The sequence below is a fragment of the Adiantum capillus-veneris genome, chromosome 13 (assembly GCF_014529385.1).
Source record: "Adiantum capillus-veneris isolate H3 chromosome 13, ASM1452938v2, whole genome shotgun sequence".
NCBI lineage: Eukaryota > Viridiplantae > Streptophyta > Polypodiopsida > Polypodiales > Pteridaceae > Adiantum > Adiantum capillus-veneris.
Window position 1 is genome coordinate 53,753,092 of NC_140943.1, and position 72,089 is coordinate 53,825,180.

Here is a 72,089-nt window from a genome sequence, read left to right on the forward strand (position 1 = left end):
GACCCGCCTCATGTGTAGACACTCTAATCTGGGCCATGTCAACACTAAGAGCCTTTTTATGGGAGACACTATAACCAATAGGAAGCAAGAACTTTCTTCCAATTCGGGTCAACCTTCTCAAGCAACCAGAGTACCATTTATACCAAATCCAACTGCCCAACCCCAATCACCACCGCACTTTGTTCGTGTGAATGCTCTTTCAATCACTTAGAGTGGAAGGAAAATCTAGTGCTACGAGTGCTTGGAATTTGGTCATAAGAAGGTTCAATGACCTAAAGGAAATGACCCTAGTAATTTGAGCCCCATGTCAACCTTCAGAATCTGCCCAATCAAGGGGGAAAATTCAAAAACCTTGGCGCAAGAGGAAGAAATCCAACGCAAGCAATGTAACCTGACTGTTTTTTCTACATGATAGCAAGATTAGTGTTATCCTTTGTAACTCGGATCATTGTATGAAATTCAAAAATAAGTATATAAATAAAGTTAATATAGAACGAATTTAACTATATCCGTTAAGAGAAATCAGAGAAACATTTAGTAAAAATTTGGACTCTCAAAGGGGCCCTATAAGGAGGTTTGACTTTGCTTCTCTTGTCCAAAGTGGGCAACTTGGTGAAGTTCATAAACTCTTTGTCAAAACCCTATCAACCAACATGTCATTGGAAAGATCTTAGAAAGTAGGTTATAAATCCTTAGACTTTGACAAATTTGGAGTTGATTTGTAGAAGTTATGGGCTCCCCACTAAAGTTGAAATGTGGGGAGAGATTCCATTATAAGACAGAGTTGTCACATTAAAAAATGGAATCTTCTAGAATATAAGGAATATAAGGATAGATCTTGATGAGTACATTCTATTTCAAACCTCTTTGTTCTCTTACCTTTTTTTTTGAAGAGGTAGAACAATATTAGAAGAGGTAGCTTTAATTCTCTAAAGTAGTCATAAATTCTATTTAGTTGCTAGACTAGGTGGTCTTTTACTTTTAGTTGTTGCAATTGTAGATGTCTATCCTTCATCATATGAGGAATGGGAGCAAGTGGAATGTATTATAGGTCTCATATCTATAATCCACATTAACATTGGTGTTTTATAGTATGATGGAAGAACTAGCAAGAGCCTTGCAGATGAGGGAATTTTATTCTACGAGCACTTCTACCAGCTCAACCAAAAAGATAAAAAAGGTACGCTGGTTAAACTCCCTCTCCCTACCAATTGGAGTTGTATTGATTGGTTGGTCTTAGACACCACAATGTGCAAAGCTCTCCAAATCAATCTATTTAGGGATGTGAAAAGGTCCCTACAAAATTCTATGCCCACTAAATTTGTGAAGATTGTTAATTTTAGACGCTTGCTTCTATGACAAGCTTCTTGATTGTAACATCCCCAACCCGCCTATACCGAGATCGGGATGGGATCCTTGACAGGTCTCTAGGCCTTATATAAATCGGAATCTCTAAACAAGAAAAATCCAAGGAATAGACCTTTACCATTGACAATGGCTTGGGTCTATAGCCTTAGAAGCAGACCTAGTCCTGTCTCGCAGTGGAAACGGAACAATGTATTCAAACAACCTACAAAAAACTTTCTTATTTAGGCCCTATAACTTCATCATTCAGATTATGGTTTCCTTAGCCAACGCTTTTTTCCCCCTAACATATGTGAGGGCACAGCCGTTGGTGGATTCCTCTTCCAAGTGAGAAGTTTCTAAAACGTTTTAGTGCGCGGGAATGGATAGTTACCTGACTAATCAGGTCCACCCGTCCATGATTGACAACCTTAGTCAATCCCCACTTACCACCCCGCACTCACACATGATTCGTTTATCTTCCTATCACATTGTTTTAAACATTTAAAATAATGGTTTCTTTTAACGTTTCATCACAGTAATTCCTTGAAGACAGCATTGAAAGCATTCCTTTAGAAAACAGACATCTTTAAACTTAAGACAGGGTACTGCCAATCAAAACATTGTCTATAATAACCATGACCAGTACTCTTCTTGTCTCAAGACCACCTAAGGGTGAAAAACGGCACCCATTCCTTATTCAAATCCGGAGTGGATAAACCCCCACCCAAGGTTCTGGGTGCCCATACACCAAACCAATTGCCTATACAACCGGGCGGCTCCCCTAGGATAAAAACAGTATCCTAACTTATGTAGAAACATCAAGACATGACACGGAGTAGAAACTCATCGTTCATGGAGGTAACCGACTTAACCGTGGCTAGAAAGCCAATCATTATCATCAATTTATATCAAGGAGTCTGAGGTGTCTTGAGACAAGCTGTCTTAAGGATGATCAAACATATATTTCCTGATTCAACCAGTTTTAACCCAAACAATTCTTTCCTACATTATAAACAAATGCACATTGGAAGTTACCTTCCGTTTTCAGCCAGTTTATCCTTCTTACGTATGCAATGCTAACTTATAAAAGAACTTAAACTAATTAAAGACTTAATTGAATAATGGGAAACCCACCTAGGATTGATTGAACATCTGTTGTTGCGCTGGCACCTTAGGACTCTCCTCCGTAGGCCTACTACTAGGTCCGGCTTCGTCGTCATGCAATGCTCTAGTTTGTTTTGGAGCTACGTCCTCATCATCATATGTAGGATTTGCTCGGGTCCTTTTTGGTATCATAACTTCTTATCCTTATAAAAAGGACGTCTAATTATTAGGTAAATAGTTCAAAATCTAGACTTAACCTTTGTATTTAACCGTAACCCATCCAAGGTTAAATTTATAGTCTTAATTGATAAATTCTTAACCTAGTAATTTCTTATTTGTCTATATAAGCATGATAATTTCTTCCACCGCTTCCCTAAGGGTTTTCTAAGCTCTCCTAACTTTCCTATAATTTTCTATATCTTTTTCCTAATTTTTCTATCAACTTTTAAGCTAATAATTTACTTATTTTGAGCTTAATATTTATTGTATTTAATTTGTCTTAAAGATTTCATTTCCTTAACTTGATATCATAGGTTTTCACTTACTATAATTTTTCTAAAAACTTTTAACCACAAAGTCTATTTATTTTAATTAATCATTTGCTCAAAATAAGACTTTTGGTCAATTATGATTTACTAACCTCACTAATTAACTATGGTATAATTACCACAAGTAGATAAGGATATTTTTGACCTTTGGTAATTATCTTATTATTTTCCAACTTAGTTATATAATTTCCATCTTCAATTTTCAGCTAAAAATAGTGTAATTTGACTTAGATAAATATCTATACTACTTTTCTAACCTTGACATAATTATCGCGACCTCTTTACTCTATAATATAGCTTTGATAAATAGCATGTAATCATATAGCATGATTTACTGATTTCCCTCTTTAATTTTTAGCTAAAATTAGTGTAATTTGACTTAGATAAATATCTATAATACTTTTCTAACCTTGGCATAATTATCACGGTCTCTTTATCCTATAATATAGCTCTGATAAATAGCATATAATCATATAACATGATTACTAATTTCCCTCTTTAGTTTTTAGCTAAAAATAGTGTAATTTGACTTAGATAAATATCTATACTACTTTTCTAACCTTGTCAAAATTATCACGGCCTCTTTACCCTATAATATAGCTTTGATAAATATCATGTAATCATATAGCATGATTTACTAATTTCCCTCTTTAGATTTTAGCTAAAAATAGTGTAATTTGACTTATATAAATATCTATACTACTTTCCTAACCTTGGTATAATTATCACGACCTCTTTACCCTATAATATAGCTCTGATAAATAGAATGTAATCATATAGCATAATTTACTAATTTCCCTCTTAAGTTTTTAGCTAAAATTAGAGTAACTTGACTTAGATAAATATCTATACTACTTTTCTAACCTTGACATAATTATCACCGCCTCTTTACCCTATAATATAGCTCTAATAAATAGGATGTAATCATATAGCATGATTTACTAATTTCCCTCTTTAGTTTACCCATAACAATAGAGTAATTTGACTTAGATAAATATCTATACAACTTTTCTAACCTTGACATAATTATCATGGCCTCTTTACCCTATAATATAGCTCTCATAAATAGGATGTAATCATATAGCATGATTTACTAGTTTCCCTCTTTAGTTTACCCCTAAAAATAGCGTAATTCCACTAAGATAATTAGTTAAACTAATTATCTGAGTTTAGAAAAATTATCACAGGTTATCTAACATCTATTAAACCTCTAAAAAATTATCTCAATTCAATTTGAATCTATTTACTAATTTCCCTTATTTAAATTGCTCAACAAACAGAGTAATTCTGCCTAATTAATTATCTACATTAATTATCTGAGCTTATTCTAACTATCACGGATTCTCTAATACCTAATTAACAACTGATAAATATATCACAGCAATTGAAATCAATTTACTAATTTCGCTATTTAAATTTCTCAAAACACAGAGTAATTCTGCCTCATTAATTAGCTAGATTCATTATTTGAGCTTCTCTTAATTATCAAGGGTTCTCTAATATTTAATTAACCACTGATAAATATATCACAGCAATTGAAATCAATTTACTAATTTCCCCCATTTACATTTCTCAAAAATAGAGTAATTCTGCCTAAGTAGTTAGCTAGATTAATTATCTGAGCTTCTCCTAATTATCACGGGTTCCTTAACACCTAAATAATCATTAATAAATATATCAAAGTAATTTCATTCAGTTTACTAATTTCCCCTATTTAAATTTCTCAAAAAACAGAGAATTTCTACTAAAGAAATTAGCTAGATTGATTTTATGAGCTTCTCCTAGTTATCACAGGTTCCTTTACACCTAATTAACCCCTGATAATTATATCATAGAATTTTAAATCTATTTACTAATTTCCCTTATTTAAATTGTTCAAAATATAGGGTATTTCAGCTAACTTAATTAGCTAGATTAATTTTCTGAGCTTATCCTAATTATCACGGGTTTTGGAACATGTAATTAACTACTGATAAATATATCATAACATTTGAAATCATTTTACTGATTTCCCCTATGTAAATTGCTCAAAAAATAGGGTATTTCTGCTAAAATAATTAGCTAGATTAACTTTCTGATCTTTTTCTAGTTATCACGGGTTCTTAAACATCTAATTAACCATCGATAATTATATCATCTCATTTGAAATTCATTTACTAATTTCCCCTATTAAAATTATTCAAAAAACAGAGTAGTTATGCTTAATTAATTAGGAAAACTTCTCAAAAAATTATAGGATAATTTTCCTAAATTAATAACTATCTAATGCATCTCTGATAAATAATTCAATTTAATCTAATCCTAATTAATATTTTTACAATTAATTCATGGTTAATTTGGCTAATTTCCCCTTAATATGATAGGATAAATAATCAGCTTAGTATTACTAAGCTTAATTATAATAATCAGCAGAGATTAATTAATTTAAAGAGGTTTAAGAAGCATGCATAGGCCTAATCTTTGATTTATTAGCAATTTATCTTAATCTAACCTTGCTAATTAAGAAGGATTAGGTTAATTACCGTTAGGTTTAATCAATTAGAGATTAAACTCTAATGATTTATGCGTAGTGTTCTCTCTAGATGAGAGAGAGAGTAGCAAGGCTCCGAGTCTCCTATTTATAGTTTTCTGGCACTCATAAGCTCTCACCGGCTGAAAAAGGCAGTTGCTTGAAGTTCAAGCAGCCCCCATCAAGTCAAAAAACGACCCCTGCTGCTAAATGAGTCCTTGGCAGGTCAGTGATGACCCTCCCATTACTTGCCAGCTTTTAAAATATCAATTATGCTATATTTTGACCTATTTTTACTTAATTGTTAAATATCTTGTAAATATCTAGGAGGCCTTTAATAAAGTCTATGCTTAAATGATTACTGCAACACTTCAATTTTACCTATTTTACTCAATTCACAGTGTAAACTTCCAGGGGTCATAACTATGCCAGTTTTTATCGTAATTCAATTCTGAAAATTTCTAGCCCGGGGTTTGCTGTGCTTAATATTCCAAAAATACCAATATTTGCCATGGTTGGACAATTCTACATTGCTTTTTCAATAATCATATCAGTTTGATTAAGCTTTATACAACCTTTAAGGTTTCAGAAACTGGAAACCTTACATTGATAGAGGGTGGTATGTTAAAGAGGTGGATGGCATACATTGTGAGGTCGCATTGGACACTTTGGTGGCCAATTACATGATTGGAACATAGTCCCTTCTCATCCCCTTCTGGTACTAACACTCTCAAATTGTTGCACACTGCTCTAAGTTTGTTCCTATTGACCAAGAGTTGGCATGAATGGAGAACAACAATGAGATAGATGTGGAGGTATTTGACAAAAAGCTCAACCTTGTGACAATGGTCACAATAAGAGAGCAATGCAACCTTCTACAACTTTGGCACAACATAGTGGATGCGACCATAAAAAACGATCCCTCACAGTTCTATTTCTTAATAGGTGGACGCAAAGTAATGCAACAATGGGAAAAAGAGATTTTCTATAGACAGCTAGCTGGCCGAGTCCAAATCGTGCCAATGTAACTTGGATGAATTCCATTAGGTGTAACTTCTTCTTTAATTGAAATCTATATTCATGACTTCCATTGCAACATTTCTTTTAATTTAAATCTTTTGTTTCAATTGTGAGATGATTCCCACCACTTTGCTATATATTTATTTTAATAGTAAGATGAAATTGTCTTGTTATCTCTCTCCCTTTGTGAAAGTATGTGTGATTTCTGTATATTTTGAACAACATATGCAGAGTTTGATGTCTAATCTCTCTCTCTCTCTCTCTCTCTCTCACACACACACACACACACACACACACATGTGTGTGTGTGTGTGTGTCTAATCTCTCTCTCTCTCTCTCTCTCTCTCTCTCTCTCACACACACACACACACACCACTTTGCTATATATTTATTTCAATAGTAAGATGAAATTGTCTTGTTATCTCTCTCCCTTTGTGAAAGTATGTGTGATTTCTGTATATTTTGAACAACATATGCAGAGTTTGATGTCTAATCTCTCTCTCTCTCTCTCTCTCTCTCTCTCTCTCACTCTCTCACACACACACACATATGTGTGTGTGTGTGTGTGTGTCTAATCTCTCTCTCTCTCTCTCTCTCTCTCTCTCTCTCTCTCTCTCTCTCTCTCACACACACACACACACACACACACACATACACACACCCATGGAATCACATTGACAAGTACATAGAATCACATTAATGTACATAGCTAGCATTTCGGAGAGTATTTGTAAGTACAAATTTTGAAGCAGTCAATGGGCTGAAATACAAATTCTAGAGGTAAGGGATCAAAATATCATGTAGATAAAATTCATGCTCATGACCTTCAAATGAGGGTGGGACGAGGGTGGTGCCCAATGGATTTAGTAACTCCTTATGGGGTGTGTAATCTATCAACAAAGTGTTGATATCATCATATGGGATGGATTTGATAAAAAGGTTTATAGAATAGCTATACATCTCGTTTGGTAGGGTGGTTGTGGCTTCCAATGACAACACACTCCTTTTGGGAATACAAAAATCAAATTGCCAATGTTTGATACCCGCTACATTGCAAACCATGGTTACAAGGGGATTGAGGTTTCTCTGATGCATAGAGGACCATATCGCAACCCAAAACCTTGGAAGTAGAAACTGTATAAATTCCTTGGTTACGTGATACACAGTGGTTGTGCTAGTGCCTATCCTAAAGGTGTGCAGGTTGACAAGTTCTACATTGGGATCATACGGCTCCTGAAACAACAACAATTTGTTGATGTCCAAAATAATTAGTCTCTGCAAACATTTTGTAAAACAAATAAATAGGTAGAAAATATGTTGGCTTTCATATTCTTTTACATTGGATATTATCTGAACAACCATGTCAATGTCGAGCAAAGGTCCATGCTGGGTTTGGATGACGTGGAGGTTGTCTTGTCCAGTGTTTACATAGTCGATCTTGTTCTCACCACTCCCTTGTTCTTCTACTGTTTGAGAGTCTTGTGTCTCCAGTGTTGAGGGCTCCCTTGCACTTGAATTAGCTTCTAATGTGCTATGCTCTGTTTGTGTGTCAGGCATAAATGAATCTTAATTTTCAAGCTCAACAGATGGAATTGTGGGAGAGGTGTGTTGTGCTTGAGGGTTAGGGTGTTCTTTCTCAGCCCCACCCTCTACATAATCTTCTTCCTTTTGAAACCCTCCAAGCATAGAGGGAGTTTCAATTTTTATTTCTTCCTCAGCCCCTCTATTTGTATGATCTTGCTTCTGTCTGGTTGTAGTGGAGTCTATTCTGCTTCCATGCTCACGGGATGTGAAATTGAAAGTAGATGCTTGATTAGGGTGGCACGGTATCAGTGAAAATACTGTAGTTTGTACTTCTCCAATGCACTATGCAAAAGACAAAACAATACAAAAAGGAACTGAGATACATTTTTTTCCAAACAATCGCCATGTTATAGTAATGCTGTGCAAAATGCCTACCTTTGACATGAATGGTTGTAGTGCAAAACAATACAAAAAGGAACTGAGATACATTTTTGTCCAAACAATCACCACGTTATAGTAATGCTGTGCAAAATGCCTACCTTTGACATGAATGGTTGTAGTGTAGGAACTGAGATACATTTTTGTCCAAACAATGGCACCATGTTATAGTAATGCTGTGCAAAATGCCTACCTTTGACATGAATGGTTGTGGATGGAGGTGCCTCCTTCATCATGAAGGAGGCACCTCCATCCACATGAGTTGGCCTCTGTCTGTCTAGGCACTGTGACTTCCTTAATTTATGACTTGTATAGCTCTAGATTTCCGTAGAGCCTTCCATATGCGTGCAATAGTCTTTCTATGCAGCTGCAAGCAGGAAATTTTGGTATGAACCCAACACAATCATTGTTTCCATACTTTATTCATAATAAAACCAGTTTCTAATTCTCAATACTCACAGTGTTAATTAACACTGGAATGGTAATAGAACACTTTTGTGTCCTGTTAAGTGACCATTTTGCTTGAAAAATTGAAGAGTATGAAAATGAATTTCTATCTACTATATATCCACAAAGTTGCTTTATGAGCTGAAAAAAACTTGACATTTTTTTTGGAATATCGATCTCACCATTAACCTTACTCTTACACAACATTTTTGAACCTAAACTGTGTAAAAAACCGGGTTCTATTTTGGATTTTTCTCAAATTTTTGCAACTATATCACTCTAAAGTTGATGTTTGTGAATTTTAGATTGCTAGAAGATAAGACTTCATAGTTCCAAACATGTTTTGATGCTTCTGTGGAGAACTAAGTGTTAAAATTGAAAGTTCTGAACAACTTACAAGAATTGCAAGATCCTGGTTTTTGGCCAACACTAGCACTTTTATGATTTTTTTGGTGGCTTTCTTGATACCCAAATTCAATTTTGATTATCTAAGTGGAATTTATAACATAAAGCTAATCTTCCTTGAGTTATAGGGGACCTAATACGCTATATGATATAGTATATGATGATGGTTGAGTTTTTTGATTGCTGAAGAATACGAGACATTTTAGTGCAAGTATAGCTTTCTCAATATTGCTAGTTTTTTAGGCATGTTGTGTGTATTTTGTAGGTAGTAACCATATATAATCATAGACTACAAATTTGGCTAGATATTGAGTAGTTTCAAAATGAGTGGATCTACTAGGGTTTTGGAAATTTTTTTCCAAAACCCTGAAAGGAAACTTTTATGCAGTCTTGTTAGGTTACTAGAGTAGTGTTAATTTTGGATGTGTTCCTCAAATTGAGTTTAGAATCCAGACAGGAGGCTTGTCAAGTTCAATGCAAACTAGGCTCTAATGGCGGTTGCTCTCATATGGAAATTTTTTGGTTGTCACTTGCATCATTATGGGCAATCCACTTCTTGAATGTGCCAAGGGTGTTTTTCATTCTGAGAAAGACAAAAATCTAGGGATCCATGATATATATTTTTGCATGACTTTGTGAAGGTAGTTGGCTCTTGATCAAACTACAAGACATTTACTAGGTGTTAGTCTCTAATCTCAAGGTTGAATAAAAATATGTTGAATCTTGTGAAATTATCTTACTTTAGGAAGATATAGACAATTGAATCTGTGATTTGAGCATCTAGATCCCACAATATATCAATATCAAGACAATCTAATGCAAGTCTTCTTATACCATCTTCTAGCAAGAAGCTCAATACATTTCTGAGCCTTCTTGATTTCCTTGCATAGCTTGATGTGTCTTTGTAGCCTCTTCATCCTTGGAGGTTTTAAGATTTTCATGGGCTTTCATGGTCTCTTATTTTTACTAGCAAATCTTCCTTCTGCTTTAGCAACCAAACCTGGAACTTTGACTGCCCTCCTTGCAGCAATCGCCTTTGTTCTTGCCATTTACCTGTAAGGAAATAGCCGCTCTTTGTGTTTCTCTCTCTCTCTCTCTCTCTCTCTCTCTCTCTCTCTCTCTCTCTCTCTCTCTCTCTCTCTCTCTCTCTCTCTCTCTCTCTCTCTCTCTCTCTCTCTCTCTCTCTCTCTCTCTCTCTCTCTCTCTCTCTCTCTCTCTCTCTCTGTGAAACTGTCAATATGGCACGCGGGTGCCATTTTGCAATAAATAGATTGATAACCGTGTATCATTGTGCACACTGGTGCAAGTCATGCTCATAGATCATTTTGGACACTTGAAGTAGTTAATATATCATTTCATTTTATCTTTATTACACACACGCACTCTCTCTCTCTCTCTCTCTCTCTCTCTCTCTCTCTCTCTCTCTCTCTCTCTCTCTCTCTCTCTCTCTCTCTCTCTCTCTTTCCCCCCCTCTATATCTGCTCCATTGGATTATCCGCATGCCTCTCTATCTCTTTGAGAGAAAGTGCTATTATGGCGCGCGGATGCCATTTTGTGAAAAATAGATTCATATACGCGCGTCATAGGCCAAACTGGTCAAAGCCATGGGCACTAGTCATTTTGGGCTTGTGAAGTGTTCAATATAACATACCATTTTATCTTTAGCGCACACATACACCCTCTCTCTCTCTCTCTCTCTCTCTCTCTCGATGAAGGATGTTGGGGCTATCTTCTTCTTCTTCTTCTTCTTCTCTCTCTCTCTCTCTCTCTCGATGAAGGATGTTGGGGCTATCTTCTTCTTCTTCTTCTTCTTCTCTCTCTCTCTCTCTCTCTCTCTCTCTCTCTCTCTCTCTCTCTCTCTCTCTCTCTCTCTCTCTCTCTCTTTGAGGTGCTACATTAAGCATGCCAAAGAATGTGGTACAATCCATAAAGTGTGAAAATGACCTATCTATTGAAACTGTACGATCCCACTAGTTACAATCAGATTTTGACACATGTAAGGAATCTAGTGGTTAATTACCATGCATGGCGGCAATGGTAACATGAATGCCTAGAATATGAGAGAGAGAGAGAGAGAGAGAGAGAGAGAGAGAGAGAGAGAGACAGAGAGAGGGAGAGAGAGAGAGAGAGAGAGAGAGAGAGAGAGAGAGAGAGGTACACAAAGAGGTTGAGAGAGACAGAGAGAGAAGGCTCAAAGTGTGCGCAAGGTACGAGCGAAGTTTACATCTTGGGTTGCATGATTCCTTATTTGACATTTGTTTTATTCGTGAATAATGGTCGATTAATACATTTCAAAGATTTATTTGCGCGTATTATTCACTGCCATGTCAGCTTTATTCAAAATAACGTTTTACTGTTTACATATCGATCGAAACAGTATCAATCGATTCTGAAATAGTATAAAAGCCCATATTTACGTGTTTTAGGTACAATTCCCTTCAGCAAAGTGTCAGGTTACCCCCGACATAGAAAGGTTGAATTGTCAACTTAAACAATCCTTTGATTTTTTAAAGAAAATAGATTATTTTTAATGTTAAAACATTAAAAATAAAAAAAATGGATAGATTTGAATCATCTATAATTCTAAGCAATAGAAATTATTCTTTAACTCTATTGTTCTAATATAAATACATAATACTAAGCACTAGAGGCTATCTTCAAGCTATAGTGTCTTAGTGTGAATGCATAATTCTAAACATTAGAGGCTATACTATTAGCTCTATTTGTTTTAGAATAGATAAATAAATAATTCTAAGCATTAGAGGCTATTTTTTTAGCTATAGTGTCTTAGTGAAAATGTATAATTCTAAACATTAGAGGCTATACTCTTAGGTCTATTTGTTTTAAAATAGATACTAAAAGTGATATTTGATGGTTAAAATCTATTATATCTATAATATGTGCATAGACGTAGTGTTAATTCATACATTTTGGAACATATCATTCACTAGGTAGATAAGACATAGATTTAAAGGATTCAAATAAAAATTCTTTGTGCAATTAAAAGGTTACCAAAGGTTATTCAAATTGTAATACTTCTATACTTGGTTGTTTGAGCAGGGTCTCTTACTTCTAAGTATGGATAAGATATACACATACATGTAGGGTCTTTTGGTTGTCATGAACAAATGTTCTTACCTCCATAGACATAGAATAGGTCCACTTAGTGCCTCTTGGTTGTTATGAGATGATTCTGTTACTTCCAAGTGAGATTTAAGGTATGAAGTAGGATTCACATGGTTGTTATCGAGCTTATGCTCTTACCTCTAAGTGAATATGGTGGATCACCTATATAATTCACTAGGTTGTGATCGAGCGAAACCTCTTACCTCCTAATGAATATTAGTCATGCATAGTACTTAGGAGTCACATGGATGTTATCGAGCTCATGATAGTACCTCTATATTGATATAGAAATTAGAGACCTCAGTTATTTTAGGGTCGACTGGTTGGGTTTGAGAAGTAGATTCTACCTCCAAGAGACATAGATAATGGAATGTGAGATGACTCCATCGCTCATCTAGGTTGTCTTGAGCAAACGCTCTTTACCTCTAGTAGCCAGGAATGTCATATCCATTGGTGATTTTCCCTAAAATATTATCTTAACACTATTCATCATTGGTGAGTTTCCCTAAAATATTATCTTAACACTATTCATTCATCATTTTAATTTAGCAAATCATATCTATAACCTTTTATCTTTCTCATTTGCGTGATTATGGTGAAAAATTATAATCATAGTGTATCTATTGATTGTAGCATATATTTTGTTGAAGCCAGAAAGCATGGTGTAAGGAAAAGAGTGGACATATGTGGAGGAAATAGAGAAAGGCAAAACAAATTCATTAGTGGAATCCAAACATTATGGGCATAAGTGGCACGGAAACACAACTTGCATCAAGGAACATTTATTCGGCACTAGCTCCAATGTGAAAGAATGTGGAGCACCACCTAAAGAAATATGCATCCATTTTTCAGGGTATGTAAAGAAATGCAAACATGCAAGACTTCTTCCTAAGAGACAGAAGGGTATGACAGGTGGGTCATCTGTCAACATAGAAGAAGTGAGTGTAGATCAAGAGGACGTGCGAGCTAGCCAAGGACCTTCAATGGGAACAACCCAAACACCTCAAAGTCCTTACAATTTTCCAAATGGTGTCATGGGAGGGATGGATGCAAGTCCCAGGACATCCAACAACAGAGCCGCTACGCCTGGGACTCTACATGCAGCATTCACTCAATAGGACATGCTCGAATTGCATCTAAAGTGGACACAAGCCTTCATGGATTGTGGAATCCCATTTAATGTCGTAAGAAATCCTATTTCAAAGATGCACTAATGTCAACTGCAAAAAAAGGATTCAGCTATCTTGATTATAATAAAATGCAAACAGAGTTTGTGGGAAAAGTCAAGAGCAGTACAGAAGTGATTCTTAAGCGAATGGTGCTTGAATTTGTTCTAGTGTTTGGTTGTACCATAGCGCTCAACGGATGGACCAATTGTCAGAAATGAGCATTGATTACTTTCATGGTAATTTGTTCCAAAGGTGCAATGTTTTTGGAGGCCATTGATACCTCAATGAAAGATAGACATCTCTCTACTTGACAAAGGTATATGAGCGAGCTATCGCTCGATTGGGTGGATCGAAGAATGTGACAGCTATTGTTATAGATAATGCTTCCAACTACAAAGGAGATGGTTTAGCCATTATGAAAAAGTACTGAGAAATTACATGGCTTGGATGTGCAGCACACACCCTAAATTTACTCCTAAAGGATATGGGAAGATTATCATTCATAAAACAGTTCCTTATTTACGCCAATCACGTAGTCAAGTTTAGTACGGGAACATCAATTTACATATGCTTTATTTTTCTCCAAGTCTTCGAATAAAGCACTTCAAATTTTTTGTGCCACATGATTCGCTACAGCATACTATGTTTTGAATAATCTCATTGAAGTGGAAGTGGCTCTTACAGAAACTATTGCAGATCGCCGTTGGGAGGCTTTGCTCAACAAGTACCCAAGCTACCATGAAGTAGCTCAAAAATGTGTGTCCTTGGTGCAATCTCCTCTCTTTTGGCGGAACATTGACAAACTTGTTGGGGTTAGTAGGCCCTATGTGGAACTACTAAGGGTTGTCGACACAGATAAGTTTTTCATTGGTAAGGTTTATTGGATCATGTATGAGGTGCTGTGTCAAACCAAAGAATACAACCAATACAATGCAAGGGAAAGAACACAGATCGTGCAACTTGTGGAGAAACGATGGGCTCAAATGCACACACCATTGCATGGCGCTGCATTTGTCTTGGATCCAAAGTTTCAGATGAATGGACAAACTTCCAACAAAGAGGTAATGAGAGACTTTAGAAACGTCTGCTCGCAGTTGTTGCCAGGTGACGATGGCATGGATGCATTCCAGTGAGGGTGGATTATGCCAATAGGGAAGGAACTTTCGGAGATCCCTGGGTTATTAATAGCGTAAAAAGGTTTTCAGGCCCAATATGGTGGAAAGAATATGTAGGAGACGTAGTTGAATTACAACATGTGCTGACCAGGGTGCTTTTGGTCACGGCATCCAATAGGAGTTGTGAGCGCAATTGGTATTCTTATGACTTTGTGCACTCAAAGCGCAGAAATTGCTTAAGTCTTGCTCGTGTTGCAAACCTTGTCTACGTCTTCTGTAACATGCGTCCCATTCATGCACCCACGAAGATAGCCACACGGGCGACCAAAGTACACTTTGGAGTGCTTCGGACTCATGAAATGGTGGCGGAACAGAAGTGTAGTGATGTTGGACGGGGAGCGACTCACACACCCATGAAGTGCATGCAAACACTACCTGATGCATGGTTTTTAGGACCCCTTCTGAAGATGCAATAAAGGCACAGTCAGTTGTTGGGGAGATGAGGATACTCTAGTCCAAGGGATCTCGAAAGAGAAGAAAAATCTACTTCACAAGCACCAAAGAGTAAAAAGTACCATGGACAGAAGATACGTGGGAACGAGCTCTTATGCATGCCTACAACCTATATCTTACAGAATAGCCCTTTCTAGGTGTGAATTTCTAGTGAAATTTACACGAGGATGTTCGTGTGGACTCACAGCACAGCATACTCCGTTTTCACTTTTTTACCGACAGTAAATATTTTTTACCACAGTAAATATTTTTTACCTACAGTAAATATTTTTCACCTACATGGTAAATACAAATCACTTTTTACCTACAGTAACTTTTTTTACCCATGGTAAATATTTTTTACTGCACCATAAGTATTTGGTAGGTAAGAGTTCATTGTTACTAGAAGCAGTGATTGGGCATCAACAATGCAGTTACAGGAGGAGAAAAGGGGAAAATCTTATGGTAAAGGTGAGTCAACAGGGATAAAGACTTTTGAGTTGAAAAGAGACATGCTGATTTTTTTCAAAGAACACATGTCAAAAGAAGCCATGGTTGAGGATTTTTTGAGAATTTGATATTCAGGAGGACCGAGCTGCCACCTCCCCCCCGCAGGTCCCCCCCTGACATGTGCAGAACCTCCAGTTTCAACAGCCACCTTACCTGCTCATTAAATGCTGGTCAAGGCCTTATCCCCATGTGTCACAATCAAAAAAATCAACCTTTACCCTCCCCTCTCACATCACTCTAGAGAATATCTTGATGGTGACATATCAGGTGACCTCAATCTGTTGACCACCATAAGCAAAAAGTAACCCCAATCAGCGGATTTAAGCATGTTTATCCCTAATCCTAAACCCTCTCAGAAACCTATATAAGGAGGCCTTCTCTCACTCAAAACCAACACTTCACCCACTTCACCAAGCAATGAAGCTATGACGACATTGCTCACAACAAGGAGCTATGGATGGAGCTCTACTCTCTCTCCCTCTAGTATGCTACATTACTAGCCCTAAAACCTAAATAAGGAGTCTTCTCTCATGCTCCATGGCCACCATCCTCGCCATCATTCTCTAAGGTATTGATGTGTTGCTAGTAGGATCATACCTACTTGCTGGGTTGATTGTTTTTGACAAGGGATTATGCCATCCTTGGCTTGCTTCTCTATATCCTTGTTATGTATGATCAGATGCCGTTGTATTGTTAAGCTGATGTCTTGTGTATATATATGCTACATAAGGTCCCTAAGCTTCGTTTCTATGTGTTTTGCCATATGTTTTGATGCCATCATAATGCCAGAATTCTCACTTGCCTATGTGCACTATGTGTGAGGTCCCTAAACCTCTTAATTTAGGGCGGTGCCCCCTTTGTTTTGTTCTTTGCTTATTTGCATGAGGCGTGGTTTGTGAAGTGTGCACGAGTACAGAGGCCACCCGATTGCACTGCTCTTTTTCCCGCTATCATTTTGGTGCCCCCAATGAGGATGGCTACACAGACCTTTAGTCCACAAGCAATGAAGATGTGCAATCTACAACATGGACGAATGGCGTGAGGAGTTTGCAAATTGGAGAACAGAAGAGGAGGAGGCTTTACAGGCCTTAAAAGCTTTCATCGAGGTCTTGTTACCAGGTTGCAGTGTCATTGCAATTCAAGAAGTAAGTTCTTCTACATGCCTTGTTCGTGATCGTCGCCTACGAAGGAGAGTGAGAAGAAGATCTTGATATACCTCTCCTCTCAACCTATGAGTGGTCCAGAAAGCTCCAACGCACAGGAGCTTGAAATATTCTACATCAACATACACGAAGGTACTGTGACACACATTAAGGGAAGAGAAAGAATCACCAGACCTCTCTTTCCTGAGGAGCCGACTAAGAGGAGGAAGATCACCTCTACACCTAAGTGGCCCAAGGCCGTAGCGCGTGCTCAAGCGTAAGGTAACATTTGGCTTAATCTCATTAATAAGGGATTACATGACCACTACAGGCAAGAAAAAGGCTAGTGAGCAACCAACTTCAACCTCCAACTTGCAACCACGACTCTCACCCCTAAATCCTCCTGAAGCAAAGAGACGAAGGCTTGCCTACAAGATTGCCGCCCGTCTGCGAGTGCTCCCAGTGCACTTTGTGAATCCAGACACCACCAATCCTAAGCCAACCTCCTTTCCGCGTGAAGATCACTTTGGATATTGTCCAAAGTGCTTTGGAGACCGGGTGAAAAGCCTCCCTGCCCTACCTTTGCTACTAATTTTCAATAAATTATCTCAATCTAAGGAAACTATCTTAGTTGATGATGTGCTGCACATTAATGGTGTCACTTTCATTCGTCATGCTGATTATGGTAATAGCATCCAATTGTTGCTTGCTAAAAGGCTCAGCATTGTACAAAGTGTTGCCATCACGCCTTACGTCTTCACAGATGCATCAGGAAGAGTCGAAGTGATCCGAGGTGCTGACCTTCTGTGGCTGATCAGGCTCATTGGTCCCAAGGTGGTGCAACTAAGCTAGGCTCTTGTGTGTAAGTATGGATGCCAATAATGAGAATGATGATCCCCGCATGTTTCCTTTCCATTTTGTGCGTCATATCCGCGTGAATATTTGTATTGATAGAAAAAACTTTTATCAGCAAAGAATAGCCCTGTTGTTTGGAGCCGAGAGACTTGGGGAAATCTTGCGCTCTCCTCATCCTATCATTCTACCCTTACTAGACTATTACCATTCCTTTGATGTGTCGATCTTCATCCTATTTTGAGCTAAGTTGTGCTAAAGCTCCAAATTGTAATTACCATACTCTATTTTAAAATAAATTGGAGTTGTTTGTGTAATTGTTTACTCTCTGACTTATGGCCTTCCCTAATTTTTATGGTAAGCCTGGGGAGGTTGCTCCAGACTTTTTGGATAATTTGGAAATGGCCTTTCTGATATCGGGAAGGGATGACGAAGCTACTAAGTTAAGGGCCTTTCCTTTGGTCTTGAGGGAAGGTGCAAAATTATGGTATCAAACTTTGGCACCTGAAGAAAGAAGAGACTGTGAGTCCTTAAAGATGGCCTTCATCGAAGAATTTCGCCGCCATGAGCCTCCAGAGGAGATATGGAGACAGCTCTTAGAGCTACGCCAAACATCACCCAATGACTATAGAAGCTATGAAGGAAATTTTTCCAACCTGTGGGAGAAATGGTGTGCATCACTAGGTGAAGGAGAAAGGGCGCCAGAATGCCTAAAGAAGGACTGTTTCCTGGCAGGGCTTTACCCCATCCTTCGAGAAAAGGTAAAAGGTAAATTCCCAAATACCTTTGATAAAGCTATGACTTATGCAAGGGAGAAGGATAGGAAGTTAAAATTGCAAGCTCAACTACAAGGGGGAATGGAGCCTCCACTGCTAGCTCAACCTACGGCAAGGGTAGTAGCAAGGACAGGAGCAACAAACCAAGAGTCCTCTCAACAAGATTTACTTCAACAAATCACCAATCAACTAGAGAGCTTGTCCATCAATCTGGTTCAAGGTGTAAGGGCTCCCCAGCTAGGAAACGAACGAAATAGACAAGAAGGACAAAGGCAAGCACGTGAGTACATTTGCTACAACTGTGGAGAGGTAGGTCACGGCATGTATTATTGCCCCCATCCACGACGCTATCAAGGAAATGGTAATCAAAGACGGCCTCCTCGCCAGCAAGTCACTCCTCCTCGAGCTAGGCCACTAAATGGACAAAATGCACACGTGGCTCCACCAATCCAAATATTGAGACCCCCTCCTCCACCACCACAAGCACCAACAGAGATCCCTCCACTACCATCGGGAGGGGAGGACAGGGTTGTCTCTGTCATAAGTCTTGACAATGGTAAGGATAAAGGGAAAGAAAAAATGGAGGAAGCTGTTGCCATGCCAATAAAGAGAGTTAGGAGACAAAGAACTGATGAAATGGAAGCTTCAGAGCCGGATAAAGGGAATGAGGGTTCCTCCCAAGTGATAGGAGACAAGAAAAGGAAGAGTAGATCAAGGAGGCACATAGGAGTAGAAGACTTTCCACTTGGGGTAGGATCCATACCTTACGACCTGGTAGCAGATGTGAGTAAGCAAGGACCAAAGATTTCATGGCAGCAACTCCTCCACCTTTCCCCAAAGATGCGTAGAACCTGGTCTAAGATGATCAGCACCAGGAGGGCTAAGGCAAAGTCAGTTGGGTCTACTAGAGCAAGAGGCATGAAGGATATCGTGCCAGTCATTGATGCAGAGATTAAGAGTCAGCGAGTCTCCAATGTGTACGTAGATGGTGGAGCCGAGATTTGTGTTATGACAGAGAAATTAATGCACAGGTTGGATTTGGAAGTAAACGAGAAAACTTCCTTACAAGCTAAGATGGCAAATAATGTAAGGGTGGCTTGTGTGGGAAAGGTTAATGGAGTGAAGGTTTCAGCTTTTGGTGTGGCAATCTCAATTGATGCTTATGTGATCCCAACTAAGGGGGAGGGCTATCCGCTAATCCTTGGAAGACCTTGGCTTATGGATATGAAAGCTAGGCAAGATTGGGAGACAGGTTCCCTTGAGTTGCGACCAAATCATAAGGTAGGTGGCAAGCAACAAAAAATTGTGTATGACATGAAGCAGGGTAGACAACAAGACCTAGAGATGGAGACTTCTATGGATGAATAGAGCACAAGCAGCTGCTCTTCATCTGAGGATGAGTCATCTGAGGAGGATGCTAGCTCTTTGGAAGTCATGGGTATAATACTGCGAAACCCAGAAGGAGAAGGTGGTCAAGACTCTCTAAACAAGGAAGAAGCCACAGGCTTAGAGGAGATGCTAGCTAAGGACCTACTAGAAGAAGAGAGAGAACCCTATTTGCAGGTACTAAAGAAGCATGCTGGCCTCTTTATAACTGATTACGAGCACATTAAAGGAGTGACGGTAACCCAACACCATATCCAATTAAAGGAAGGTGCCAAACCAGTGGTGCAAAGGCTAAGGAGATTAGGGCTAGTGCAACAAGATGCACTCTTAAAAGAAGTAAAAAGACTACTCAAGGTAGGATTTATCTACCCAGTGGAAGATTCTGAGTGGGTGTCTCCAGTTGTGGTAGCACCAAAGAAAAATGGGAAGTGGAGGGTATGTGTGGATTACAAGCCTCTAAACGCAGCCACAAAAAGGGACCATTTTCCTTTGCCTTTTCAAGATGAAATACTAAATGAAGTGGCTTGTCATGAAAGGTACACAGTGTGTGATGGGTACTCAGGCTACTTCCAAATCAGAATTGCAGATGAAGACCAAAGAAAGACTACCTTCATAACACCTTGGGGGTGTTTTGCTTATAGAGTTATGCCTTTTGGTTTAACTAATGCCCCAGCTACTTTCCAGAGGTTTATGAACTTGGTGTTTCAACCTTACTTTGGTAAGTCCATATGAGTCTTCATTGATGATTTTTGCATTTACAGCTCTAGGGAAGTACATCTGTCCAAGGTTGATGAAGGTTTCACCCGTCTGGCCCAATTGGGTGGGCAATTGAATAAATACAAGTGCCACATAGGTGAGAGCAAGGTCACTCTACTAGGCCATGTTGTGTCTCAAGATGGTATTGAGGCTGACCCTGAAAAGGTAAAGACATTGTTAGCTTTACCTACTCCTTCAAACGTGAAGCAACTAGTCTCCTTCATTCAAAAGGTTCGCTACATGGGACGATTCATACATCTCCTTTCTCAGGCAATCTATCCTTTGCAGCAGCTCACTAAACACACTACATTGACATGGAGTGAGGAGGGTGAAAGGTGCTTTCAAGAAGTTAAAACCATTTTGAGCTCATTGCCTGTCGTCCTACAACCCACATGGGGTGAATTATTCTATGTAAATCCTAGTGTAGGTCCAGAAGCTCTAGGAGCTGTCTTGATGCAAAAAGACCCAAAGACATCTCTCATGAGACCAGTCTACTTCTCTAGTAGAGTGGTGACAGCTGCTGAAAAGGGTTTCAGCGCAACTGAGCAATTGGTGCTAGCTCTTAAGTTTACAGTGGAGAAGTTTCGGGCTTACTTACTTCCGAGACAATTTGTGGTGATCACAACTGAGGAGGTTTTTCCATATGCCCTTCAACACATGGAATTGTCTCAAAGAATAGCAAAGTGGGTGGTGCAGCTTCAAGAGTTTGACTACACACTACAAGTAGAGGATTCCACCCGTGCTTGTTTGGCAGATGTCCTCACACAAAGGTGTTATGAGAAGGCCAAGAAAGAGGCACCTAGTAAGGTACCGCCTATCCCGGAGCCTGAAGTTCTACTGGGAGCACACAGTCTGTATTTTGATGGGGCTTCCAAGAGGACCAAAGACAAGGCATCAGCAGGCATAGTAATATTAGGTCCAGAGAAGGAGAACATCTTTGCAAAAGGGTTTCATCTAAAAGAGGTTCATTCTAACAATGAGGCAGAGTACCATGCCCTTGTTTTAGGGTTTCAATGTTGTCTTTCTCAGGGCATCACAAAGCTAAATGTTTTTGGTGACTCCATGTTGATTGTTAAGCAAATGGTTGGTGTATGGGCCTGTGAAAATGACAAATTGTCTGTTAAGATGAGGGAAGCAAAGGCCTTGTTGAAGGGTTTTAAAGAAGTTCGAGTGCACTTTGTACCTAGAGATCAAAATCGAGAAGCCGATGCCTTAGCAGGTGAAGAACTACAAACTCTCATAGTAGGTGCTATCCTTGTGAAAAGTCCTTTATACCAGGGAAAGAAGGAGCTGCATGATTTACTTTACTTTCTTGAGCATTGTGAAGCACCCTCTGGTATGAGTAGCAGTGAACGTAGGTGGTTGGCAAAAAAGGCTACCAGCTATAGCTTAGTGAATGAGGACTTGTATTGTAGAGGGAAAGATGCTGTCTTAAGGAGAGTTCCTGCATCCCAAGAGATAAAGGATATTTTGTTTAGTTGTCATGAAGGTGTGTGTGGTGGCCACTTTGCATAAGAGATTACTAGCAGAAAGATTTTACAAGCAGGGTTCACGTGGCCAAGCCTCCATCGAGATGTACAACATTGGTGCCGCACATGTGAGGTTTGCCAAAAAGCTGGACCAAGGCGTCTTACCCATGAAAATCAGCATCCAATCAAAACCTATGGGCCATTTGAAAAATGGGGGATAGATGCAATAGGGCCACTACCTTGCACTCAATCAGGGAAGGAATACATCATTATGGGGATGGAGTACATGACCAGATGGGCAGAAGCTCGTCCCACAAAGCGCATCACAGCCAAGGACGTGAGTGATTTCATATTTGAATGCCTTTGTTGCCGTTTTGGCACACCTTTGGAGATTCTCTCGGATAGGCGACCGGAATTTCGAGCTGATTTAGTCGGGCAATTGATGAGCAAGTTAAAAATCAAGCGCAGGCACTCTACACCATACTACCCTCAGTGCAATGGTCTTGTGGAAAAGGTAAATGGTCTTATATGTAAAATCATCACTAAGCAAGTGCATTTACATCCTAAGGCATGGGAAAAACACCTAGATGCAGCACTTTGGGCCTACAGAACATCCTTGGGGTATACACCTTTTCACTTGGTTTACGGGCAAGAGGCACTATTGCCTATAGAAGTGGAGCTAGCGAGCCTCCGAGTTCTAAAAGCACATCAAGAGGATAGTCAAGAGAAGCAGGTGGAAGGAAGAATCATCGATTTGGAGAGGTTAGGGCTAGATCGAGAGTCAACAGTGACATACTATGCAGCCCAGGCAGAGAAGAAACGAAAGAAGTTCAATCGCAACCTTGTTAAGAAAGGTATCAAGGAAGGTTCTTTAGTGCTCACATACGACAATCGCTTTGATCGCAGGAAGGATGGTAAGTTCTTGCTTAAGTGGGAAGGCCCTTTTGTAGTGATACAGAGGTTCTCAAATGGTAGTTACCAACTATGTGACCTAGATGGTAAGGTACATCAGACCCCGGTAAATGGTTGGCGATTGAAGGCCTACCAATGTCGTCTTTCACAGCCATATGCTGGTGAAATCAATGCTAAGGATGGTTCAGAGGAGAGCTCATCATATTCGAGCTCCAACTAAGGTAACAATCATGTACATAGTCGTTTCAAAAAAAAAAAAAAAAAGGATACAAAAAAAAAAAAGAGAATGCTACCAGTGAAAGCGGATATTGACAATGGATGGGGTATGGCTTTCAAGGGTCTAGGAGACCAGTTGTTAGTCATGGATGGATACAATTATTCATCAGATAGGACTAAACAAGGTGCATCAGCCACGAAAGCAGTAACATGGAAAATTCAATTGGTACCAGGTGGGTAAGTATTCAAGAGAACCCTATTGTAGCACAACCTACAGCTAGAGGCATCAAATACCTCTAGCTTAAGGGGGAGGGCTATATGATGCATGGTTTTTAGGACCCCTTCTGAAGATGCAATAAAGGCATAGTCAGTTGTTGGGGAGATGAGGATACTCTAGTCCAAGGGATCTCAAAAGAGAAGAAAAATCTACTTCACAAGCACCAAAGAGTAAAAAGTGCCATGGACAGAAGATAAGTGGGAAAGAGCTCTTATGCATGCCTACAACCTATATCTTACAGAATAGCCCATTCTAGGTGTGAATTTCTAGTGTTTACACGAGGATGTTCGTGTGGACTCACAGCACAGCATACTCCGTTTTCACTTTTTAACCGATAGTAAATATTTTTTACCACAATAAATATTTTTTACCTACAGTAAATATTTTTCACCTACATGGTAAATACAAATCACTTTTTACCTACAGTAACTTTTTTTACCCATGGTAAATATTTTTTACTGCACCATAAGTATTTGGTAGGTAACAGATCACTGTTACTAGAAGCAGTGATTAGGCATCAACAATGCAGTTACAGGAGGAGAAAAGGGGAAAATCTTATGGTAAAGGTGAGTCAACAGGGATAAAGACTTTTGAGTTGAAAAGAGACAAGCTGATTTTTTCAAAGAACACATGTCAAAAGAAGCCATGGTTGAGGATTTTTTGAGAATTTGATATTCAGGAGGACCCATCTGCCACCTCCCCCCCGCAGGTCCCCCCCTGACATGTGCAGAACCTCCAGTTTCAACAGCCACCTTACCTGCTCATTAAATGCTGGTCAAGGCCTTATCCCCATGTGTCACAATCAGAAAAATCAGCATTTACCCTCCCCTCTCACATCACTCTAGAGAATATCTTGATGGTGACATATCAGGTGACCTCAATCTGTTGACCACCCTAAGCAAAAAGTAACCCCAATCAGCGGATTTAAGCATGTTTATCCCTAATCCTAAACCCTCTCAGAAACCTATATAAGGAGGCCTTCTCTCACTCAAAACCAACACTTCACCCACTTCACCAAGCAATGAAGTTATGACGACATTGCTCACAACAAGGAGCTATGGATGGAGCTCTACTCTCTCTCCCTCTCTCTCTCTCCCTCTAGTATGCTACATTACTAGCCCTAAAACCTAAATAAGGAGTCTTCTCTCATGCTCCATGGCCACCATCCTCGCCATCATTCTCTAAGGTATTGATGTGTTGCTAGTAGGATCATACCTACTTGCTGGGTTGATTGTTTTTGACAAGGGATTATGCCATCCTTGGCTTGCTTCTCTATATCCTTGTTATGTATGATCAGATGTCGTTGTATTGTTAAGCTGATGTCTTGTGTATATATATGCTACATAAGGTCCCTAAGCTTCGTTTCTATGTGTTTTGCCATATGTTTTGATGCCATCATAATGCCAGAAGTCTCACTTGCCTATGTGCACTATGTGTGAGGTCCCTAAACCTCTTAATTTAGGGTGGTGCCCCCTTTGTTTTGTTCTTTGCTTGTTTGCATGAGGCGTGGTTTGTGGAGTGTGCACGAGTACAGAGGCCACCCGATTGCACTGCTCTTTTTCCCGCTATCACTACCTAGATCAACATAATGTCAATCGAGGACACAGATGACACGATAGGCACACGGAGGAAATCTCTTAAGCTTGCCAGGCTGAGACCATCCTACACATACAACACTCTGGAAGGCCAACTATACCACAATCAAGAACCTCACTACCCTCAACTACACCACCTAGCCACATACACACATATGGAAGGAAACTCACCTAATCATGCCAGATTCGTAGGAAACTTAAGGAACACCATCTCCTCACTAGGATACACCTGTCCCTAAGCTTCTACACTCAAAACCCTCACTCTAAACCCATCTGCGGAAAACGCGGAGGATGACAGAGCTGAATTTTTAAAGTGCCCGAAACTGAAATTTATGAGTCCCTATGCGTAGCTTATGTCGCCACGATTCTATAGACTACTAGCACGCAGAAAACAGACATCGTTTGATACACTTACGGCCACAAATAGCTCGTAGATGCGTCGATGTGTGCGCTTCGTCTCGCGTGGAATGCTTGGCGTCGTCGCGTAGCTCTCCTCGAGCCTACAACAATGGTGCAGTTGGATCTCCAATGTGTTGAGCGAGCCGGGCGTAGCAAGAGGATGAAGCTCACGCTCACTCTCTTTCTCTCTCACACACAGTAGACGGCAGCGCTAAAGTTTTGATTATGATAAAAGTCTTCTTTACAAAATGACCTAGGTACCTTATATACTAAGGCTACCTTAGGTCTAACCAAAAATGGGGTTGAAAGGGTCAAATGGCTTTGTATTTACAATCTAGAAGTGCCATTGCACCCCGGCTTCTGAAACTAGAATAACTACTCATTACAAATGATGTTTATAGCCATAATCTGCAACATTTCATAACTCTCAAAAGATAAGACTTTGGTACGCAACTTGAGTTATGTTGTGTTGTTGACCCAGCGGTCAACATTCCCCCCCTTCCGCGTTCATGTCGTCCCCGACATGACATGATTGTCGATGGCAATGTGGTCTTTGCTGTCGTTTTGTTGTTGGAAAGAAAGTATAGACTATAGCCTTTGCAGTAGCTTGTCTTGTTCGTCCAATCCGATGTACATAGTCTTCACATGATTCAGGAAAATCATAATTGATGATGAACTTTATTTCTTTCACATCCACGCTCCGAGCTACAGCATCTGTTTTTGTCATTATAGGTCTACTGCCAGATCTAAACTCAAAAAGAACCCAATGTCGTTTAACTTGACTCTTATCATCCTGGAGAGAGAAAGTTCCATCCATCACTTGCTCCAGCAAATCTTGTGAGCCAATGACAACTTTGTAAGGATTTTGTAGAAATTGTATGGCTAAACCCTTAACTTCTTTAGGCCAATTTGCACTCCAATGCAAAGTCTGTCTGTCAGGCCGAATCCAGGACTTATTTATTCTAATTTGAGGTTCAAAACTCTGCCGAGCATTCGATGCGCATTATCAAGGACAATCTTTTGAGATCCCCTGATTAACCTTATGTCTACTCTTTGTCATTGGGGACTTCTTTGTTCCTGTGCAATCATGTTGTTAGTGTTGTCTGCATCTGTGTCATTGTATGCCATTCTTTGACTCGCCATTGAGTAAAAGTATGCTATGATCTGAAATTGGTGCTCCAATTCATTTGTCAATTGATTTGAGTAGCATTTCCTTATTGTTGATGTAGAAGGAATATGTACAAGAGGATGGTGATAGGTGTCTTTAGATTAGGGTCTAAAACCTGGATGACCAAAGGGAAAAAATCCGGTGGGAAAAATAATGCCTTTGGTATACGCTCTTATTGGAGTTGAGCAGTTGAATGTGAAATACATGTTCATGAAAGGTGAGTGCTTGGGTGAAACACGGAAAGAGGGCCTAATGCAAGTGCCAATTATGGGACACTCTATATGCATATGAGAAATTTGTCAACAAAAGCATGCAATGTGAAAGAAGGAGTTGATGGGTGTTTCGAGGAGTAAATGTAGCACATGTGACATCAAAAGATGTCTCAATACCTTCCACCTTTCCAAGAAGGGTTTTCGATGTAGAAGTTTCTCCACTCGTATCTCACAGTGCTCAGTACGTGAGTGTCTTTTAGACCTTCTCCTTCACTTCACCAGACTTAAGTACTTAGACTTCGACTCTTTTTCTCACCTATACCAGCATGAGCGACACAACGTAAACATGCTCAACTCTTCCAGCTTGAGCAGTACCTAGAATAGCTAAGACGCTTAGACCATAGAGAATATTACTTGAATCTTTAGGACTAACACCTCACTCATTTTGTGGCGTAGCTACTCGACTCTGACTTGTATGACTTGTCAGTTGCATGTTGACACTGCTTTGTGACAAGTTCTTCGGATGTTGTAGTGGCTGCTAAGACATACTTTGTGAAGTTTCATCGTTTTCCTGTACCTTCTTCTCTTTGTAGTGCTCACGCCTCTTGTCAGTCTTTTCTTCATGTGGATTATGGATTTTTTTTTTCTTAATAATAACAAAGAAAATCTTTAAAAAAACTTAACAAAAGAAAAATCATTCAAATAGAAATCTAAATTCTATGTACACTATACACATGTCCCTAGGGGCTCATATATGGATTTTGTCCCCATACTCCTCTATAACACTATTATGAGGGCATATACTCTAAATTTTGTCAAAAAATTATCACAATAAAATGCAAAAATTCAATGCATCTCACAAAACATTGCCCTCTAATAGTCATAATGTTAGGTCCGCATTCAGAATGCCTCCCCCCTTCCTATTTGGAGTCATCCTTTACGACAGGGTATCGCAAAGGGTATGTGTTGTGCTTGGGCAATTAAAAGTTGTGCCTATGCAGGCCTTGTAATGTAGCCCTATTATGCATACACAGTCAATGCATGGAAAAGATTTATGCTGTGCAAGATGTGGGTATAAGCAATTTGCTTATTGGCATTTGTTGGCGAGGCTTCCTATTCTAAGCAATGTAATGGTCTTTGAAGCTCCTGTATCGTTGCTTGATTGAAGTGACTTGTTCTCTTCTAACTGTATTGTAATCGTAGGAAGAATTGTAAGAATTCAAGAGGCGATGCAGTGACAGTAGTTTTGTTGTTATGCTTTGGGACCCATTTCTTTGCGATTATTGGCTGTTTTGTTGCTGGCTCTCGTTTGGGAACCCATACTTGCCCGTGCTTCGTTTGTGTTTGAAGAGACTTCTTTGGGATCCACCTTTTTATTGTGTGAGTTGACAGTGGTCTTTGATTCAACCCTTGTATGCTTGGTTGGGGATGGGATTTAGGTTTTGAAAGTTGAGATTGTGGTTGTTTTGGAATCCAAATGAATTCCTGACTTTTTTGTGCTTGAATCAACTTCTTTGGAGCCCAAACCTGAGTTGTGAAAGCTTGCGACTTTGTGATATTCTTTCCCGTTCGTGCATGCTTTCCTTGTTTCTGTTTTGGTGTTGGATCTTGTGATTTGTCATTAGAGATCTTTGTTTTCTTGATCCATATCTGTTTTTGGCCGATCTGGATTTTTGGTATCCAGATTTGTCGAGCTTTTTGGCTTTGACTTGTTGTCCTGTTCTTTTGACCTGTCATGGTTGTTGCTGAAGGGGTTGGTGATAGTGATGGTTTGAGTTGATGATAGAGGATGTCATAAGATTCATCACTATCGCTACTATCCTCAGCAAGGTTGACTTCTTGTACTTTCCCTTTATTTTTTGGCTGGTAGTGGAAAGTTATTGTCTGTTTGCTCGTGGGTGGTAGTTTCTTGGAGGACTTTTCTAGCCCATTGATTAGAGCATTTTTAGCTCGTTGCTCTGGTCGTATTCCTCCTATCTGAGTCTTTGCATCCTGAGCCATGTATGAGGATGCTTGTGGTGGTTGTGTCTTCACCGAGGACTTTGGAATCCACTTTTGATGCACTTTATTCGTGGAGCGATGACATTGATTCCCGGGTCGTTGATATGCTTGAAGTTCGAAGTGTTCTACAGAGTCATAGAACTCGTCGTCTTCTTCATCTTTTGATTCTCCACATTTCTTTGTTTGCTTCTTATGTCGAAAGCTTTTTGATGTTTGGTTCTCTTCGTTTTCCTGGATTACACTCACTGCAAAATAAGGAACGACATCATAGCCATTTTCATCACAAAACTTTGTTGTGGGAGCATCCTCCACGGTGCACACATCCAGAGTAGCCAAGATGTGTTCCCATCCAAAAGGCTCTAACTCTTCTTCAGGAAATGGTTCTGGGATATAGTCATTATCCTCTATAACCTGCTCTAGGATACATTCCTCACGTTTCAAGCTACCACATTGTGAAGCTCCACACATCCATAGTTCTTTAGGCTTCCCTAACCAAGCTGGAAGTTCTGATCTTGCCACTGTGGCAGAATCAATCTCCTCAACCGGTGTTCTCGTCACATCCCTATAGCTATGGTCCCTCAAGTTTATCTTTGTTACGGTCTCCATATGTCTCAGGTATATATGGTCATAACCCCAATCTTGGACCATTTTCAATTGTCGCATGAATGGTCTTCCCAGAATGATGTCATAGTTGTTCTTCGTGCCAAAGTCAACAACAGCAAAAGTGTGTTCATATTCAATGCCACAAGAAGTAACAAGTACTTTTGCTAGCAGTCCTAGGGGCTTTTCCTTGTGTCCGTCTACAAGCTGCAGGGTCATTCGTGTGGATATCAAGGCAGGTTTTCCCCATTTTTTCCAAACCTCTTTGGTTGCAATGGCCACACTAGCTCCACTGTCAAGGATTGCCATGGTTTTTACACCATTGAATTCCAAAGGAAGGGTGGTGTTTCCATCTTCTCCCTCGTAATACTCGCCTACCTTGTTTAATGGCACTAGCCTAGTATTTAGTTGAGGCATTTCAAGCTCTTTGATGCCTTCCTCGATTTGAGTCATTGGGGTTTTTACACCAAATTTCTCTAGACATTTACCCACATTAGCCCACATGTTTGGTCTTATTCTGAGCAACTCGGCTAACATTATTGTACAGGTGACCGGGGTAGATAGAATATCTACTAGCCCCTTTGAATCGATGGCTTTGTTGGGAGACAGTCTCTGTGATGGGACTGCAACCACATCTGACTTGGTCTCGTACTCTCCCATGTAGGACGGTAGTGTTCTTAGCGAATGGGGTTGACTATCCATAGATTGTACAGATCCTTTCTCGCCCCAATAAGATTGCACGTCTAGATTCATTTGAGATCCAGTCTCAAATTCCTCTATTGGTGGTAGAAACACTCCTCGTTCATCACCAGTCTTGTCTACTCGTCTTCTTAGGTCATCGGCTTCATTGGCCTCTCTAACTTGTTTCCACAATTCGTCAAGACCAGCTATCTCTTTACAATCCTCAGGTATAGCTTGGTGAAATCCCTCGGAAGAGTTATTCATGGTATTCAGTACTATCCTTGGTTCTAATGCTGGGTCTTTGAAGTTTGGTCTGTGCTCATGACTAGAATCTGGATCTTTTAGTTCCTGGTTTGGTGGGATTACTTGTGTAGGCATGACACGGATCACATCCTAAGGTTTCGCAACTGGTGGTTCTAGTAAAGCTTGGGTTGTTTGAATCATTTTCTTGCACATTTCAAACCTTTGCTTTTCTAGTTCCGTATAGGGATATGTCATCCACCTGTGTTCTTGGGTTTGGTTGTTTTTGAGCCTCGCATCATAGGCTTTTAAGAGGGCATCTAATGTCTCATTAACCTTGTCTGCCAACATAGATCCTCCTGAACTAGCATTTCTCGTTTTCTCATTCGTGGATGGTTCTTCTTGAGGTTTAACCATCTGTGTAAGAGAAGGTGCCTCCTTTTCCTCATGTTGTTTTATCTTCTCCTCAGCTTCCGTAAGCTTCTCAGCTAGGGATTTTTTCTCTCGTTCCCTGCGTGCTTTCATCCTACTCTTTCTAGCTTTTCAACTATTTCGTTTGCTCTTGGTTTTCTGACTAGATGCGTCTCTCTTTGGTCCATCATCTGTCTTTGGACTAGCTCATGTCACTTTCCGTGTTCTTTGTCTCTGGATTCTCATCAGCTTTCTTTTGAGCTTGTGCTCTCGTAACCACTTGACTTGTACGACATTTTCATTTTCTGAGCTACTAGGGAGCTGAAGAATCCCTGATACATTTGTCGTGATTTTCTTGATTTGGTTTGGTTTTTTCGGGCAATCGGGGATCAAGTGAGTGATGCCACACTCAAGACAATAGGCATTTACTTTAGTGATCTCTGTATGAGGACATTGTTTGACCAAGTGGTTGTCACGACTTTTGTGACAATGTGTCTCTGGTGGAGGAGATTCTTTTAGCATTTCCTCTTGGCTATAAGCAAGATTTGACCTAGATAAGCCGCTATTTGCAATGAATCGCAATGTCCTTTCATCCATTTCATACCTTCTTTCTTTTGATTGAAACCCAGGAGGTGGAGGTTGTACCGGCCTCACCACTCCATGTGTTTCTCTCACATTTTGTTGCTCCGAAGGGTAGTACGCACTTTGGTTGCTATACCACATTGTAGCTGGTACTCGCGTTGGTTTATTTGATGCTTCCATCATTGGCATGTATCTCATGTCTACCTGCATTCTAGCACCTGGCAGCAGAGGTTGTTGTCCTAAGACAAGCTGTGGCCTTAAAACTCCTACTGGTCTTGGCACATTCCCCGTAATGTATCTAGGTGGAGTAGGTGCTTCTGGAACAGGTTGTACATACCTCTCCCTAGCATTTTCCATGCTATAATAGCACTCTTCCCCCGTATGGTTTGTCCATTTTCTCTCAATTTCACACCACTTCGGCTCTCCCGAATCAGACCTTACAAGAGGAATCAACCTCTTGACCAAGTCGTCAATAAGCTTTTCTTGATCAATAGGTGCCGTTGGCTTGGCAATGGACTCACTTATCTGTGAAACACTGTGCTGAGAGGATGTGTCATCTCCTTGACTCTTTAAGTCTGTTTCTTTGTATGCCTCATAGTTATCCACTAGATAAAGAGCTTCTTTGATCAACTCATTTAGCATCATCCTCCGTGCTGAGAGGATGTGTCATCTCCTTGACTCTTTAAGTCTGTTTCTTTGTATGCCTCATAGTTATCCACTAGATAAAGAGCTTCTTTGATCAACTCATTTAGCATCATCGTATGCAGATCCTTTTGAAGGCCCGTATGTCTCATTCCCTGGATAAAGATCAGCATCAGTCGTGCTTGCGTAGGTAATTCCGCTCTCGGACAGAGCTTAACATATCTCTTGAGCCGTAATGATGCTTTGTGTACTGATTCATTCTCTTTCTGTTTGAATCTATGGATTTGCGAGACCGTGTTGTGAGCAATGCCTTTTGGCGAGAATTCTTCAATAAACTCCTCAAACAGCTCATCTAGGGTCTCAAAATCCCATTTTTCCACCGAGTCGAACCATGCATCATCTTCTAGAGTCAATCCAAATCCCGCAAACTGTGTCGCAAAATCTGAAACTTCCTCTGCTCTAATCACTCTTCTAAAAGCCGTTATGTGATCTCTCGGATCTTCATCTCCGGAGTATTTTCTGTTTATCCATTTCTGGACTTGGGATGGTCTAACTCGTCGATTGTCTACAAGTCTAAACAGAGACTCTCCCAATCCTTCTCTCGTTATCGCTCTTGAAGGGAATCCTGGTGGCTCTCTTCTTGGAACTCCTATAGGAATTCTCGTGTTTGGTGGAGGCATTTGTGGTCCTTCATTGACCAAATATCCACCTCTTTCTAGTACAGTCTGTGAATTTGTGCTTTCTACAACTCTGTATTCTCGTCCATACTTGTCGACAACTATAGATCTCCATTGACAGTCGACTCAGTGTGTGTAGACATATAAGAGCTTGTAATCCGTTATCTCTTCTAGGTATGGATCTGAGCACTTATAAAGATTGACCTCATTGTCGTCAATGTATCTATATAGTCCTTCACTCTCATGACCAATCATCCAAACTCTCTCAACAAGATGGGTCTTTATCAATTGCAAGTTTGGAAGATCCATTGTGGGAGGATATTCCTCTATCGTCGGGATCTCCAAGCTTGTGTAAGCTGCGTTTGAATCTAGGGTAGACATGATTTCTGGGCTTAAGAGCTTTTGCTTGGTTCAAGTAGACTTAGTCCACTGTGTTCAAGTGCTTTGGTTAGGGAAAAGTCGAAACTATGTCCAAAACCGCAACCGTTTCGTCACAATTCTTGCAAATTGTCGCTTTCAGACACCCTTGACTTCCGGATGAATTTTGAGGCCTCAAACGATGTTTTTTTCAAAGTTGAACTAAATGGTTGCCGCTCTCAGGCTATGTTTTGATATAAAAACTTTTCCAATCCGATACCATTTGTGAAAGTTATGGCCAAAACAGTGAAATGCATTTTAGAATGGTCAAAATGAGTCCAAATTCAATTTTGAAAAAAGATTTGGGATCTCTGTGACACTGTGAACACTTCTGTATGGTCAAAAGTACAATTGGACCCTAAAAATGGCCTAGAGACATCCTACACGTAGGATGTCTTTTTGCTCAGAATTTAACAAAATCTGGTCCAGAGACTCCCCTTAAGTCGAGCAACACAATGGTATGCTCAGAATTTTATTTGGATTTAAAAACGGCCTTGAGACATCCTATGCGTAGGATGTCTTTTTGCTCATAATGACTTGAAATTTTCACCCCAGCTTCTCCTTGATGTGCTGATCACAGTCGTGTGCTCATAGGTTGGTTTGGAGTCCTAAATCAAGCTGGAGACATCCTACGCGTAGGATGTCTTTTTTCTCTGTTTCAGCTCAAAGTTGCACTGCAGCTTCCCCTTGATGTGCTTAACTCACAGCTATTTTTACTTTTTGATTCTGACACTTATATGTTGGTCAAATGCTCAAGAATCTGTTCCAAAAGCCTGATGTCTGTTCTGATGAATTCCCTAAGTCAAATCAACTCCAAATTGGACCAAATTTGCCTAGGAGGCTTATCTAAGGCTATATGACAGCATGGTATGGTCACAGTAGAATTTTGGTTTCAGAATCATGCCTTAGACATCCTACGCATAGGATGTCTAACTGCTCAGAATTGCCCCAAATTTGAACCACGGACTCTCCTTAAGGTGCTGATCACTCTAGTATGCTCAGAATCTTTTTTAGAGTCCAAAATCACACAAAAGACATCCTACGTGTAGGATGTCTTTTTGGCCTATTTGACCCTAGACTTGTCCCACAGCTTCCCCTTGATGTCAGTAACCCAATGCTATGCTTAGATTTGAGTTTGGATGTCAAAAGATCCCCAAAACTAGCTATTCTTGCCTTTTTCAGTCAAAAGTGCTAAAGTCCACTCAATCTTCCCTTTCACTGACCCAAATGAGATGAAATTTATCACATGCACTCAAAACATCATGTATAACATGCACATGAAGTCACCCTATGGTTTGGTCTCAAAAATTATGCCTTGGGCACAATTTGGGTAGGATGTCTGGCAATTCTCGTCTTTTATCTTTGATCTATCAAAATTTGGTCAAATTTTCACTTTCCAAGTGAAAATAGGGTAAAACCTACCTTCTAAACACACTGGTAACCTCAGATTTTCAAAAAAGTGCCCAGATCACCCTGTAGACATCCTACGCGTAGGATGTCTACTGCTGATTTTTTGAGACTGAAGTGTCCCTGATGCTTCCTTATGCTCTCAGCAAGTGCAAGTATGCTTCACAATTGCAAAAACATGCAAAAATCACTCAATTTAAGACTTTTCTGAAATTTTACGTTTTCTGACTTCGCCTTTTGGCTTTTGGTCAACAAAAATAGGGAAAAACACCCAAGTCAATATGTTACTAGGGTAAAACCTACCCTCTGAACCCACTGGTGCAGTCAAAATTTTCAAATTTGGTCTCCAGAACCCCCTTGAGACATCCTACGCGTAGGATGTCTATATTTACAGAATTGCATGTTTTCTTCACAGAACCCTTGCAAATGCTCTTTTATATGCACAACATCAGTCAGTCATACAAAAATATCCACAAAAGCTAATTGTTTAATGCATTTTTACCTTCAAAAGCACACTTTTCCGTGATTTCAAATACAATCAAGCACTTTAGCAAACAATTCAATGATGAATAGCTCTAGATCAGAATCGGATCACTTACCTAAATCTACTCCTACAAATCTATGGGGTTTTGCATCTATGAGTAGAAAAACGCTTCACTGCCACACACGGACTAGTAAACGCTTTTATCACCTCACAAATCACTCGACCACCAACAACTACTCTAATCCACAGATCCTAACTAAACCTATCTAGTCGCAGACCCTCGGCAAGACACACGCTTCCTGGCTATCCACTTGATCACGGAATATCCTCTCCGGATCCACTTAAGAAAAATGATTTCTTTAGCCAAAACTAAATCAAGCAACCATCACACGAGTGTTAGTAGGAAACCTACTTAGGTCCTTGTGTCCCCGGCAGCGGCGCCAATGTTGGACGGGGAGCGACTCACACACCCATGAAGTGCATGCAAACACTACCTAGATCAACATAATGTCAATCGAGGACACAGATGACACGATAGGCACACGGAGGAAATCTCTTAAGCTTGTCATGCTGAGACCATCCTACACATACAACACTCTGGAAAGCCAACTATACCACAATCAAGAACCTCACTACCCTCAACTACACCACCTAGCCACATACACACATACGGAAGGTAACTCACCTAATCATGCCAGATTCGTAGGAAACTGAAGGAACACCATCTCCTCACTAGGATACACCTGTCCCTAAGCTTCTACACTCAAAACCCTCACTCTAAACCCATCTGTGGAAAACGCGTAGGATGACAGAGCCGAATTTTGAAAGTGTCCGAAGCTGAAATTTATGGGTCCCTATGCGTAGCTTATGTCGCCACGATTCTATAGACTACTAGCACGCAGAAAACAGACATCGTTTGATACACTTACGGCCACAAATAGCTCGTAGATGCGTCGGCCTGTGCGCTTTGTCTTGCGTGGAATGCTTGGCGTCGTCGCGTAGCTCTCCTCAAGCCTACAACAATGGTGCAGTCGGATCTCCAATGTGTTGAGCGAGCCGGGCGTAGTGAGAGGATGAAGCTCAAGCTCACTCTCTTTCTCTCTCACACACAGTAGACGGCAGTGCTAAAGTTTTGATTATGATAAAAGTCTTCTTTACAAAATGACCTAGGTACCTTATATGCTAAGGCTACCTTAGGTTTAACCAAAAATGGGGTTGAAAGGGTCAAATGGCTTTGTATTTACAATTTGGAAGTGCCATTGCACCCCCGCTTCTGAAACTAGAATAACTACTCATTACAAATGATGTTTATAGCCATAATCCGCAGCATTTCATAACTCTCAAACGATAAGACTTTGGTACGAAACTTGAGTTATGTTGTGTTGTTGACCCAGCGGTCAACAAGTGATAATGAGATGGAGTGAGTAGTGGCTTTAGAATTTTCAGACAATGAAGAGGCTGATGACCTAGTGCCTGTGATAGTTGGAAAAATGTAAACATCTTTTCATGATAATGTATCTACTCTATCTCACAGTAGCTCACTATTGAGCTATATATCTCACTTTTTTGAATTAAGAGAAACATGCACACCTTTTGACAATGTATAAGTCTTCTCCATTAAGTTTTTTTCAAGTATTGAGGAGAGTTCACATAAACATAAGTATTGGGGACATGATGTGATACAAATAAAATAACATTAACACATCCTAAACAAAATGACATCTACAAACCAAATTCTCAACAAAGTCATCAATTAGCAACTCCAAAATGAATTCATTGCCATAAAGGGTGGGGTAATTTTTCATTAAAATTTCCAACTACAGTCTACAATGTCTTTAAGAAATTGTGATATCCACTGCTTCTTCAAGATCTGTGTTGAATGATTCCTCAAGCATATCCATCGTTTCTTGAATATCTACCTCGTGACTTGGTCCTGTCTCCTCGGGCAAGGGAGAGAGGGGACCATATAGCGCTTCTTATCTAGCAATTTTTTGCAATAAAACAACTACTTCTGCTTCTTTATCTACCAAATTCTCCTGTAGCGAGAGAACGCTCTCTCCTTGGCTGGCTAGTGTAGCCCCCTGAGACATGATATTAACAATTTGTTCATGCTCATCTGGTAGGAGCACCACTGGCCTCTTTCACACAGGTGGATCTGTCTCCCCAAGATGTGCTTGTGCCCTTTCTTTATCTCTTCCAAGTTCGACACCATCGTTGAAAGAGGGTCTGTCAAAGGACGCCCTTCTTCATTATATGTTGCACGAAGACTTGCTAGATGAAGTACATGGAAACTTGATTATTATTAGGTATACTGCACTCCTTTTGGATGAAGCATAGAAGAAACACACACGCGATCCCTTTGTGCTGCAAATTTGAGATTTTCAATGGTGTCGTTGCCTTGGCATGACCTGACCTCCTGAACAGTACGTCTTTCACAAAAAAAGGAGGGACAACACTTGTGTGCATCCTCCAATTTCATTGTTTCACCCTCCAAACCATTAGGCTCCATGGCCTCAACAAAGAATAATGAGAGATCTTGAGCCCCATAACGCAGGCTCTCCTCTCTGAGGATGCGTTGAGACTCCTCGTGGTCGAGCTCACCGTCGACATTGGGAGGAGCGTATGGGGCTACCATTTCTTGTCGAATCACATGATAAAAAAATAATAGATCAAAACGATAGATACACATTGATTAAAAAACTACAATCGATGGTATAATCAATGTTCAACATACATTTAAAATTCACATCTCTCTCATCACTTTGACAACACCAATATAATGAAATAGCATGAAATTTCAATACAATGGACATGAGATAGGACAAAACTATTTCATTGCAAAGTATAGACACGTTCTCAAATTACAAGGTATGATTTCAATCATTGGATGGCCTCAAGCCTGCACTATCTGGGAGCGTGCGACCAACATGCTTAATGCCTTGTAATATGCTGAGGAGATCATGTGAGGACTTGCATTGGGTGGGATTGGGAGATACACAAGTGTGCAAGACTTCCTAAAAGCAGCTGAGGAAAGCGATATAATTAGTGTCACCATCCCTAGGTAAATATTTAAGGAGTTCTTGAATGAATTTACAAAGGGAGTAGATATCTTGGCTACGTGTGTAGACTGTAGGATTTGTGGATATACATTCGGGAGCCACCCACCAATATTGCTTGCTCTAGGTTTCCCTTGTCGATAGAAGATTTGGCAACTTCGGAAATGTGTTCTCTGTGGGGAACAAGGTTGCACTACCCCAATCACATATGCCCACATATACTCCAGCCCAACCAAAATGCAGCAAGATATTACTTCCATGAACATCATTGTGAGTGATGTTATTCGCGTGCACAAAGACGAAGGTTCGGAGCAATCCATTAATGATAGGCCATATATTCTGCTTGACGGCTTCAACAGTCTCGTAGATGTCTTTGAAACCCTTGCTCATGGCCACATTCTTCCCCTCCTTTTGGAGTCTCTCTAGCCAGTGGTCGAGGTTTCCACCATTCCACATCTTGGAGATGAGGGTGGGAGCTTGCATGGCGTGTCTTGCCAATCCCAGAGCAGCAATGATTCCACTATGAGTGATATTCATAATTGTGGCCTCATGCAGTGCTGTGTCATTGGAACTCTTCTGGCCATCACTCTTGACTAGCTTGTCGGTGTAAAATTCATCTGTGAAGGTCTCATGATTGATTTTCACCTTGGTGACCATGCCGTATCTACCTTCTCCAATGCTTGCAATTTATGGAAATTCAATGCAAGTGTTGTGCATGATGACGAGGTTGCATGGGTCTAAACTTCTCATCTTGGGCGGCATTGGGACATTGCTAGAGATTGGTACTTCCGAAGCGGCAGGCACTTCGGGTACATCCTTGGGATCTTCTACAAGTGGTCTCTTTCCCTGTTGCTTCATGCTTCTATAGAGGACCTCTACTTCCTTCATGCGGTCCATGAATCTAGACTTACCTTTAATTTGCTTGTCAAGGGTTTTTGCAACTCTGCAAACTTGCCCTATGATTCGACTCACATCGTGGCCCAACTGAACACCTGGAAGGACTTCAATCCCACCCGAAGCACTACAAAAATTTGCAGCTAGTGTTGAACATGTAGCACTACATAACTCATCCAAAAATGATTTGTAAAAGGACTCTTTCAAGACTTCCTTGAGGCGATCACTTTGTAATCCATAAAGATGAGTGCATATGTAACATTTAATGGCCTAGTAACTTGTGTGTAGGTGGAAAATAGCATAGACATTGAGAATTTTATTAGAATAGATTCCTAATGAGCATAGCAAGAGTGCTTGGATGGAGAGAGCAACAAATTTCATAACACCTAGTTATATAGGCATGAACAATACTTCAAAAGAGAGAGCTATTGACAACAGTTGAGGACCGGATTTACATGGAGCCGGTCCCCCCTCCTAAAGGCTTTGTATTATAGGTCTCCCCCATCAAAGGATACATTTTACAATACAATACTTTGTGTTCCTTCAATAACTTGCGGGTGCAATGAAGATGGAAGATTAAATCACCATGCACACACTTATAAAACACAACATCAATTCCCTCATGGTCTTAGACCCAAGACCTCACACACCTTCGAAGATGGTGAGAGCTAGCGGGGTATGAGAGTAGATTGAGATGAAGAAGGAGTAGTCTTACGAGAAAGAAGTACATCTCCTCACCTAATCACTCATAATAGCTTAGCATATCTTAGTAATTAGCATGGTAGTGGATATGAGCATGCATTGGAGCTTGGATCTTGGTTGGATTTGCATCATAAATCCAAGAGTTGTAAGTGTAGACCTCCCTTCTACAAGCTTAGAGTAGGTGATGAGCTTTCCATTAAAGCTTGAGAAAGAGAGAGAGACTTCTTTGCTTCACACATGAGATTGTGCGAGTGTGTGTATGATAATCCCTTGACAAAATCAGCCCCCTCTCTCTCTTGGTCGACCCCTCATGCTTTCTACTCATTCTGACACACCATTGGACCCTGCAAAGCCTAGTCAATGATAATTAAGAAGCATAAGTGATAGCCTTGTGACATGTGTCCCCCTTTCCCCTTTTGTGAGAGATTTAGTTAATTAATCATTGCAATTAAACTCTCATTGGACCCCTTCGTCTTCTGGCCAATAGGAATCAGGCAAGCCATTGGGCTGTTGAATGCTCATTGGACCCCTTGGGAGACTGGTGGCCAATAATCTTCTAGAGAGCTTAATCTTATTCGTTCTTTTATTAAATTTTTAAAACTAAATTAAACTAAATTCACTCTAGCCTAATTCTCCTCGGTCCACTTCTTGGCCATCCAATAGGATTTAAATACACCTTGTCGGCAATTGGGCTACTATGCCCTTTGTGTAAAGGGGCTTTCATGAGTGTGTGTGTGTGTGTGTGTGGTTCTCTCTCATTCGCTACTAAAAGGGCTCGCCCCCTCCTCTTTAGGAGTCTTTGAAGACTTTGCACACTACAAAGCATCCAATTTTCCTAAGGAATGACCATTGGACTTAACCTTTGACTTTTGGAACCTTAGCATTTTGGAAGTCTTAATGGACTGAACCTTAGGTCTTTGAAGCCCATTGCTTGCACATTGCTCTTCTGCAAATGGTCCCCCTGTGGATCCCTATTTTCCCTCCTTTGGATCCCTACTGTGACCAGTTCTCTGGCCTTACCAATAGTCTAGCTTTTTCTCCCCTGGTACATTTCCATATTAAATGATTAGTTTAACATGAGAAAATCATTTAGAAGAATTAGATATTAGTTATTACGATAGCATACAAATTCTTCGACATATTTGCGCTCAACTTTTGTTGTCTTGTCTATAGTACCCATGATGTGCATAGAAGCTAAAACTAAGAAACAAAAAACCATAACTTCTCATCAGTATAAGTGACATGTAGTGCAACACATTCTAGTCGTTCTTTGCAACCTATATATGCAACAAAACCATGAAGCAATCACCCTAAACCCTAAACCACAGGTCCACATGAATGTAATTTATGATTAACATACACAAGAACGTCCACATGATTTTATGCATGATGTTAATTATGATTTTTCATATCATAAACAAATATGTTATGATTTTTCAAATCAAAAACCTCGCATGGTTGAGATGCTATCAATAGAAATGTGACCAAGTCATACAAATACACATTATTTTACAAATTACAAAGAACAATGTAATGTGTGGTGTCATGTGTGGTGTCATGTGTGAACCCTCTCATTGTAAGGATCTAAGCAAATCCTAAGCACCAAACGTAGGGGTTTTATTCCCGTTGTAAGAACAAAGGATAAATGTTCGATCCAGAAGTCGAGAACGATCACACTTTAAAAAACAGTAGCTTATCAGATAATTGTATTTTTTCCACAAATCGTGTCTGAGAGAAACTCCTCCCATTGTAAGAACCATAGATCGTGACGCAGGGAGTAGTTTAAAGATTACACTTTTCTCATTATACAGATCGACAATGTAGATCTACAAATCATGTGGTCCGTGAATACGTATATTGAAAAGTGTATAGCTTAATGACTCAATAGATAAAAAATTTATTCGCACAAATCGTGTCTAGGAGTAACTTCTTCCATTGTAAGAACCAAGGCTCAGACGTAGGAAGAAGTATGATTTTTTGTAACCTCACATTTTATTGGAGCTTATTTTACCTAGAGCATCGTACAATGTAAGAGTGTCGTGAGACATATCAAACAAATGCATGTGCTATCTAATGGTCTCTTAAAACACCGTACAAAGTATGAGTGACAGCAAGCATATCAAAACAATTTACGATGTTATCTAAATTCCTAGAAGATTGACTCAAGTAAAAGTGCTAAAAGAGTCAATAAATTCTATTTTTTTTCTAGATTACTATGGGAGTAAGATATAAAATCAGACAACCCATAGTAATTTCCATACCCTAAATTTTAAACAGTTATGTGACTAAGAGGGCCCGAAGGCATATCATAGACACATACAGTTATATGATCACATGAAAATAAAATTTAAATTATTTTATATAAAAACAAAAATCTGAAGAGAAAAGATGCTCACCAATATGCGAGCTTGACCTACTCAAAAAATGACTGCAACCTGTGTGAACTAAGGAGAGAGCTAGAGAGATTGTCAGCTAGAGAGAGAGAGAGAGAGCTAAAGAGTGTGAGCTAGAGAGAGACAAAGAGAGAGAGAGAGAATTAAAGAGTGTGAGCTAGAGAGAGTGAGAGATCTCTACAAGCGATCTTGATCAAAAACGTATCGAAGAGTGACAGTTTTTTTTTAATGATTTATTGTATCAATCGAAAGTCTTTTCATCGATTTTCGTATTGAACGATATAGTGTCGATCAATATTGTTTCGATCAAAAGACTATCGATCGATAAGCTATCCATTGAAATAATAGAAATTATTCAAAAATACCATGTATTATATGAGAATACGTGAATAATGACGATTTATTCGGTATAAATTGCATTATTCGATCGAATAAATGCAACCCACTTCACATCTCTGGAAGGTTTCCGTGCCAAGCCCACGAAAACATAACAAAACTGTAAAGCTATGTAGCAAGAATTTTTATAAAATTGTTTTTGCTATGATAAACATCTGTGAGCATTCATTTTGGACCTACGTCGCGTGATGGTTCACCTACTCATTTCCTTCTTCTACGCACGCTTTTTGTGTCAATATCGGCAGAGAGACAGAGATAGGCACACACACACACAGAGGATACTTTGTTATTGTCTTATGGTGCGTGTAGGTGTATTGTTGGTCCGTCGATTGTCCTTCACATGTCGTAGAGCATAAAAGGGTTAGCAAAACAGGGAGGGAGAGAGAGAGAGACAGAGAGAGGTAGGCACTCAAATAAAATGAGATGCTCTTGTCTTTAAGAATCTCACACTCATCTAGTGTCAGGACAAGGGTAGGACCAGTCCGGGCCAAGGGCCAGGATGGACATGCAGTCAAGGGGGTCCCTATATTTAGAAGGCCAAGGGCCTATATAGGGCATGGCTGGGTGGTGATGAGCATGTGCAGTTCCCCTGTCCTTTCACTGGTATCAAAGCTCAGGGAGGGAGGTGAGAGCTATGGAGGAAGGGCAAAGGACTCTCTCTCTCTTTGGCCTCTCTTTCTCTCTCTCCATCGATCGCAGCATGAGGTTTTCTCTCTCTCTTTTCAACTGGAGGGCGTGCATGGAGAGGCCCGGAGCCGTAGGAGTAACCTCTTACATGAGAGCTTCCATGGCGGGCTCAAGAAGCCGTGGGCAGGAGCCCTTAGCAGGCGAAAAGGGAACCCGTCGGCATGGAGGGCCGTGGGGAACGACTGCCTGCACACAAGGAGACCCAATGGCCGACCTGCATGAAATCGCGCCGCTATGGTCTGGTTAGGTTCTCCTTGGGCCATGGAGGAAAAGTCGTCAAGTCGCAAGGGGCTAAAAAGCCCTGTAACGCCCGCCATCGCCCTACGTATCTTGGCGCAATCGGCCCGCCATCGCTGCCGCTGCGTCACTCTATTTTTGGAGTAGGGAACCCTATTTTAGTCCCCCCTACTTTATTTTAAGCCTTCATTCCCATGGAGGAGCAGGCCCGCAAGGCACATGCAAGGGTTCCCAAGACCTGTACTTACATCCCAAGCCTTGTTTAAGCGGCGTATCCCACCTCGGTAGCAGTCAAGGTAGGATACAAGGAAAGCATGCAAGGTATCTGCATGGACAGAAAGGTAAGATGCATGGTGTCGCAGAGCATGCAGAAAATATTTAAGTACTAGCATGGACCGAAAGGCCTCGAACCATGCTATTGGCTAGGCCGATTTTCTTGAACACCTTGGCCATGTGATTGACATGGCAATATGATTCGCTTCATTACTGAGGTATGCAGTTGTATTTGGATTTGTTTGAATTTTGCGGCATGGTTATGGCATGTAAAGGATATACACATTGCCATGGTTGTTTTTCCATAATTTTGCAATTATGGCACTCACGACACAAGCAGGGTTTGTGATCATTACCAAAATCATGTGTTTACAAATCTCATGGAGATGGGCAGGGCCTTGGATTACATCAATGAATGACACCATTTGTCTACTAGTACATGTAGCTCAGGCATGGCCTTTGCCTGTAACTCAAGAAAGGCCAATCAATAATTCGATTGTACAAAACCGGCATTCAGAAATGGTAACTGTTGGCAAGAGACATTCCATGGGATTCGTTGGTCCTATCTAGAGGAGGGAGAAGCAAGACTTTCAGAAGCATGGCTCCATGCATTGGATGCATAATCCCTTCTAGGTGTTGTAGCTTACCAGGGAACATGGCTCCATATATGACTACTCATGATAACGGCTTGAATACCTGGACATGCAAAGCATCTGTCATAGTCCTAATTGTTAACTACATGGTGGCTAAGGCTTGAAGCATATTGTTGAGGTATGATATGCATGACCTAATGCCAAGGTATGCCTTCTTGTTTCAGTAAATCATATTTTTTAAGATATATAAACAATATTCTGTACGACATAACCTTTGATGGTATAGTTGCTGACATGTACGACATGTTATGCACTTACTTTGATCTTGGAGTACATGCCACTATTTTACGATGATGCGACCTAGACGGTGAGCACGTTGGGCAACATGTAAAACATGTAACAATAGTTTGTCTACATGTCACTAGGCTATGAATCTATGTCTACAACTGTAATACGGCATCACGTCTATGGATTACATTATCCTACAAGGATTACAAACATATTTTTATGTTGCTTGAGTCGATATGACAAGCTCTCTCAAGGAGATTCAAGAATGCATGGCATGTTATTTTGAAGCGTTTGTAGTGACTTATGGTGCAATGATTGTTGTTGCTCATGGTAAAGTCACCTAGTGCTTGAGATTATCCTACTTGCACCTATCCATCTTTATTCTGTATGTATATGATGGTTAGGAAACAGCGACTTTCATGTCGTGGTATGCTTCTCAGTTATCAAATCGGAGTCATACACAAGAGGTGTATGAGCTGATTGCACATCCTACGAGGTTTGTGAGTAGCTTACGTTCTTTTATCTATCCAGAGTACTTTGAACTTACTGCCATGGATGCCATGTCTTTGTGCACATATGCACACTCCAAGTTGCGAGGTCTTATGAAGACTACAAGTAGTTTCTGGCATGTAAAGTATGTTCCGTTTGTATCTACGAGCCATAACCTATGAATTAAAGCATACTCTTCGCCACAAGGTGGGTAGAGTGGTCACACAAGGTGTATGCTCTACTGGAGTACTAGTAGACCATCGTATGTAACATGTTGCTTGGTATTTTCTTGCTTGCATAAATTGGTATCCCTCCTACTCGCATGGTATGAAAAGGCATACTCTATGCATTGGGCATGACCTTGTATGTTCAGTAAGGGTACATCTTTTTTGATGCAAGACGATGCTGGCTCCCTTGTGATTGCATCTATTATGGTTTACTTGCTCCAGATCTACATGACACACTGCTACGAGCATGTGTTAGAGATTTCAACAGGGAATATGCAAGCCATAATTCCAGTGGTTGTCCATTCGCGACTTTTTGATACTTTTGTGAGACACGGTTTCTCCTTTGTATGGGAAAAAAGAGTTGTGTTCAACTCTCTTGTCTTCGAGATAACCTCTCATCAAGCAAAATATGTACGCTATGTATACACCACATCTAAGGCATGTGGGGAGTTGTAAAATGCAACAATAGAGCTGCTTGAGTTGTTGTTATTTCTTGACTGGTGCAAGACACAACTAGGATTTGGTAAGCAAGGCTTGTCCGACTTCAAGCTGTGCTAGGAGCCATGAACTTCTCTTGTGAACATCTAGTTGTTTCACTACAGTGTTGGGATTTAAAGAATTTCTACCAAGTTGCAAGTGTAGTATACACTTGAGGTGTTTTGTCATGCAAAGCATGAGGATTAGTTTCAGCAGATGGATTACACTCTGTCTTGGTGATTCTTTTACCATAGTTTTGACTATGAGTTACAATGTGGTATGTCACTTGGATACGACTCTCATGCCTATGAGTCATTCCTGTTTTCTTGTGAGGTGTTTCTCTTCTCAATGCCTCAGAGATAGTGTCCTTTTTTTACACGATAGATCAAGGTAGTCCTAGTTGGGAGATCAAGGTCACGACATCTTGTCTATAGCATTCTATATCCTCAGGTGGTTATGATGCTTTGTGGTCAGGGTACCACTGGTTTGGGATAAGACCCGGCGGGTGATTGCTACATCACCCCATTGGCATTAAGCATCACAGTTTGATCTACATTGAGGATCACCATTGATCTCTCCCAGTTATACTTTCAAGGAAAGAATTCCGCAATCTACCACGCGGTAGCAGACACACTTTTCAACTTGATTCCAATCAATCTGTACACGGTTGACTATGTTGGTTATCGTTATCTACTACTTGAGCAGTTTCTACAAAGAGTCTTATCAAGGGGTTTGACTACGTAGATTCTAATCCTAGAGCTTGGATTGCAAAGGCAACACCCGGGCTTCCCAGTGCAATGTTGTTTGTTTTTTCAGGTAGGGGACGTGCTCCTCTCCATTTGAATACAGGTAAGTGAACATTACGTTCAAATCTATCAGGTATGCATCTATTGATTTGGTGTTATTCCATTTTTAGTATGCTTTTCTTGGTTTTTCAAGATGTATAAGTACGCTTGAATGTTATAGAGTCATGCCAAGGGAATTCGGCACAAAGTATTTTGGGCCAAGTATCCAATCTATCTTTCTGCCTTATGCTATTACGAACCTACTTGTAGGGTTCAATTTGGCACATGTTGTCACATGGGATACAACATGGTCTAGGAACTCAAGGAGTTCGGTTTAGCCAGTGTGGAGCAATGAATGAGGGTCCCTCTCACTCTTGTCGCAGAGTGTTTGGAGTTACCTCCACACACAAGTACATCTTGTACTTGTAGGATGTTCTTTTTCAGACATCCTTAGTTGAGACATATTCCACATGTGGCGAATATGAGTCTCTGGGACTGACACTAGCGCCCATATTTCAAATATGTGTCACGACAAAGTCCCTAAGTGCTGGTCACATCTATTTTCTAGACCATTTTTAGCACGACGTATCAGGAGCAATTTCGTGGCCAGAAATTGTCGGATACATAGAATGACTTGTAAAGGTACAAGTATTGCTAAACAACATTACAGATGGTTGTTTATACATATAGCGAATGAAAAAGTTTCATTGTTTATATCTAGAAGTGATCACGGTTTCACCTTCTATTATGGTTCAGACGTTTAAGCAAAGCTTGCAAAAGATTGCAAATGAAAGTATTTAGTTTCTTTTCAAAACTATTTACATTCCTTTTAATGTGTGCTAGGCGCATCACATTTGCCATAAGTATTGGCAAGAATTATCATGGACATACAAGTTCGGATCTGTTTTTTGCTAAATGCATGCACACTAGGTGTTATGGGCCCTAGTGTTTAGCAAAGGCTGATTTCGAACAGCATGCATATTCCTCAAGTCGTTGCTTATGAAGCATTTTGCACTTTATGTGCACTATCTCTATGCGATTACCTTTGAGTCTACTAATCACCAATAGAATTCATGGCTCGGTTTGGGTGTTTCTCAATTTTTTAAGTTGACCACGATGGTTATTCTGCACATTGTTGATTCCTCAACAATGTTATACGCTATTGTGATTTCCCGTTTACCAGCCATCTGGGAAGACTGTCTGTAAACCATTGTCGAGAAATTTGCGGTCTTACCACGAAAGCAACGGACTTATGGCTCTGAGAGTTTGTGAGAGAACTCAACAAAAACTATATGAAGGAGTTAAACCATAGATGCCATGAAGACTAGGGTTTGGAAAGAAGTGCAATCAAAGAAGACTCACTCTTTCTCTCTTGCACTCACACACACAAAGAAAGAACACAAAAGAGAATGTCAAAACAAAACGAAGATGAAAACATCAAGGCTATGGTTATATCGTATCATGGGTAATATGAAAGGGCTAATGGATGAGTTAATGGCATTCAATCTTGGCTGACCAAATAGGTTACGAATTGTTCTTTGGAATTGTAGTTTTGTGCTTACCATAATATATATATTTTGTCTAGTGATTGGGATTAATTGTGTGTACAAATCCTCTTGTTTCATAGCAAGATAACTACGCTTACATCAAAAGAAAAATTATAGTCTATGAGAGGTAGTATGATGGGATCCGGTGATAGAATTATTTCATTGAGCCTTTCAGGGCCGAAGAGAAACACTATACGTTGTTGAAAGTGTATTTTACGGCTAATCCATACATTAATTCTAATAGATCGTACAGAGTGAAAGCGATAGAAATTATCATCATGTGGGTTATTCATCTAGGACAGTATGTGAGAAATGTAGATATGAGAGAAGTGAAGAGATGAAAAGTTTCCCTCCCAAGCCCTATTCTTGCCCGTAGGCAATAAGGATACTACGGGGAGAGATGTACCTGTAGCAAAGAGAACCTAGAGAGGATGAATTACTAAGAATGAGAGAGATAGGTTTGGTTAAGGAGATGAGATTAGATACATATATATATGTTGAATTAGAGATGAAAATGAAAACAACAAGAAATCAAGAAAACATCAATGTAGAACACATCTTACTTGAAACCCTTCGGCACCATTATTGATGGGAAAGAGAAGAAGAGGGGAGAATTCAACATTGATTGATACACCAAGTACAATACCTTCTTTGATTAGAGTTGATCTTCCAAGGATAGCTTACAAGAATGGCTAGTCTTCCTCTAGGAGAAAGTGTAGGCTTGGGCTTATGTTAATGGGGCTAAGTACAATTAGGCATTACTACTCACTCCCTCAAGAATTCCTCTCATCAATGGCTTGAATGCTTGAGTTTTTTTTCAAGGAAGAAGAGGTCCCCTTTTATAGGAGAAGGGAACCCCCAAGGGTTTACACAAGAAGAGAGGAGCCAGTGTGAATAGGAATTGGAAAAGTTGGAAATGGGTTGTTCCTGCATGATGTGGGTAGACTAGGGTCCAGTATTTTGATCATATCTCCTCAACGGTGGCTCCAAATAAAAAAGTAAAAATATGGGCAGAAACTTCAGCTCATTAGCTACGATTTTCATTTTAAAATCATTTTCCAATTCAGATTGGAACCCTGTGTAAAAAATTCATCAAAATAGGGTCCATTTCTGGTAGCAAAAGTCTTCTCGTGATCCCCTTAGCTTAGACTTTAATTTAATTCCAAAGGACACCTCATGCCATATGAAAGCATGACATTGCTCCTTGACAAATTTTTGTAATCATGCTTACAATAATGCATTAAAATAAGTGTATCTTTGAAATCATGCCACCTAGTGTCCCACTAGGATTTGATTCCCTCCTAGTAGCTATTTAAAAAGAAATATAAGAAAAGTATAAAACTTACATAGAATATATATATATATTGGAGTTTACCCTAGATATAGGATCTAGCTAGGGTGTAAGATGATAATGAGATAGTAGAAATAAAGAATCAATGCTTTTTGCCCCAAGTTAAAAAGGCGTAGCTATTGAGCTTTTCCCATAGTATTTTCTGATGGTAAAGCAAGGATAGGTTACCCTTGAGAAAAATAATAGGATGAGATAGAAGGCTTATTATTATACTTAAATATGCATATGTACATTATAGGAAAGATAATTATGTATCTAAAAAGTTACAAGATAGATCTTGTAGCATGCATTCCCACTATGTATGTGTCACAGCACGACATCCACCCCCTCTAAACCTGCGCATCCTCCGGTATGTGCCACATTATTTCTTTGTAAGATCATCCCTCTTGTACATCTTCCTTGCTTTCTTCTTCACTGGATGATTCCAAATCTTCATCTTCACTTTGATCTTTACCTGTGGTTTGCTCTTCTTCCTCATCAACATCTTCTGGATCATTGTCTCCTCTTCTCTTAAACATTTTGATCCTTTGTCCTGCAATGGGAATCTTTAAAGTTCTGTACCATCTACTTCAGACAAGCTGTAAGTAGCATTTTCATGCACATGCTTTACAACATACGGTCCAAACCATCTTTTTGAAAACTTACGCATGACTGTGTACTGGTTATCAAGGCTACTATCATACACCAAAACCCATTCACCTTTGTCAATTGCTTTGCTCCTGAGTCGATGTCGCTTATCAAAGTAGTCCTTGTTTTTCAACCTTGCATTTTTGAGTCGTTCTTTTGCAGCTTCAATGTCTCCAGGTCTTCTCTCTAGCTGCCTTATACGCAGTGCAAGGAGATCTTCCGTGCTAAGCCCCTCTTGCCAAGGTAGTACATTCCATGTGGGAATTGTATCTTCAATCGGCATCACTGGCTTTTGACCATACATTAGCTCCGCAGGCATGTAGCTAGTTACTAAGCTATGTGTTGTACGATCAGCCCATAAAGCATATGGTAACAATTTTGGCCACTCACCAACTCTTCCTTCGCAAGCCTTGGCCAAAGCTTTGATGATAGGAGGATGCCCTCTTTCACTCTTTCCATTGCCTTCAGGGTTGTAAGCTATAGTAAGAGAAAGCTTGATTCCTAATCTAGAAAAGAACTCCCTTGCTTCTTCGGCATCCAGTTCACCTCTATCTACAGTGATTTTTCCCACACAACCATAACGGCAAATCACCTCATCAAGAATGAATTTTCACACATCTTCTGTGGTTTTAGCTCTTAATGCTCTTCCTTCAACCTGGTTAGTTAGGTCCTCTCGTGCAAGAACCAAGTATCTCATCTGCCAGAGTCCTAGAGGCATTGTGACTAGATCCACAACCCATTTATAGTGCATGGCTAGTGGATATGTAGGGTGAAATCCATCACGATGTCAGACATTGGAATACATTTGACAAGTTACACATGACTCTACAAATTGAGATACATCTTTATACATACCCTTCCACCAGTATTTTTCTTTCAACTTGGAGAAGGTTGCCCACACACCCCTGTGTCCAGCCCATAGACTCTCATGAAACTCTTGCATGAGCTTTACTTGAGTCTCTTTTTTACATATAACCCGTTGTGGTGTAGCACCCTTTTGTTTAGGATGCTTCCACAAGTAACCATCCCTCAAAAAGTACCCATATGCTTTCCTCCGTATCCTCTTGAATTCTTGTTCAGACCAATCATCCTGTTTTGTTAGAGTACTCAAGTAGCTTCCAATAGAAAGCCAATCACCTTCATAAAGATCTTTCAAGAGAAATTCAAGTGAATTATTCCTGCAGACATTGTTACCTTTGACATGAGAGATAGAATAGAACTTTGTACCTACATCATCTCCCTCATCAATCATTTGTGACTCATCTTCATACCTTGCCCTTGATAGCATATCTGCCACCGTATTGTCTTTACCTGCAATGTGCTTAAACTCAGGATTTAAGGACTTAATGTAGGCAATCCACCGCAACATAGCAATGTCTGGAGTTGAGCAGCTTGTAATCATCCCAAGAAGTGGTAGACAATCTGTTTCTACAACCACACATGCACCAATTAGGAACTCTTTCCCACTTTTCAAGGCTGTAACCATACTCCCACAATGTAGGGTTGTCCAAGGATGAGATGATATGAAGATGTATCCTGTACAAAGAAGTTTTGGTCAATCATTACATCACCTATTGTTACCTTCACACCTGGACATGCTGCATACAATTCACCGGATGAATTGTTTGCCACTTTTACCATCCAGCCATGATCTGTGTCCATCGGCCATTTGCACTTGTTGTAGAGACTCTTTGACATTATGTTTATTTCTGAACCATGGTCAATCAAGGCAACAAATGGCTCTTCAAGATCACCTACCTTGACCAAAGTTTCTGTAGTAGCCCTTGCCCAGTGACTTCGTGAATAGTAGCTGCTAGGAATATCTTCAACTTCTTCATCATCATTTGAGAAATGCACTTGCTTCACTCTCCCACTAGATTGGTAGCATCCTACCACAGCTCCATCATTCTCCTTCTTTTGCAGTTGCATCCCTTGTGTCTTTGAGGTTTCCCCTTCAACCTGTGGACGAGAAACTTCAGCAAGGGTTTGCCTCTTCCTCTTGATGATGTCAATGATCTCCTCATGGAATTCACGCTTTGTAATGCCAAGAACTTCTCCCAGAGTAAACTCAATCTTTCTATTCAAGATCCTTTCCTCCAAGAATTTCTTTAAATCTGTGGCAACCTCAATATCAGGTTGTAGTTTATAAGTTGGGCCTTTTGTCTTACCTTTTGTTGGCTCTTTCTTCTTCCCTGTTGTAGACTCCTCCATGAGTACTTCAGGTGGAGATGCTCCTTGTGTTGAGGGTGTTTGAGAAGGCATTGAGTCGCTTCTTCCCCCACCTCTAGAAGCTCTTTTTGATGGTCCTTCATCAGCATTCTCACGGCTGCGCTTCTCTTCTACAATCGCCTCATTTTGTTGGCATTTTGTAATGTAGGCATGCACTGACAATGAGTCTACTAGATCATTCCATCCTGTTTCTAGACGTATACAATCACCTGCTTCATGTAGAATCTCTTTTGTAAGCTTTCCCTTTTTAGCTAATTGCATGACATTTGGCCAAATTTGACCATGATGGTCACTCACCTCTTCATCACAAAAATGTTCAATTTTTACTCCATAAGTAGCTGCCTCAACTGAAGAGGTGGCATGCTTGGTTGCCATATCTTCAACTAAGGTTTGCATTCCTCCCTTCCCAAAGTTAGTTCTCAAGGGTAGACCTGTCTCTCTTAAGTGAATTTTACCATCCTTAAAAAAGACAACATCTTTTGACAAAGCATCACTAAAATCATCACAATCCCTTCTTACATGGTCTGTACTATCACACCAAATACATCTATTAACAAACCCTTCTTTGGGCTGTTGTCTTTGCCTAGGAAGTGGCCCTGATGGTTGGCCTTTTTCTTCAAGCTTTGCAAACTTCACCTTCAAGTCACGCACTCCCTTCACAAGCTCATCTAGCATGGACTCATCAAACTTAGGAGCGATAAAAGTAGGCTTTACCATTTTGTCAAAAGTTGAGGTGGAAGGACTTTTAGTGTTTACTACCATCTTGTCCCTTCTTCTTTGTCGTTTGGCAAGCAGTGAGACAGCACCTTCAACCTCATTCCAGTCGGTCTTTAGTCCTTGCTCAGCATCTTTATCTTCAAGAAGAAGCTCCAAATTTTCTTGAAACTCTTTACCTGTAGCTTGTAAGAAAAGATCTGTCTTCTCTGCATCTAGTGTGGCCCTTTCTGTCCTGGTGAGTTGTGCATAGCGCCGCTCAAATTCCCTAAGTAGCTCTGTTATTGATAGTCCTTGCTTTGGCTTGACTACCCATTCTAAGAATGTCCTTTTGGTCACTCTCTCAGAGTCCTCCATGAAATATTCCTCCTTTAAAGCTACTTTGAGTTCTTCCCAATTTCTCCCATGCCCATCTTTAATTACCCTAACATGCTCTCTAATTTCTGGAGCAACAACTAGCTCAAAGCTTTGAATCATCTCACCTTCTGAAACGCGATGCAGCTCCATCTCCTTCACATACTGGCGTAAGTACTTGGTTACATCTTTGTTATTGAACTGATCCATTCTATTGACGACTGCTTGTATGGCCTTCGTTGCTGAAATCTCCCTTCTTTCAATGGCATGTTCTTGTTGCATGAACATTGCAAATGCTTGAAACATTTGCATTGTTGCTGGGTCAAAATGCATACCCTATTGCTCAACATGATCACCCATGGTTATCCACAAAATCTCACCCTGGCAGTTTCGCGTCGGGTTCACCAAAAATATGTCGAGAATTTGCGGTCTTGCCAAGAAAGCACCGGGCTTATGGCTGTGAGAGTTTGTGAGAGAACTCAACAAAAACTATATGAAGGAGTTAAACCATAGATGCCATGAAGACTAGGGTTTGGAAAGAAGTGCAATCAAAGAAGACTCACTCTTTCTCACTTGCACTCACACACACAAAGAAAGAATACAAAAGAGAATGTCAAAACAATACGAAGATGAAAACATCAAGGCTATGGTCATATCGTATCATGGGTAATATGAAAGGGTTAATGGATGAGTTAATGGCATTCAATCTTGGCTGACCAAATAGGCTACGAATTGTTCTTTGGAATTGTAGTTTTTTGCTTACCATAATATATATATTTTGTCTAGTGATTGGGATTACTTGTGTGTACAAATCCTCTTGGTTCATACCAACACAACTGCGCTTACATCAAAAGAAAAATTATAGTCTATGAGAGGTAGTATGATGGGATCCGGTGATAGAATTATTTCATTGAGCCTTTCAGGGCCGAAGAGAAACACTATACGTTGTTGAAAGTGTATTTTACGGCTAATCCATACATTAATTCTAATAGATCGTACAGAGTGAAAGCGATAGAAATTATCATCATGTGGGTTATTCATCTAGGATAGTATGTGAGAAATGTAGATATGAGAGAAGTGAAGAGATGAAAAGTTTCCCTCCCAAGCCCTATTCTTGCCCGTAGGCAATAAGGATACTACGGGGAGAGATGTACCTGTAGCAAAGAGAACCTAGAGAGGATGAATTACTAAGAATGAGAGAGATAGGTTTGGTTAAGGAGATGAGATTAGATACATATATATATGTTGAATTAGAGATGAAAATGAAAACAACAAGAAATCAAGAAAACATCAATGTAGAACACATCTTACTTGAAACCCTTCGGCACCATTATTGATGGGAAAGAGAAGAAGAGGGGAGAATTCAACGTTGATTGATACACCAAGTACAATACCTTCTTTGATTAGAGTTGATCTTCCAAAGATAGCTTACAAGAATGGCTAGTCTTCCTCTAGGAGAAAGTGTAGGCTTGGGCTTATGTTAATGGGGCTAAGTACAATTAGGCATTACTACTCACTCCCTCAAGAATTCCTCTCATCAATGGCTTGAATGCTTGAGTTTTTTTTCAAGGAAGAAGAGGTACCCTTTTATAGGAGAAGGGAACCCCCAAGGGTTTACACAAGAAGAGAGGAGCCAGTGTGAATAGGAATTGGATTAGTTGGAAATGAGCTGTCCCTGCATGATGTGGGCAGACAAGGGTCCAGTATTTTTATCATATCTCCTCAACCGTAGCTCCAAATAAAAAAGTAAAAATATGGGCAAAAACTTCAGCTCATTAGCTACGTTTTTTATTTTGAAATCATTTTCTAATTCGGATTGGAACCTTGTGTCAAAAATTCATCAAAATAGGGTCCATTTCTGGTAGCAAAAGTCTTCCCGTGGTCCCCTTAGCCTAAACTTTCATTTAATTCCAAAGGACACCTCATGCCATATGAAAGCATGACATTGCTCCTTGAAAAAGTTTTGTAATCATGCTTACAATAATGCATTAAAATAAGTGTATCTTTGAAATCATGCCACCTAGTGTCCCACTAGGATTTGATTCCCTCCTAGTAGCTATTTAAAAAGAAATATAAGAAAAGTATAAAAAATACATAGAATATATATATATATTGGAGTTTACCCTAGATATAGGATCTAACTAGGGTGTGAGATGATAATGAGATAGTAGAAATAAAGAATCAATACTTTTTGCCCCAAGTTAAAGAGGCGGAGCTATTGAGCTTTTCCCATAGTATTTTCTGATGGTAAAGTAAGGATAGGTTACCCTTGAGAAAAATAATAGGATGAGATATAAGGCTTATTATTATACTTAAATATGCATATGTACATTATAGGAAAGATAATTTTGTATCTTAAAAGTTACAAGATAGATATTGTAGCATGCGTTCCCACTATGTACGTGTCACAGCACGACACCGTGGGGGAAACACACCTTAGTACTGTCAGTATCCAAGGGGACTGATAGATTACAAAGAGTAATCTTGGGCTAAAGGATATGCAAAGTGCATATATTAGCTTCATAAGCATTTATTGCTCTTTTTGGAGTTTACTTACTATCAATTAACGCATGTTGCGACTAGGTAGTCTCTTCATTTATAACTCAGGTTCTCAACCTTGAACACTCGTTAGGGTGGGGTTGTTTACTCATGATGAAGAAGAGGGCCAAGTCAAGGACTTAAAATTGGCTGATGAGTTATGTTAGCAAGTTACTTTCATGGAAAGTGACAAGAGGTACTCTTTTTGGTACACCTATGTTGTGATAAACTCGTTTACCATGCTCATGAGATTTCTAAATGGAATCTACACACTATGTTTGGATAGGAACCGGTACCATCAGATGGTTACAAATGGACAACAATGTAGAAAATCAAGATGTTACTCTTGGTTTCATTGAACCTCCTACTGAACCGGTTCCGCTCAAATGAACCGTTGGATCCATGTGGGATGTTACGGTAGAAAACATAAGTGTTCTTATGAAGATACCATCACTTGTGTTTTCGCGGACGAAAATTCTTCTCCAAGGGGGGAGTAATGTCACGACAAGGGTAGGACTAGTCTGGGCCAAGGGCCAAGGCCAAGGGCCAGGACGGACATGCAGTCAAGGGGGTCCCTATATTTAGAAGGCCAAGGGCCTATATAGGGCATGGCTGGGTGGTGATGAGCATGTGCAGTTCCCCTGCCCTTTCATCTAGCTTCAAAAAAAAAAAGCAAAATGGCACCTGTCTCTTCAAATGGTACATTATAGAACTCAATCATTCTAGTTTGTAGCAAAGTGAGGTTCATGAGGATATTGATGTACTCATCGTAGGTTATAGTTGTTCCTTGAGATCTATAAAAACCGTCAATATGAAATGGACATCCAATGAAGTTTGTTTGTGCATGGCTAAGTTGAAGTCTCTCTTTCTAGACACTTGCTGTTGTTGGTAGAAGTTTAGACTTTATTAGATTCTTCAGAAAAATGGAGAAGATAGACTTATGAATAGTTGAGTACCCTCTCTTACTCATGCCAAGAGAGACAAGTGTGCCCTATATCTCACTGGCAGGCACTAAAAACTGTATTAGTGAATTTGCGGCCAAATTTTTGAGAGAATGGCTTAGAAGATCTTTTCAAGTACTACCTTTTGGAAGTCTTTGTTCTTAAAAAATAGTTTGAGATTTGTCCATATGACCATATCTTCAAGGCATTGGTGATTCTTAAATTGGCTCTAAATTGTCAAACTCTCTAATATGGTGTTACTACACTCTTTGTAATAAAATGGTCAACAACATCCCACCATCGAGCCATACCATGTCCAAGCGGGAAGTCTTGGAGGTTGATACATCGTCGAGTCCTCTTGGCTTCTTTCGTCTCCTTTGCCTTCTTGTCTTATCCATGGTCACTCTGTGATGTGACTCCTTCTTTCTCCTGACCTTTTCCACAGCCGCGCTTAATGCCATTTTCTTCCATGTCATCTCATTTGAATTTGTCACATCTACCACAGGCACATTTGGTCTTTGTAGAAGTCTTTGTTGTTGACCAATTCCTTCACCTGCATTCATCACTGGGTAACTCAAGTTAGATCTCCTTGGCTCCCCACAAGGCCAAGGAAAATTGTTCATCCCATATCCAGACTCTCCGCAATTTCAAAATTGCAAAAGTTGCTTAGGTCGTGGCTCCCACTCCTCAGCTTTCTTTGTTTGTCCCTTGGGACCTTCAACCTGTGCAAGGTGGATTGATAAGTTTCTCAAGGACTCATTTAGCTTCTCAATCACCTCATTGTTACCTCAAAAATCTCTATAGGTCTTGATGCTTGCAATTTTCCCTCGGGTCTAGGACCCTCTATTGGAACCTCTCCCCTTAGGCACTTGAGTTTCCTATGTTTCTCAGCAGCTTTAGTTTCAGCTACTTCAAAGGTAGCAGGTGCACCCACCTCAACTTTTATCTCGAGTGTGGAAAAGAGACCGGCTATGAACCTCTCCTTTTTTAGGAACTCTGCACCATCACCAAGGTTAGCTCTCACCCATACAACCCAAAGATGTAGAAACTCTTGTATGTACATGTAGTAGTCATCTAGATCTTTTTTCTTGTGAGAAACAATTTCTTGCCATAGATTTTGAGTGTTTTGGGGGTCAAACAAGTATCACTTGAAATGATCAACAACTTCTATATAGTTTCCCTTCATTTCCTGAGATAGAGAGTCAAACCAAGTGCTAGCATCTTTCATGAGAACCACTTCAAACATTTCTAAGAATTCCTCATCTCCTATCACCCTTTTAATGTGGCAAGCCATTTTAAAATTTTCTAAAAATAACTCAGCATCCTCGCGAGGCTCTCCAAAAAATAGAGGATATCCTGACATTTGGTGTTGGGCACCCATTGAAATAGTTTCAAAGTGACAAATGGTTTCTTTTATTCTTTCTTTAAAATATTTTATTATAACCTTTTCTTAATTGAAATCTATTCTACGACATAATAAAAATATGCACATCAAATGATCTATGATAGTCAACAAGAGGCAAGATGACAGGGTTTGGTGACGCGAGAATTTTTCCTACTCTTTGAGCACCAAACATGAACACCATACGCTGTTGAAAATGGATATTTCTATTAATTTCAAAGTTTATTCTAATGTGTGGAGTGAAATGTAAGGGAAAACCCTCTATTCACGAGCCATTATCCATGGTCTATGCATGACCTAATGATAAATAAAAATATATATACACGTCCAAACTAATGCCGTACCTAATATGAGGTAAAGTAAAAGGATTTATTGAAGCTTTTATCTTGGCCAAACTAAGAGGGCCCAAAATTCTACAAATTACTCGTTAAAATTGCAATTTAGTTCTTACAATGATATGCATCATTTTTCTTGCAATGAGAACAAATGAGTCATATAAGCTTTCGTGATTCATGCAAGCTACTTGATTACTCTAAAGGTCAAGTATTCATACACAAGCCCTCCTCCATGGGGGCACCAAAATTGACGCGGTCCGAGGTGGGCAACAAGAGAGGAGGCCCCTAAACACCCTCAAGGCTCCCGTGCTACTCAATTGGGGTTGGGGTACCACAAGCAAGAAAAAAAAACAACCAAACCACAACCAAACAAGTGAAGGAACACCACCTAGTTATGGGATGGAAATTAGGATACAAGAGATATTTTTTCACAACCAAGAAGAGGTGCAGCAAAAACGCACACAAGCAATCCCACACCAAGACCAACACCAAACGGAGCAAGAGAGAGCTAGAGCAAAGAGAAGAGAGAGAAATGGAACTTGCATAATACCTTGTTTGTAACTTGCAAATGGAGATGGTTCATTACAAAGCTACCATAGAGCTTTTACAAAACCTAACCCAATGCGTAGTGAATGCTAAACATTGCCAACACACGCACATTGTCTTAGGGTGTCGGAAACCTCTCACCACAATACCTTCTTACAATGGAAACAAATTTGGCAATAAAAACACACTAAGAAATTTCTCAAAAAATCTCAAATGATAAACTTAAAAGACACAAGTCACCTTGCATTTGCCAAAGAACTTTACACAAGTGGAAGGACAAAGATCCTAAAGCCAAAAATGCCTTTGAGGCACCAAAACCTCAAATGTTGATAGTCGAAGAACATGTACAATAGTGGTTTGAGATAGGGCAATCACACTCTTTCACTTGCAATGTGTAGCATCAAAGCTCATACATTGGATGACTACACATAAATCTCTCTTCGCGTATAGAGTGCTGGGGTGATTTGTGAGATATTGGAGATGATTTACAGGAGGGAGAGGGACCTATTTATAGGTTGGAGACCCCTCATTAATATTATTGGAAATTCTAATTTATAAGCTAATCAAATCAAGATTAAGATTTTTAATTGTATCAAAACAATGTGGGCCATCTTTGTCTGCTTGAGTCGTAGGCTCAAGAGAAAGGCATTATTGATGGTAAATAGAGTGAAATTAGAGTCTTAAGGAAGGGGGGGGGGGGAGAGAGAGAGAGAGAGAGAGAGAGAGAGAGAGAGAGAGATTTACTGAGTACATGTCTTGAGGTGAGGTATCTTTTAAGGTTAGGTCAATGGATATTTTGTGTTAGTAGGTTAGTGATTAGTGTTAGCAATCAATAAAAAGGTAATGATATATTTACAATGGGTAGAATGAGGTGGATGGTTGAAGGAAGATGGGTAAATGAAGTGAGGGAAACCTTGTAATGGTGAAGCTTTGAAGAAGTTTTTGACTTGCTTGTGTAGGTTCTCAAAATTGACTAATGAACCTCTTCTTCTTCTTCTCTTCTTATGTTGTCGTTGCCAAGGTTCAATCACCACGATGAAAATGCTGATGTTAGTTGATGAGAATCCCCAATTATTAGAGATTAAGCATGGTTTTACATACTAAATTTTATGTATATAGAGAAGACATAAGAAGGAATTGTAATCTACAGGTAATAAAGAGAGGCATAGAGATAGTGTATGTACATGTACAGTTCATATGAGAGCTATATATGGAGGTGAGAGGGGAGGTTAATGGTGAATAGGGTAAGATGAAACATGGAAGGTGCAAGTTTGAGGGAGGTGTAGAGATAAATATGTGTGTGTGTGTGTGTGTGTGTGTGTGTGTGTGTGTGCACGCGTGCACATGTGGAAGTGTGAAGGAAGGTGTTAGAAGATTAGGGTGACTTGTGAGAAAAAGTGATCAGACTGGTGTCCACCAAAAAATCATATCTCACCAATGGTGGCTCAAAAAAATGGGAGACAATTTGAGATGATTATTTAGCTTGTAAGATAAAATTTGTATGTAGACAACTTCCTCAAATTTGGAGTGGAAGTGGGCACCAAGAATCCCACCAAAATGTCTGGTTTTCCTCCTACAAAAGCCTTCAGTTTTCCCCTTCTTGTTGAGTTTGCATAATCCTCCAAGAGAGTGAGACCCTCCTTGTATGAGAGCATGACCTAATAGATTCCTAGGGGATTGAAAACATGCATGAATGTGTATTATTCATAAATATGATATATGGATATGATGGAAAAGAACAAATTAGTAAATAAAACATTCATGGAATTTAGAATAGTGTCAGCTGTATATAAATGGAAAAATTAAATATATGAAAATATAGGGAAGCAAATGAGTGTGCCTTCGTTTGTTTTTATTGATATAGGACTACTTATAAGAAGTAAAGAAAAATGCATGTTAAAAAATGGTACAAAGGGAACGACTAGATGAAATATATTTTTTGTAATTTTTTCTTAAAGTGGATTCACATCAAGATTTAAAGAGGCTTGCATGAAAATATCTATTTATATGATAAAGAGTATGCACACTGATAAGGAAAATTGTGGTAATGGTGAGCTAATATACATAGCAGACTTAGGCAAATAACGTACACCTAAGTAAAAATGTTTAAATAAATATCAAAATAATTATAATAAAGATCTCTATATTTAGGCCTTATATATAATGAAATATTTACACATAAATGGACCATAACATATATATTTAGTTTTTTTTTGCTCAAGTAGCTCAGTGACTAGCTAGCTAAGGGTTTTTAAGGAAATATGGGGAAAGTCCTCTAACTCACACACGCCTTTGTATAATGAAAAGGTGAGGATAGCCATAGTGTTTAAGTGATTTTAGTAGGGTGAAGTAGCTCACTATGGAAATTCTGGATAGCCAAAAACGGTTATCAGTACGTACTTTTCCAAGAGATTAAAATGGCCAAATGTGGAAGCCCTTTTTTTCATTTTTGAAATTCTTGGGCTTTGTAGTTATGTCTAGAATCATCATAAGAAAACATGTTTGGATGTTTGTGGGTGTTAGTATGAAGGTGAATTATCAAGGTGTATTGATATAAACCATACCTACGAGTAGGTATAGGTGTAGTCATGTAAACAACAATGATAGGTATGCAAAATACAAAAATGGTACTTTCTTTGTACTAAATTGTATGCACAATCAAAAAATGTGGGGCTATAGCAACCATATACTTGCATTAGGAACCCAATGAAGTTAGCAAGAAAAATAGATTATTTATGTGAAAAATTCTCTATGTGATGTAGCATGCGGTTAATGGTGAAAACATGTTGTTTTCAGTCAAATGTAGGAGTATGTTGGCTTTGGAAGCTTGTCATGGCCTAGGAATCAACAAATATACATGATACTTATTTTTCCAATGTAGAATGGGTTCTCAGCATCATGCTCATGTAAGGATTCTTGAAACTTCACACATATACAAGGAGTATTGAATTTTACCAAAACCCTGAAAAGACACTTTTATGTCATGTTACATTACCAAACTAGTGTTAAACTTGTTCAGGTGTGAACAAGCACTGCTATCTTCTTTGGTGTTAAGACACGTAAAGCTTCTTCAATAGAAACACTGTGTTCGATGCACTCTTACCATCCCATGCTGAGCATAAAGACTCTCTCGCTTCTTTAGCACTGGTCTTGCTCACAATCATGAAGAATATAGACTCACCCAGATGCAACCTAATGGTTGACATGGTATGGACATCAATCTACTCTCACTAATCATTAGTGAACAAACCCTTTTTGTGCTCTTTCAATGACATTATAAGTTCTTTGGTGACTAGCACATCAAGCATTATCTACTTCCAAATAGTGAAATTTGTGCCATCAAACTTCTTAATGTAGTAATCATCTTTCTCAAAAGATCAATCCATACTGACAAGAGCTATTTGCAAGAGATTAACACTAAGAACTTGTGGTAAATTTTCTAACAAAACAAAATTCGTACAGTCTTTCTATACAAAGAGCAAAATTTCAACTAGAAACCCAACAAAATCACTGCAATGTCAATGCTATAGAGTATGTAAGAAAATTAGAGGACTCGCAGGAAGAACCAAACAGAGTCTCCTCTGTAGATAAAAATCTCAAGTAAAACTCAACAAATCAACACATAAATTGTAAATAGAGTGCTAAAAGAGCATAAAAAGGCATATTCTATTCAAAAGAACTATCAAAAGGTTAATGCCAACCTAGCAACAAAGCACCTTATCTGCTCTCAATACAACACAACCATATGCATCTAGAATCCCATCAGGATTAAAATTCCTCTAAACACCTATACTATCAAACATGCTCATAGATTTACTTTGACAAGAGAACCTATGATTGTATTTGTGCATGTAATTCTTTATCCAAGGGCTGCCTCTGAGAAACCATCAATGGCTATGTATAGGCAATACCACAAAGAACACACATCAAGGCCAAACACATATGGAAATCTAGAAAATTTCTCTAAGAAATACATGGAACTGCTGACCTAACTCTGAAGTTTGACAAACTATCTCTTTGTCTCGCTCTCTATGATGCTAGAGAGCGTGTCAAAATATGTAGTCGATGCCTACATACCAAGGTCCAAAACAATAGGTAGAATTAGAGATTATGTACGTGACAAGAGAGGATCATCTCGCGAAGTCGTAGTTGTGATACCACGTGTGAATACATGTGTGGAGTGCGAGGAAGAAGAAGAGCAGACACAAAGGGTTGATGGAGCTCAACATGAGAACTAACCCCTACCTCTCATTAGGGAATGTTTGAGGTCTCCTTTTTGCCTTCTAAGGGTTTGGGAATATGCCATGAGGGCCAATGGTGAAGATACTTTTGTTACATAACTTTTTGGTTTTTGTTTTAATGGGATTCAAGGAGGCCATAACTTTTACAAATGAACACTAAATTTAGTGAGTGGCTTGCCTTGTGTAGAGGAAACTCGCAATTGGAAGTGATTTAAGATAGTTAAAGTTAGAAATTATTTTCTTTGTGTTGAACTATGTTCACACTTGGAAGTAACTTAAGTTAGATAGTTAAAGTTAGTAGTTACTTGTTTTGTGTTGAACTATGTCCACACCTCAAACTAACTTAGGTTGGATTTATCTAATGATTGTCTGTCATGTGTAGAATAATACTCACACTGCAGGTAATTTGAGTAGATTAAATAATAATCTCTTGCTTTGTGTAGAGGTATTCTCACACCTAGAAGAGATTTAGATAAGTAGTGAATTATGGTTGCTTTCCATGTGTAGAGTTATACTTACACTTGGACGTAATTTAAGTAGGATTTTTAAAGATATCTTGCTTTGTGTAGAGTTTACTCACACTTGAAAGTTATTAAGATAGATTAAGCAATTTTATTTATCATGATTCAGGTATAGTGAAAGCTCACACTTGAAAAAAAAAAATTGGTATCTAGAATTTAAAGAGGTTGAAATTTATGTTTTTTTTTAAATGATAGCAAATAAAGTAATGTATATGGTATGAGAGTTTGATTTTAGATGTGTATTTAGTAAGTAGTGTTGTTTTAGTTTGCAGATCTTAAGAAGATGGTGCTAGGATATGAGTGGAACTACGTAGATGAATTAGTCAATGGAAAGACTACATCAAAGTTGAGGTGTAAGACCTTCGGCCATAATTTTAGCAGAAATGCTCAAAGGATAAAAGAACATGTGTTCAAAATTCCTGGAAATGTGGCAGCTTGCAAAACCCCCCCCCAAGAGGTACGGAAGAAAAATTTCATGAGTGGGTGCTCAAGACAAAGAGAGTACATCTTGAGGATAAAAAAAAGGGTGGTCCCAAAATGATGGCGCCATCTATGGCTAGGGATATGGAGGTGAAACTAGAGAATGATCAAAACCCTTTCCTTGACCCCTGATTATAATCAAGAAGGGTATCATTCATCCTTTGATGGGGCTTGTAGCTCTAATCCCACCGTAAGCTTTGCTAACATAAGCCAAAGTGAAGCATGGAATGGAGGAGAACTTGCATCAAGTGGCTCTACTTGCATCAGGCATTTGATAAACAATGACTGCTTGAACTCCATCTTAAGTAGACGCAAGCAGTTGTTGGGGTATAAAGCCCAATGTGGTCACCCAGGTAAGTGGGCGGGCCGCCAGGTATGTACACATATTCTTTTGTTAAAACCTAATAAGAACTCACTATGCTCTACACATTATAGTAGATCGAGTTCACCATATCGTCGTGCTCTTCTTCTCGCACTCTCTCTCGCATCGCACTTCCGCTCATACTCCTTCAACTGGTATCAGAGCTCAGATCGAGGCTCGGGGCAGCATTTGCAGGTAGCCAGAGTCACCTGCGGAGATTGGAGTGAGATTTTACAAGCGAAGACACGGCCCCAAATCCTGTGGGTAAGCCCAAAGGGCTTGGTGTTCTCAAAAATTCATTCTGAGGTCATCTCGGCCACCGTTCGGCTTCGACAAAGCTCTGCGCAGGCCATTTTCGCCTACGTGGTTTTGGCGGGTGCAGATCTGACTCTGGAAATTTGAGGTTTTGGCCTATGACTGCAAGTGCTGAGGATATCTGCACTTCTAGAGTGCTGATTTGTGGTTGTCTACACAACGAAGGACTACTCACAGTTCTTGGAGGCGTGTCACATACGACACGGGTGCACCTACACACAGATGTAGGCGACATCCACTAGTTCATCAGATAGCTTGTTTCTGCTGCTAGATATTCCAGATTTCATCCTGACATTGCAGGTACTTCCACATGGGATGTATTGTCAGAGATGATGTATGCCTGTTGAGGGTTTGCTGGCTGTGAGTCACGAAGCAAACAACCGTCACAGCGGTTACAGCATACAGTGGGAAATTTGTGGATGTATGACTTTGTGGGAAGTCTATGTACTGTCAGATTTACTGCAGTCTTTGTTCACGGTCGAGTGAGGTTTTATTGAGTTGGGGGATTCTGAAATGTTGAGATCCTTTCGGTAATACAGGTCTTGGAGCTATCCCTCGAGCACCCTTAGATAGGCAGCTAGGATGTATTGACTATGAGTTAGAAAATTGGGATTGCATCTTTGCTTTACTGCCGTTGAGGCATTGTCGCAGTCTATGCTTACAGGACAGTGAGACAGGACAGTGAGACAGGACAGTGAGAGCCATTACAGGTGCAGGACAGGTTTACCCGCAGCTTACAATGTTAGAGAGACATTGTTTTTTGAGCTGTTTTTGGTCTGTTTTCTAGTACACCAGAGCCATTTTACAAAGGAGACTCTGCCAAAATTTTTGCAGAATCTGAAGCTTTCTTGGTTCATTTGACAGGTTGATATTGGTTCAGAGGTCAGTTTATAGGGGAAACTCTGCCGAATTTTTCCCAGGAAAGTAAATTACTGTGAGGCGTAGCTATGGCTAGAGCACAGGACACTACTCTTTACAATACCAAGAAGCTAGATGGAACCAATTTCCCATTGTGGAAGAAGCAGATTTGGCACGTGTTGGTACAAAAGAAGCAGATAAAACCTATAAAGCTCGAGGGGATAAGACCAGAAGATATGGACGAAGATGAATGGAGCGAAATGGATGAATTGGCACTTTCTACCATTATGCTGACTTTGGCAGAAAGCGTTTACTTCAATGTAGCAGACGAGATGTCGGCTTCTCAAGCATGGTTAAAGCTGAGTGATCTTTATGAGAAGCAGAGTGTAGCTTCACAGGTATACTGGCTTAAGAAGCTTGTTGACTTGAAGATGAAAGAAGGGACACCTAGGTCCAATCATCTGAATGAATTCAACACCATCTATAATCAGTTTTCAGCTCAAGGTGTCAAGTTTGATGAACCTGTTAGAGCTATGTTCCTGTTGATCACATTGCCGAAAAGTTGGGACACTTTTCGCACAGCTTTGAGTAATTCTGCACCTCCAGATGGTTTGAACATAGCAGGTGTAGAAGGCAGTCTGCTTACTGAAGAAACCAACAGAAAGACAATGGACAAAGGCAAAGGAACAGCCTTAGTTGTCAGTGAAAGGACCAAAGAAAAGGACAAAGGTGGAAAGAGGAATCAGTCTCGTAGCAAGTCCCGCAGTGCTAAAGGCAAGAGTGACATAGAATGCTACCATTGTGGCAAGAAGGGTCACATGAAAAGAGACTGCAGAGAATGGAAAGCAGAAAAAGGCAAAGAGAAAGCTAAAGACCATGGTGAGAAGAACAAGTCCTCAGTGAAGATTCAAGAAATAAATGTGACAAACACTGTTGCAGAGGATGACAGTCTAGTGTCAGGAGACATCTACTTCTTGAAGAATACAATGGACTCAGCTCTTCTTACAGCATCTGATGGAAATGCACTGAGTGACTGGATTATAGACTCAGGGGAATCACTTCATGTGTCTCCAAACAAGGAGTGGTTTACCTCTTATGTGACCACTAAAGATCATGTTCGGCTAGGCAATGGGCAGACATGTGAGATCTTAGGTGTTGGAGATGTTCAATTGAAGTTTCAGAATGGCTTTTATTTCACGCTGAAGAATGTGAGACATGTTCCCGCAATTACAAAGAGCTTGATCAGCACAGGTTTACTTGATGATGCTGGCTACATCACCACTTTTGGACAGAACATGTGGAAGATATCCAAGGGTTCTATGACAGTAGCACATGGAGTAAAGTCTGGAGGACTTTACATGATTTATGTATCAAATGTCTCTAAAAATGTAATCAATGTAACCGAGCAGCCGAACGTTTCTTTGTGGCAAAGCCGGTTAGGACATATGTCCAAGAAGGGAATGGAAATCTTGTCTCGTTCTGGTTATTTACCTGGCTTTTCATTTAATGATTTTGAATTCTGTGAACATTGTCTATATGGTAAGAAAACACAGCAGCCACATAAGCATAGAAGTAGTAGAAGAGATACACAGTTGGCACTTGTTCATAGTAATTTGGGTGGACCTATGCCTAACCTATCCCTCGGGGGAGCTTCTTACTTTATGACATTTATAGATGATTACTCGAGGAAACTATGGGTTTACTTTCTATGCTTATGTGGCTGTTGTGTTTGCTTACCATATAGACAATGTTCACAGAATTCAAAATCATTAAATGAAAAGCCAGGTAAATAACCAGAACGAGACAAGATTTCCATTCCCTTCTTGGACATATGTCCAAACCGGCTATGCCACAAAGAAACGTTCGGCTGCTCGGTCATGTAATCAATGTAATCGAGCAGCCGAACGTTTCTTTGTGGCATAGCCGGTTAGGACATATGTCCAAGAAGGGAATGGAAATCTTGTCTCGTTCTGGTTATTTACCTGGCTTTTCATTTAATGATTTTGAATTCTGTGAACAGTGTCTATATGGTAAGCAAACACAGCAGCCACATAAGCATAGAAGCAGTAGAAGAGATACACAGTTGGCACTTTTTCATAGTGATTTGGGTGGACCTATGCCTAACCTATCCCTGGGGGGAGCTTCTTACTTTATGACATTTATAGATGATTACTCGAGGAAACTATGGGTTTACTTTCTCAAGCACAAGGATGAAGCGTTTACTGTTTTCAAAACGTTTGCGACACTTGTGGATAATCAGAGTGGCAAGAAGCTTAAATTCTTACGCACTGACAATGGTTCATAGTATGTTTCAAAGGCCTTTCAGGACTTTTGTGAGTCAAAAGGTATCAAACATGAACTTACTGCTCCTTACAATCCTCCTCAAAATGGTGTTGCTGAGAGGATGAATAGGACCATACAAGAGAAGGTCAGAAGTATGTTGTCTAATGCACAACTACCAAATGGGTTTTGGGCTGAAACTGTATCAATAGCTGTTCATCTGGTATGGTCAGGCAAAATGCCCTCATACAAGCATCTCAGAGTCTTTGGCTGTGAGGCATATACTCATGTTCCAAAGGAATTTAGAAACAAACTTGAGCCAAAGAGTAGAAAGTGCATCTTTCGAGGCTATGGCAATTCTGGTGAGATGGGGTACAGACTTTGGGATCCCGAATCCAGAAAGGTTATCTGCAGCAATGATGTTCACTTTAATGAAGCCAAATATTATTTTAAACCAGAGAGGGTTGAGGAGATTAGAAGAGTTGTCTTCCAAGAAGATGGACCTGCATGTGCAAGACAAAATGTCAGGGCTCAAGAGGAGCAAGGACATGATAGAGTGGAACTACAGGTTGTGGCTGAGCCTCAGCCACCTATTTTGCGTAAATTGAGACGTATCTCACGACCTCTTGATCAGTTTGTTCCATCTATGAACTATGTCATGTTGACTGATTGCAATGAGTCTTCATTTTATAAGGAAGCAGTGCAAATGAAGGACTCCGAGGAATGGCAATTGGCCATGCAGTCAGAGATGACAGCTCTGCATAAAAACCTGACATAGAAGCTAGTTAAATTACCACAGGGCAAAAAGTCTCTACCTTGTAAATGGGTTTACAGGTATAAGATCACCACTCATGATAGTCAGCCAAAGTACAAAGCAAGGCTTGTTGCCAAGGGCTTTAAGCAAGAACAAGGCATTGACTTTGATGAAGTCTTCTCTCCGGTGGTCAAGATGACTACATTGAGATGCTTTCTTGCATTGGTTGCCATATTAGATTTGGTGTTGCACCAAATGGATGTCAAGACAGCATTCTTGCATGGTGATTTAGATGTGGAAATTTACATGCAGCAGCCAGAAGGGTTTGTTGAGAAAGGCAAGGAAGATTTGGTATGCCAATTGTTAAAGAGTCTTTATGGCTTAAAACAATCACCAAGGGCATGGTACCATAAGTTCCACAAGTTTATGATTTCTCAAGGCTACAAACGTAGTGATTTGGATCATTGTCTATATACAAAGAAGTCTAAGGATGGCAGTTGGTTGATCCTTATTTTATATGTGGATGACATGTTGATTGCTGGCAAGCACTTGGAAGAAATTTCAGCTTTGAAGTCAAAGATGGAAAAATCGTTTGACATGAAAGACATGGGTGAGGCAAGTCATATTCTTGGTATGCGCATTGAGAGAGACAGATCAAAGAAGTTGATTTGGTTATCTCAAACAGAGTATATTGACAAGGTTCTGCAACGTTTCAATATGGAGAAGGGAAAGGCATTGATTGTTCCACTGCCACCATATGTGAAACTTAGCAAACAAGATTGTCCTGTGTCTGAGGAAGAACAGGCTGAAATGGATAAGATTCCATATGCGTCTGCAGTGGGTAGTTTGATGTATGCAATGATTTCTACTCGCCCAGACATTGCATTTGCAGTGGGAGTAGTAAGTCGATACATATCAAACCCAGGCAGAAACATTGGGAGGCAGTGAAAGGAATATTGAGATCCCTGAAAGCAACAAAGAGTATGCGTATATGCTATGGGAGTCAGGAGCTAAGTGTAAAGGGTTTTACGGACTCAGATTATGCAGGTGACTTAGACAACCGAAGGTCTACGTCAGGGTATGTCTTTACATTGGCTGGTGGAGCAATATCATGGCGTTCTAGATTACAAGATTGTGTTACTCAGTCTACTACAGAGGTTGAATATGTTGCAGCGTCAGAGGCATGGAAAGAATCAATTTGGCTTAATCGACTAGTAATAGATTTGGGAATCAAAGAAGAGATGCCTGTGTTATATTGTGATAGTCAGAGTGCTATACAATTAGCTCGCAATCCATTTTATCACTCAAAGACAAAGCATGTGGATGTGAAATATCATTTCATCAGAGAAATGATCGAGGATAAGCAAATTCAGCTTGTCAAAGTTCACACCACAAAAAATCCTGCTGATCTACTTACAAAAGGACTTCCCTCAGAGAGCTTTGCTCATTTTCGCAAGCAGTTAGGTGTAGGGTAGTACATCACTTCTCTATATCTCTTGTATATTAGCTTGTATATTAGCTTCTCTCACACTTAAAGTGCCACATTGGACTTTAAGTGGGAGGTTGTTGGGGTAAAGCCCAATGTGGTCGCCCAGGTAAGTGGGCGGGCCGCCAGGTATGTACACATATTCTTTTGTTAAAACCTAATAAGAAATCACTATGCTCTACACATTACAGTAGAGCGACTTCACCATATCATCGTGCTCTTCTTCTCGCACTCTCTCTCGCGTCGCACTTCCGCTCATACTCCTTCAGCATTTGTTGCATGTGGAATTCCTTTTACTGTCATTCAAAATCCTATCTTCAAAGATGCTTTAATAAGCACAGTGAAGAAGGGTTTTGTGGTACATGATTATAATAAGATGCGTACAAAATATTTAGATAAAGTCAAAGCTACATTAGAGAATATTTTAAAGCGCACAACTCTTGATTATGTGCCACATTATGGATGCACAATCACTCTAGATGGTTGGCCAAATTGTCAAAAGAAACCATTGATTAATGTGATGTTGATTTTTCCAAGAGGATCCATCTTCTTGAAGCGATTGACACATCCCTGAAAGAAAAAACTAGTGGATATCTTGACGGTGTATATGAGTGTTTAATCAGGAGAGCAGGGGGACCTCAAAATGCAACAGCCATTGTCAAAGATATTGCATCTAACTACAAATCATCTAGAAAAGTAATTGAAGGAAAGTATCCAGAGATTACATGGGTTCCATGTGCTGCCCACACTTAGAATCTGCTCTTGAAGGACTTTGGAAAAGTTCCTTCTATTCATCAAACTCTTCTAGATGCAAACCACTTAGTGAAGTTATAAGAGACCATTCATTTTCTTATGCTCTGTTGAGAACAACAAAAAATTTATAGATTTTTTGTGTGACCCGTTTTGTGGCAGCATATTATGTTCTCTCTATGCTACAACAGGTTAAAGCAGCCCTTGTTGAAATAGTGGCAGATAGAAGATGGGACATTTCGCTTGATAAATATCCCAAGTATAAACTTTCTGCTTCCAAATTCTACCAGCTTGTGAACTCTCCTAGTTTTTGAAGAAATGTAGACAAGATTGTTACTGTCACATAATCCTTCACTCATATGATACGATTAGTGGACAAAGAAGACTCTGTATTTGGACGGGTTTATTGGTACAAGCATGAAACCTCACACAACTTAAAATACTATACATATTATGTAGGAAAAGAGAAAGCCATGATGATGGCGTTTGTTAAAAGATGATGGGAGCAGTTGCATACTCCTTTACATGGAGTAGGGCTCGTCTTAGATCCAGATGCACGATCAATCTTCAAACAATGAAGTAAAGTGTGTGCCTAACTATTAGCCAATGTGGATGCACAGGTGGCATACACATAGAAGACATCCCATACTAGCAGAGAAGGAATGTTTGGGGATCCTTGGTATATAGATGTTATCGAGACGATAAGCGCACCAGTTTGGCGGAAAGAGTATGGTAGAGAAAAAGTGGAACTTCAACATGTGGTTATGAGAATATTGTATGTTGCCTCCTCAAGTGGTAGTTGTGAAAGAAATTGGTCTTAATTTGCTTTCATGAACACTAAAAAACAAAACCGATTAAGCCCTAAACGAGCTGTGGACTTGGTGTATGTATTTTGTAACATGCGAC

General features: G+C 39.8%; 1 pseudogene; it reads left to right on the plus strand.

Annotated features, from left to right (window-relative positions):
* Positions 1-13,726: 13,726 nt before the first annotated feature.
* Positions 13,727-36,480, plus strand: LOC147444012 (uncharacterized; annotated as a pseudogene).
* The last annotated feature ends 35,609 nt before the right edge of the window (positions 36,481-72,089 follow it).